At 44.0% G+C, this 61040-nt stretch overlaps 2 protein-coding genes and 1 pseudogene across 9 annotated transcripts; 2 read left to right on the top strand and 1 right to left on the bottom strand.

Annotated features, from left to right (window-relative positions):
- Positions 1-1423: 1423 nt before the first annotated feature.
- LOC111860736 (leucine-rich repeat-containing protein 24-like) lies at positions 1424-44686 on the bottom strand. Of its 8 annotated transcripts, XM_023844715.2 has the most exons (7): positions 44202-44686; positions 8175-8910; positions 7431-7659; positions 4763-4950; positions 4016-4294; positions 2986-3154; positions 1424-2605 (listed from the first exon to the last, which is right to left on the bottom strand). In XM_023844715.2, the coding sequence occupies exons 4-7, from the start codon at positions 4928-4930 to the stop codon at positions 1521-1523; spliced, it is 1701 nt and encodes a 566-aa protein (XP_023700483.1). In that variant the 5' UTR covers positions 4931-4950; positions 7431-7659; positions 8175-8910; positions 44202-44686; the 3' UTR covers positions 1424-1520. The 8 variants fall into 8 exon arrangements, with proteins under 8 accessions (XP_023700483.1, XP_072566659.1, XP_072566658.1 ...); XM_072710558.1 differs by lacking the exons at positions 7431-7659; positions 8175-8910 and adding an exon at positions 21337-21461; XM_072710557.1 differs by lacking the exons at positions 7431-7659; positions 8175-8910; positions 44202-44686 and adding exons at positions 21337-21461; positions 22539-22628.
- Positions 9312-16927, top strand: LOC111860735 (uncharacterized). The gene is made up of 9 exons (XM_023844714.2): positions 9312-9951; positions 11180-11270; positions 12288-12917; positions 13004-13333; positions 14288-14608; positions 15278-15362; positions 15773-15864; positions 15997-16052; positions 16140-16927. Exons 2-8 carry the CDS (start codon positions 11195-11197, stop codon positions 16044-16046), a joined length of 1584 nt encoding a protein of 527 aa, XP_023700482.2. The 5' UTR covers positions 9312-9951; positions 11180-11194; the 3' UTR covers positions 16047-16052; positions 16140-16927.
- Positions 22092-35621, top strand: LOC111860732 (uncharacterized; annotated as a pseudogene).
- Positions 44687-61040: the final 16354 nt, after the last annotated feature.

Genomic DNA, 61040 nt, shown 5'->3' with positions numbered 1-61040 from the left:
GAAAGATCATGTGACATCCACAGGATGTGCCGGAAAAGAAGCACATGACCTCTGTGCTTCTTTCTCATTTCACTTTCAGTGTCTGTCTTCCTGGTTTTCAATGCAGAATACCTACCAATGAAGTGTGAATATGACAAATGTCATGTTCCGAAATGATCACGCGTCCTTAAAAAGCAAGACAAATAGTTTAATGACAAACACACAAACACATTTTGATATTACAGTAATGAAAAAAAATACATAGCTGTGTCCACATTCAGTGTTTTTTTTTTTGTTGTTGTTTTTTTAAACCACAATGCTTTTCGGACAGAAATGGAAACAGAGGTTCTCTTAAGAGCAGGTCAAGCACGAAATGTTTCATATTCATTATAACAAAACTTCACAAGTAGCTTTGTCAGTGAATGCCATAACAATAATAATAATAATAATAATAATAAACTTCAGAATACTAATCCTCGTACTGCCACAGTGCTCTCAGTGCTGTCCTCTGCTTTTCTGCATACAAACACAGTAAAGCTTGTACTTTCTGCGCCACTCTAAACCAGTGACTTTTCAGTGAAACATTTAGCAAATTTGGCACTGCATTGCAGATATCTGTGCATCGCTTAACCAGGAAAAATCCCACACTCCATGTGTGAGCACAAGGGGGAGACATTTCTTCATTAGTGGGGGTGAATATACACAAAGGTGGGTGCTGGGGAAATGTTGGTACACCAACCGCGGAACCATTTCACCATGCAGACTCCACAACAGGACGCTCTCCTCCCAGTAGAGAAAGCAAGAGGACAGGAGCATGGGCAGAAGCAAGCACAGTGAGAAATGATGCTTTAACGTGCCCATACTGTCAGCACCCATAATGCTTTGCTCTGTGACTCTGTACTCAGTGTAAACAAGGGGCCGTGAAGCTGGACGCTCATGCCCAGTCTCATCGGCTTTGTCAGCACATAACATGATGTAGCTACAGTTTGATGTAGCTACACTCTTAGCGACAGAATATTCACGCGGTTTTTCACCGCGGATTACTGGTGTGGATACTTCTGACGGCAACCGTCAGCCTCTTTTGTTGTGGTTTGACAAGTACAGTTTCTGTTTCAGAGCTTCGTGGATGATCTGAAGAATAGTGTCTTTCTCACTAGTCTCTGTCACAGCTATGATTCTGACCATCAGATTGGCCGGGGCTCTTCTCTAGTGATGGCATATCCAGCTAAATTATTATTATTAATATTATCGTCCTTTCGATGGCCTCTCTGGTTCTCTTTCATGCCAGTTTCACAGGGATGGTTCCTGTTCATAATTACTCATTTTCTACAGCCTACTTCTTGCTTTGATGCATCCATGTTCCTGCTGTGGTCTCTGCCACGACCTCACGTGATGGATTTCTTGGTATATGGCCTCGCCGTCCTTGCTCACCCAGCTTCCCCCCCCCCCCCCCCCCCCCGCAGAACTCTCATCACGCATCAGCGCTGAGTTCCGGCTGTCCACGACCTCAGCACGCACTTGGGGAATGGCCTCCATCTTCTTCAGCAGTGGATCTCGTAGGCGATCTGCTTGTCAAACAGCAGGCTCTGGCTCAAGAAGAGCTCCTCGGTCTCCACGTCCATAGTCGGCACCGACTCCTCCCCCTCGCCTGCCATCCGGCTCATTGGCCGTGGAGCACGGTGTTGCGGGGACTCGGCAGGCGGCAGCACCCCCTGCTGGGGAGGAGGAAGAACGGGCCGGTCGCGGTTCAGCACGTACATCTCGTGGCCGCGCTCGTCGCGGTACTCCTCCAGCTGGGCGAAGGTGGTGGGCCCATCTGAGTAGTCGTTGACATAGAGGACGCTCTCCTCCTGCTGGCCCTTCTGCCGCTGCCGGTGACGGCTGTAGATCATGGCCACCAGTAGCAGGGCGGTGAGTGCCAGCAGGGCGATGCCAGCGGCAATGGCTGTCTGGGTGGCGGTGCCCAGTGCGTTGAAATCCATGCTGCCAAGGGCATAGAGAGGCTCCCTGCTGACGTCCATCAGCGCCGGGTGGGATGACTGCAGCCAGGGGCGCCAGGGCGAGGAGGGCGAGGCAGCGGACGAGCCCGAGGACGAAGATGGTGACACGTTGACGTGCAGGTGAAAGGTCACCCGGGCCACGCCCCCGGCATTCCAAGCCTCGCATTCGTAGAGCCCCGCGTGGGCTTCTGTCACATTGCTAAGGAATAGCATCCCACTGCCCATGTCCGGGCCGAATCGCTCGGACTCCCCCTGGCCATCGGCGGCCGCCGGTGCCGTGGCCTCAGGGTCCGGAGCCACTTCCTGTGTCAGCCCCTGGGGCGTGGCCCTGGCCCTGTCCTGGGTGGCCTTCCTCCAGGTGACCTGTGGCTGTGGGTAACCAGACGCCTGGCAGGACACCCGCAGGCTCTCGCCGGGCCGCAGGGAGCGCCGGCGCGGTTGCAGGCGCACGGCAGGCGGGATGCACACCAAGCTGTTCCGGGGCACCTCCACCAGGCTGAGGTGTGAGAGGCGCGGCGGCTCGGCGCACACCAGCCGCCGGTCGGCCGAGCTCAGCAGCCGCTGGCCCTCCCCGTCGATCCAGCTGCGCAGCCAGTGCAGTGCGCAGTCGCAGCGCCAAGGGTTGCCTGGGGTGACCGGACCAGGAAGGTGGGTTGAATCAGTGGGGAATTATGGGAGAAAATAGAGAAGAGATTTACAACTCAGTTTGCGGCCATAGCTGCAAGAATGGGAAAAAAACAACAAATAATAATAAGAAAAACAAATGAGCTGTCAGAAAAGATAATAGGATTGCGAGAGCAGAACGTAACCGCGATGCACAATGCACAGAAGTACTTCAAAATTTCTATCACATGCACAATTATTTGAAGTACAGTGATTGTGACACTTTCTATTTTGATTTGCATAAAGCATATAATGTATATTTATACAAAATAGCCCTGCATGCAACAACACAAACTGTTTATATGTGTGTCTGTGAATTTCTCTCCGGATGCCCCACCCTCACCTGTGACACGCAGTACCTGCAGGCTGACCAGGGGGCGCAGCGATGCCTGGCTCAGAGTGTGCAGGTTGTTGCGACTCAGGTCCAGCAGCGCCAGGGAGCCCAGGCCCGCCAGAGCCTCTTCCCCCAGCACCTCCACACTGTTCTCCTGCAGGTGGAGCTCCTGGAGCCGCTGGAAGATATGGGGTGCAGTGGGATGGACCGGTGGAGGAAGAAGTGGGCATGAAAATACACAACTGTTAGTCACCGACATCGAGGGTCTCATACTGGCATAAATATCTGATTTAGTCACCAATATACAATATTACACGTCAGATCTATGACTTATCTTTAAATTACATTCTTTTCAGTACCACAATAAGTATCGATAATACAAATAAATCATATGTAAACGATTACGAGACTTGCAGTCAATAAAATTATGTTAATTACGCCCCTCGCCTTACAACGGTTCGATACTTAACTTTACGACGCTGCGATAGCAATGCACATTCAGGAGTCAGTTTTGAATTTGTATCTGTTTCCAGGCTAGCGATACGCCGTATGACGCTTTCTACAGATAATGGGTGAAGGCAGCGTCCACATACTGTAGCTATGCTTCCAGCCTCTGTAGTGATTAGCGTTAAACATCTAATTTTTTCCACTTACAATAAGGTTCATTGCAATGCAACCCTATCGTAAGTTAAGGAGAATCCCTGTGTGTAAATATCGGATCCATTCAATATACGATAAAGTGACCAATCACAATGAAATTAGTCTGTACTACAAAAAAAAAAAAAAAAAAAGAAATTAGTCTGTACTACATAAAAATATTATCTTGTTAATTGTGCTCTCCATAAAACAACAAATACCTTTAGTTCTAATAAATTGTATGCAAACTGTTATGAGACTTGTGGTCATTAAATATTATCCCTATAAAAGTGTTCATTTTAAATATTTAATGTAATGTTTATTCCATCAGAAGAAATAATGTCATGTCAATACCTGGATTATACCATAAATAAAGCCACCGATCAGCCCCCCCCCTTCGCACCTGCAGCCCCCGGAAGGTGAAGTCCTGCAGCCGCGTGATCTGGTTGCTGGCCAGGTAGAGCACGCGCAGGTGCGCCAACCCCATGAAGACGTCGGGCGTCACCAGGTGGATGCGGTTGCCGTTGAGCGCCAGCTCCAGCAGCTGGCCCTGGCTGCGGAAGGCACCCGGCTCCAGCGCCGACAATCCATTGTGCTGCAAGTACAGGTAGCGTAGGCTGGCCAATCGCGACAGGTCCCGCCAGCGCACCTGTCCAATGGCGTTGTCCTGCAGGAAGATGGTCTGTGTGGGGCAGTGGGTCAGAAAGGGAGGCATTGATCTTCAGTCACCTGCTTCCGGTCCAAACTGGTTCAGACTTGTTCAGTTTGCTCACAAGTGCTGAATTGACTTCAAATTACAACAAAACAACTTTATGACCAAATTGCTTATCCCAAGTTAACAAGCCAAAAAAAATGCTCCGGGGGGTGCTGGTTGGACATCTGACCCTGTGCTCAGACGTAAAACTTTACTGTCGCCTCTATGACTGCGTGTCTTTTAAAAAAAGGAGACAATGACGGGATTTGTGAAATAAAAACATCCCAGTTTACCTTTTCTTGTACAGATGGCAAATAAAGAATTTGTTTTGAGGGGGCAGTGGGGGTGTTTACGACGCAAGGAGAGAAGGGGAAAGGGAGACATCATTCCCCGGTGGGGTTTGGCCTGGCTGTAGCCCTTCAGAGCTGCAGGCGAGGTTGTGGACGAGGCACTGACCTGAGTGATGGGTGGAATGTTCTGGGGGAACTCCTTCAGCCCCATGGAGCCGCACTCCACCGTCAGGCTGTAGCAGCGGCATCCGGCCGGGCAGCCCAGGGCCAGCGTCGCGTCCAGGGCGCGGAGGACCAGGACGAGGACAAGGAGCGAGAGCTGCGGGACGGACATCACGCTCACATGGGCGGGGCCTAGGAGCCAAAGAGGAGTGTGTGTCTGTTTCACTCTCCTGCTGGCAGGGAGAACACGCGGTGACCTCTCTGTCATCTGCTTATTTACTGTAGGGTCAAAGTGCATTAATTATGGAAGCATTACGGTAATCAACAAAAGCATTTCAGACTGTTATATTCATCTGTCTTCCATAACCACTTTCGCAGTACAGGGTCACATGATCACCGTAAAAAATTGTCATGCAAATTTAGAGTAAAATACTGCCAGCAGAGTTGCCAGCAGTTTACTGTTAATTTCACAGTTCATCTACTATAATCTGCTTTACAGTATGTTACTGTTATAATACCACACTGAAAAAATATTTTTGCATTCACTTATTTTGTGGTATATTAAAACTGATTTTCTCTTTCAAGATAGGTATGAATTTTAGGAAATACAGGGGAGTGGGCAGCTCTAGGATGACATCACAACTCCACTGTCTTTTCACTGCAAGTATAAGGCCACAGGCCCAAGTGTGGCTACTCAAAATGGCCTTGCATTAACAAATACATCACCCCTGGGGGGCATTTGATGGACAACCACACCTGTTCAACTTTTCAATACATAAATAGGGAACATGCAGTAAGATCAGTATTTGGCAGAGTCTTCTTCATGACAATGGGTGCAATATGCCATGGCTGCTGTTAGATTATATACCTAATTTAAATTAAACCAAAGAGATTATGTTGGTTTAATTACACATGAGAAAATGAGTGAGATTAACGTAACTATGTTCTGTTCTCAGAAAACACAGCCAGTGCATCAATATAAAAAGAACATTTCATTTTCAGAATACTCCTTCTAGTTGAGTGGAACCAGTGTCCATTAGTTCATTTAATGAATTGTGTATGAAAACAAATATATTTACATTGTATCAACATAATTAATTTAAGTAAGACCAACAAGTCAGTTGAATCCTTTTATCCAATGGGGCAGCACTTAGTTGTGGGCAGCATGTTGCTCAGCAAATTAAGTGTCTGGGCCTGAGATCAGAAGGTCACTGCCCAGCCCTGGCAGAACAGCCACATGTCAATGGGCCCTTGAGCAAAACCTTTAACTCCTAACTGGACAGAAAACTTTATTAGGCCACGCTGACAAAGACACTTACGTCACACCTGGTACCACTTTGCATCAGATGCTGAAGAGGGCCCTTTAAATACACTGGGTTTATTTTAGATATAAAAATGATAAAAAATTAACCCCAAAAAAGTGAGTGGAAACATGTTGCCTTATTTAATTTGAGTAAATCTTATAGAATGGTACTGTGAAAGTAAGTCGACTTTAGCCTAATTTATTTAAAATATCTCCTAAAATTAGGTATACTTTATTTATTTTTTATTTTTTTAAAAGTTTAAATTCAACCAAAAAAGTGAGTGCAAACTGTCACCTCATTTTGTCTGAGTAAATTCTGCAGGTTATTTTTTTCAGTTCATTTACTGAATTACAGTATACTGCAGTATTTTATGGGAAATTACAAGATTCTCATAAATATTGCCCAGAATGCATTTTTTCACCAGCATTGCACTATTTTACTGATAACCCATATGTTACTGTAATAATTTCACTGTTTTTATAGCATTTTGTTACAATGTAAATATGGTCCAGGACCAGGTAGCTCAGGGCAGATGTCAGAGGACAGTCCATCACATGGCACATACACTCTCTATCTCTCTCTCTCACACACACACACACACAATTCAGATGCCAACTCGACCCTGTTGCATGTTCTTGATTGGAATAGAAATATGGTGAAAACATGCAAATTCCACACACCAGGGGTGACTGGGGCCACCAGATGCTTAATATTACACATCCTACACAGCAGAAAAGACCGCTTCTAACAGAAAATGGATTTACGCCTTTCATTAACTCTGGCGCCCCCTTTAATACTCCAAGACTTCATCAAGACCATTTCATTTTCATGTGACTAATGCCACAAATGATCACCACGGTTGAAAGTGCACATTATGGTCTATTTCCTAATCCAACACGCAGATTAACCACGTAAATAGCCAAATAATTAACCACACATAAATCATCGACACCGGCTCATTCGCAACTCCTTTTTCCTCATCATGGAAACGCGACGGGACGGAATATGCCCGTAGTATTTTAAATAAAATAAATAAAGGTGAAAATAAACAAGCCTTTTGCGAACGCATTATATCAAAATATACATACAGTCCTACATGTAAGTACACATATATAAAGAGAACATAATAATTACAGTGCGGTTATATAACGCTCACATACAAAGAATGCAACTGATGGAAGCACGTTCTTCATTCATGATGCTCATTTCATTTCATTGTTAAATTACAAAGCGAAAAGCATTAAATAAGCCATAAAAGCAGCACTTACGTATAGACCATGTGAACTCGGTGTATTATTATTATTATTATTATTATTATTATTATTATTATTATTATTATTGCCACATCAGCAAAGGGCTACTCTTTACCTCCAGCGATGGGTAAAGCAGATGCCCGCTGCTCACTCCCTTGTGGCGTCGATTACCATTGAAATCCACGCATCTGGTCGCACGCTGATTTCCATGCCGAATGCGTCCCCATCTATTAACACCAACTACCCTTGTCATTTAGGACGTGAAAGCGGTATCCCCGAAACATGTCAGCCTGCGAGGGAAACATCACGTCTCCATCCCGTCCAGTCCCAGCAAACGCCGCCGCCTGCCGATCATAAACGATAAATGATGGGGTTATGAACATAGGCGAGAAAAGCGCCGTTGTTGCAGTCTGCGGAGGCGAAGGGGGGCTTTGTTTAAATCCATATTTTTCCTTTTTTTCCCCCTGCTTACAGTGGATATAGACGCAGTCTCATGTTGGCTCTGCAGTAGCTTATAACCACTGACCTCCTGCCCCGCCTTTTTTCTCAGAAACCTCTCGGCATGTTGCTGAAATAAAGCGGTTCACGTTTTATATATACTTAAATGGCTAAATAACATAAACATGAGTCGCTAGTTTTCTATTCTTTTGTACGTCTTTTTCGATTGCTGAGAACTGGGAATGGGGGGAGTTTGCAGCTTGTTTTCGGTGGCTGCTGTATAGTCTCACGGGGTTTTGCATTGGTGACTGTAAATTCTCTGATGTGTATTAGTGCAGACTCTGTGAGAGACTCGTGTCGCCAGCCCTGAGCTTCCTGAGAGAGACTCTCTATTTTTCTCTTTTTCTTTATTATGTTTTACCTTTTTGTCCAGAGAAAGTCTCCACGTGCAGCACATGTATGAATGATTTGATGATCTTACATCGTGCCTTCTTGAGCTTAAAGATGTCACTGCCAATGAAACACATGTGTTATTTATATTAGATGATAAATGGATTTGTCTGTAGTGGCACATAGTGCGACACTGTCACATGAATCCCCAGCAGATCGCATGCTCTCCCTGTGTTGTGTGGAATACCCTCAGCTCCTTGCACTCCAAAGGCTGGTGCCTTTAAATTGCCTGCAGTGTGTGTGTGTGTGCGCGTGTGTGTGTGTGTGTGTGTGTGTAGATTAGGTTTATACACTCAGTGACAAAAAAAAGTTACGTGCCCAGATGGAGTGGTGGAAATTAAATGAATCTGCATGCGGTGAAAGGTCATGTGTGACTATATCACTATGATTATAATATCACATCAAATAGACAACAGAGTAGACAGTATGGACACACTGCTGGTCCCATGTCAGTAGGGTGTGCCCCCTGGGCCTGGATACATGCGGCGATATGGTGTGGAAGGGAGTCATACAGCTGTTGGATCCTCTCTAGACTCAAATCTTAAAATTTGGAAAGTGTAAATTAAGGTTTCGCCGTTTTCTCAATTTCGCTTCCTCTGCCGGCACTTGCAGGATGGCCCCCCCCTCTGAGTCTGGTTCCTCCCAAGGTTTCTTCCTTCTGGGCAGTTTTTCCTTGCCACTGTTGCCTCTGGCATGTTCACTGGGGGCTTTGGATGGAGATAATGTAAAGTGGTTTGAGACAATGTAATATTGCAAAAATGCATTACTTACTAAAATTGAATTCAATTTCATTGAATTTGCATTTATGTAAGACATCTATTGCTTCGTAAACACTTGTAAAAAGCATTTGATGCAGCTAATTTTAGGTTTATAATGCAATAGTATATGGCTTTAATCTTGATCTTGAGCGTTGTGCGTTACTTTCCTAAAAGTACAAAGATCACTCTTGAGCATTGTGATTAATCTTCAAGCCCTTAGATATTCCAGCAAATTCTTTTAAAATGCACGGTTATTAACCACCCCAACTCGTTCTTAAATATCTACTCAGACAACCTTAGAGATGTAAAAATCCAAAGCCAAAAACAGTATCCTGTACAGCTGAGAACTATCAGTCAGGATGCAACTAACTTGCCTCATGGAAAAGAACACAGCACTCGCATGAAAAACACATCATGCTGCAATCATCAAATCGAGGCACGTGCACCAGCGCTGAATAGCTCGCAAGATGCTTTGCCGCGATTATTGACTTTTACCGAAGGCCCCTCTCTCTCAATATCACACCCCTCCATGTAATCTGGTGCATCTGCTACAAGAAACCACAGGATAGGCCTGTGGGACCTGTGGGACAGCTGAGATGGCCAGATATTATTTCATCACCTACTGTATATGAAACAGGAGATTGTGCAATCCACCCTCACAACCAACATATACGAATGGAGACACAGATGAAGTCCAGTCATGCAATAAAGTCCAGATCATTAAAGTGTGGTATGCAGCTATGTGGTATGAACAGTGGTACGTGAATGGGAAGAGCCGAGCTTGGATTCCGGACATTGTTCCACAAGAGTGTTATCCGGGTAGTTTGGAAAACAGAACTTTGTCGGTGACAGACTGCGATTAGTCAAAGAAGTGTGTGTGTGTGTGCTCCCGCGTGAATTACACTCGCAGCCCAACGACAGCATTAGAACGAGAATCGCCAGCCATTTTGAGGTGGCCACTGCCTGCCTGTCATCTTTAACGACAAACAGGTAGGCAAAATTTTCACAGATCAGCAACACTGACCTCCTGTCAATGCATCAGAGTCACGTTGGTTAGCACAAGCTTTTAGCAAGCTAGATAAGGTGCAGCAATGAATGTATTGGTATTAATTGTTCCGCAAAACTTCCAACATAAAACGGTTTACGCAAGATGTCTTGATAAAATAAGTGGTGTCTTCGTACAATGAATAGATTCACTATTACATTTGAAGTGTTTTATTTAATAGTAAAGCTAATAAATTAATGTGTTTATTGACAGCAATATGCCACAATTCAGTGCTGTTAGATATTAATGTATCTTCAAGGATACGTTGAAATTAATCCCTTACCACATTGCCTCTGTTTTATTTTTAAATACTGAAACTGTTCGAGTTTGAAATCTTATTCTGGGGTTGTTTTTGTACTGGAGACCCATTTAAGATTGTCCTAGTGAAAGCAAAAAGGCATTTCTTTGAAGAGTGAAAAATGTATACTGCACTTGAGATAATTGTTTAAGATAGTCTGAAGATGATAATGATTGTTGATGTGTAAAGGTCAACTGGTCACACTTTACTTGAGGGGACATGAAAAATGTAGCAGTACACGCTTACTTAATGCATTAATTAACCGGTAACTAAGTGTTAATTATGTACTGATCCTATGCTTGTTCATCATTAATCAATTATGACAGTTCAAGTATTGCATTCAGGCACTATATTAGTTAACAATTAACTAATTAATAATCGTAAAATTACTTAACTCATTTACTACTCAAGAATAAATCATGAACTGATGCAGGTTTTCCCATGAAATACATGAACTGTCATGATTGATTAATGATGAATGAGCATGCAATGTGCTACTTTATTCATGTCCCCTTTAGTAAAGTGTTACTGCTCAACTATTTCTCTATAATCTTTTTTAATTAAAATACTTTTCAATCTTTCTATATTGGAGTAGATGGAGGAATGGCAATTTAAAATTGTTATTACTGATACATTGAAGATTTTCCTTACAGAATTCTCTCAGCAAAGTGTCTCACACCAGTCCGGTGTAAATGTTTCATATCCTTTAATATCTCACATATTTTCATAAATAAAAGTATAAAAATAAAAGAAATACCAGTCAAGTTTCTTGGCATGTGGATGGATACTGTTGTTATATTGTGTACCCGCATTAACATCATTAATTTACAGTACATGCTATAAAAAGGCTCACATGATGCACTTTCACGTTTCAGGTAGAGAGAATCAAAATGGCCGCCGTTTGGGGAGTTCTGTCTGCCATCATCTTTTTGTCTTGTCTTCACATGAATGAAACCTCAGAAAAAGGTAGCTTCCCAACTTTGCCATGGCCAGACACACATAGCATGCTGACAATGCTCCCTACAGTGGCACATAGCTTTAATGCATGGCTGAGCTGAGCTGGGGACCTCTGAATGTGATGCTGTCGTTTGTGCCTGTGGTCTTAGTTTAGCTTAGTTTAGCATTCTGGGTCATCGTGCCCTGTCCTCTTTTGCATTACATTTGCTTTCAAAGGACAGTTTAACTGTTGCAACTCTGCAACTGATTGGCTCAACTTCCTAACACTTGTCTTATCTCAGACATAAGTTACCAGAGTTGCGAAACACTATCGCTACACATCAGGAAGGGGTGATTCAAACATAATATTGTAGTTACACACACACACACACACACACACACACACAAAACATAAAATTAAAGTTAATGACTCGAAATGTATTGTGTCTTCATTTCTTATCAAAATGAAACCCTCAGAATCATTAAATCTAAGCTGGGCCAGTTTTCAATTTTTACCTGTCGAGACCTAATATGATAACTTTAAGCTCCTGAGACCCAAGGAAAAAAGTGTCCTTCAATTTTAGGTTATTTGTCTTTGGAGGAAATAAGACATCTTACAATTTAGATTTTTTCAAATTTATTTTTATTTTTAATTTCACAGCATGCCCTCTTTAGTGTAGAACAGGAATAAATATGTTTCCTTACATCAGTGAAAAGATAGATGCAAAAACAAAATGTCCACTACAATGGACATAAATGAATGAGTGGGTTCTCAGGAGGATATTTGACTGTGACTAAACAAATACTTCCTTCTAACTGGCTGATTCAAGGTACTTGATGGTGAAACAGCTTTACTGCTATATAAGTACCACTGAATCTAGAAAAATACCTTTTACCTATTGTCACACATCCATATGCTTGTATCAGTAATGTCACAGCTGTGTAAATATGTGATGAAGAGTTTTCATGTAGGACTTCAATTGTAATCAATCTTTAGAGGTGTATTTTGTCTCTTGGGTACTTTAATGTTAACAATGTAACTTGCAGGACCCCATGCAGTCTGCCCACAGGGACTAATGGCGGACATAGTCTTCGTGGTGGATGGATCGAGTTCTGTTGGGTGGCTAGAATTCGAAGCCATCAAGGACTCTCTTTATACCTTAGTGGACAAGTTATACGTGGGTCCTGATCAGGTCCAGCTTGGACTGGTACTGTATAGTGACCATTTTCAGGCAGAATTTAGGTTCAACACCTATCAAACAAAGGGAGAGATCCTGAGGCACCTTCGAAAGTTACGCCAGATCAATGACACCAAGATTGTGATTGGGTTGGGCCGGGACTTCCTGTCAAGCCATTATTTCACAGGAGCAGCGGGAAGTAGAGCCATTCAAGGAGTTCCTCAGATTGTGGTGGTCATCACTAGCAGTGGGATCACTGGCCCAGTGAAAGACAACTTGCTTGAGCTGAAGACACATGGCATTAATGTCTATGCCATTGGAATCGGATGCAAAGTCATGGGGGATTTTCTGGGGGTTACCGACAAAAAATACTGCGTACAGAACCTGAAAAACTTCTTTGATCTGCTTCGACCAAACCAAGACATAACTGCAAGCTTCATCAACTCTTTGTGTGGTACGGCGAAGCAGCACTGGCTCAATATTGTCCTTGAACCAGCAGGTAACAAAACCCATGGACTAGTATTCCTTCCAGCTGAGGAAATTTGATGGCTCTGTTTCAAACAGTGTGTATGCTGCCCCCTACAGGTCAAGGAAACGCCATGGTGGATAATCGCGTCACTTTGAAAAGAGGAAAATCCCTAATTGTCCAATGTCACTATGATGAGAAGTACAAAGATCATGTGAAATACTGGTGCAGGATGATATCGGAGAGTGCCTGCTTGGTCATTGTGCGCTCTGATGCTCCACAGAATTGGGGCAATGTGTCGATCAACGATCACCCTCACCAGCATCTATTCAATGTCATCATAAATAACCTGCAGACAATGGACTCTGCTATATACTTGTGTGGTGTGGAAACCAGTGACATGGAAACCTATATATATATAGCAGACTTGAACCTGACAGTCACTGCTGGTAAGACTCCTTCCATATGGGTCATTTGTATACTACAGGGCAGGACTGGACCCTCCCTCACTTGGATAAACTCATAAAAGGTGCAGCCCCCCTCCCCCATCCCAATTGACAAATTTTATCATAGTAATGTATGTTGGAGGGCCTGTATGGGATGTAATCCAGTCCAGTCCTGGAAGATTAGAAATCAGTTTTAATTCATTCAATAATTTATTATTATATTTCACAGAGAGATAAACCCAAAGGCATGTACTGGCTGCATGGTGAACAGATGAGTCACCAGACACACCACTGGGGGGACATTATTTTCTCGAACCCTTCACCAGAGGCATCAGAAATAGGGGGGGTGGGGGATGCTTCCCCCCCAATACTGACAGATTCTTCCCAAAAAATGAAAATAAATAGATATCTATTTTGAGCTGAATGATACTGGAAAAAAAACCCAAATTGCTATATTTTTGGGTTTTGCTATAATCGTTTATTATTCTGCCTTTTGCTATTTGACGCATTTCTGTCATTATACAGATGCAATAGATAAGAGGATTTAAGAGCACATTCCTTACGTTTTATTATGAATCCGTGCCTTACTGAGGCCAAATTGTTGCTCAAGCAGAGTGCAAGGCTGGTACTGTATATATACCTAACGAAGACTGTGGTCCTCTATCACACAAAATCTTTTTATCACATGGATTAGTTAGTTTATCACTGCACCCTAAACAGTCTTAGTCTTATTTCAAATTATGAAATCTTTATTATTCAGAGATAATTGTAAAATCTTTCTTACATCGCATACCTTCACGATGTAACTATTGCATGTGTGGTCGTTGTGATGTTGCGATTTACATCACACCCCCCCCCCCCCCCTCTGAACTACCACCCCCCCCCCCCTTCCCCCAAGGCAAATTCAGTCCCCCCCCCCACCAGTGTCAATATCCTTCACACCACCTCTCTGCTCAGGTGTACCTGCTCTGTCAACGCACAACAACAACGCAGTGGTGGAGGTGGGGGGCAACGTGATCTTCAAGTGCTTGTACAGTGAGGAAAACGTTCGCGGAGAGAAGAAATGGTGCCGGAGAGGAGACTGGAGCTCTTGCCTGACTGAGACTGAGACGAGGGACATGTCGAGCCAGAATGGGGTGAAGCTGTACAACGACAAAAAATACCGCATTCTTACTGTGGTCATCAGGGGTGTGATGATGAACCACACGGGCTGGTACTGGTGCGCTGCTGGAAACCAGCACCTCCTTTACCAAATTAATGTGCTGCCTCAAAACACAAGTAAGCCAGCCTTTTCAGTACTTGTCGGAAACATGTTTCACTATCAAGTTGCATTCTGTAATAACTTTTGAATCTTTAATGCTAAATTTACACTATATGGTGAAAAGTATGTGGACTCTAGCTTGTCTCACATCTCATCCCGGAACCAAGGGTATTAATATGATGTTGGTCCAGTATTTGTTGTTGTGTCAGTCTCTCCTCTTCGGGGGAGGCTTTCCATTAGATTTCACAGCATTGCTGGTGGAATCTGCTGCCATTCACGTTGGGTGATGTTGGGCTATCAAATCCCTGTGAGCTTGTGTGCCCGACCAGATGTTTTGATCTTGCAATCACCTCACTTGCGGTAGACCACGGTACCCTAAGCTGGGCAGAAATACAGCAAACTGACTAGATGGAAGGAAGGTGTCCTATGATGGTGCCAAGGCTCTAACCTCTTCTGTACAACCACCCATTCTACTGCCAAATGATGACAAGAGACTGTGTGACTGTGTGCTTAATTAAATACTTAGCATGTGCGTGGGTTAGTTGCCCAGCTAATAGGGTGCCCACATATTTTTGGTCATATAGTGTATTACACGTAAGTATACTTCTTGAGGCCTTCCAATAACGAATGCTGCAGGACACGTTTCATTTTCCATAACTAATTCGGTATATTCGGTTCATCCTCAGCATTCACCACGACCCCAGAGATAGCTGCTGTACCTGAGGCGTTCACCGTTCTGCTGGACTTGGTGCAGAGGCGTGTACCACAAAGGTGAGCATGTTAGCTTTAATAAGGGTGCTGCTACAGAGGGATTGGGCTATAATGCTAGCAGGTAGGCCCCGGGATCGCCAGCTTTGTGGGGCTGATGGGCAGAAAAGGGGGGGGGGGGCAGTTCACATTCCCAGCATCTGTGCCATTGCCTGTTGGTAGCCCATAGCGCTCAGGGGTCTGCAGCCACAAAGGGCTACTACCTTAACCTTGATGCACCCATTGCTGCTGGCATCATGAATCTACCAACAGGTGTCATGCACCTGTGTATTTGCACAAAAATATGTTGTATGTGATGAACAGCTTATTATATGGCAGCAGTCATTTTTCATTCCCTTGGACAATATTGAGTACATTAAAAATGTATTTTTTTTACCAATATTCACTCAGTAGATCAATCTATTTCCCAATAGGCAAATTCTTCCTCTGCTGTTTTCGGCTGCAACTGTCCTGGTCTACTTGGTCTGTACCATTGTAGCAGTGACTAAGATCTGGGCATATTGCAGTAAGTCATCAGTACGACTTAATTTAAAACCATTCTGGAGCTTAAAAGAAGAACTTAAAGTGACAGTATACAGTTATGAAATTAATAATTTTCATATATGAAATGTATATTGTCTATATTGGATCATTTTAGAGCAAAAAAAGGATGAAGGACTATCTCTCACAACACAGAACAGTAATTAAGAATGAGTAAGTATTGCATCTCTGCTTCATTAATAACAATATAATGTTTTATAAAAAAAATTTTAACACACTCTCCCTCCCCCTATCCCACAGTGACAGCAAGACTGGTGGTGATCCAGAGAAGACCATATGTAAAGTTAGTATCTGAATAAAAGCAGAATTACTAATGTAATGTATCACAACACACCCATGTAAAGCACTTTGGGGAGGCTCTGTTGTGAAAGACTCTATATAAAAATGAATTGAATTGAATTGAACTCAATTGAATTGAAAGAATGTAAAGAGCTTCTGTAGTGCTTTCCTGACATATCTGTTACTAAAGGCCATTTGTATTTAGTCCTGCCAGCTTCATACACCGGCTCATTCGATATGCGCTTTGATATATCAGGTTCAGACCTAAATGAGCACGGTAGCATTTTCTGGCTGCGCTGGACACTGTTAGACAAAGAATGCATCTTCCGGCAAGAAGCAGTGTCTATGCATCGGGCTTATCCAGTGCAGGCCCTAGGCCAGTGCGGCATTAGGCAGGGAGACATTGTGAGACCTTTGCAGGGCAGACATACAGTGTCAGCCTAAAGGGACTCTGTGTAGGATGGGCCACCAGTGACCGGAAGGTTGCTGATTGTAGCCCCAGGATGAGCAGAGGGGTTTAACCCAGGTTTTTTAACCCAATTGCTCCAAGGTCTGGCTAACCCTGCTTTACCAAAAAAAAGCTATTTCTTCTGTTTGATTGATAACAAAAAGATGATAGATTTAGGCTGAATACTGTATAGGGTATGATTCCACATGCATTTATTATATATTTTTTTAACATTCACTTATGAACTGCATTTAAGGGTAATATGTATGATGTAATGTGAAATAAATAGTGTATCCCTGCCTTGACTTAATGTAAATTTATAGCACTTCTGGGAAACATTAAAATATCTTGCAAATATACATGAAATTTTTTTCACTAGGGGGTGAATTCCACTCACCACCACATGACTGTTACGGTTTAACCAATGCTACTACTGCTGATAATAATAATAATAATAATAATAATAATAATAATAATAATAATAATAACAGTAGTAGATGAACAGCTGAAAGATGGATAATAAATGTTTAATCCTATCTATATGTAACTGCATGTGTGGTCATCGCAATGTTGCAATACATAATGCACATGAGATGTATTAACTGTATAATATGTATAAAATTAAAGACATACCACAGTCCCTGCTGTCCCACACAGCACAGAAACAGAAATCAATATGCTTTCACCCATGCTTTCACATCATTCTACCCTTTTTTGGGCATTTGCAGACAAAGGCATCAACTGTTGCTAGGCAATGTCCCTGTTAAATAATTAAGGTGATGTTTCAAGGACCAGTACACTGGCTCCAGTCCTCAACGAGAAACGAAGTGAGAAGAATCATGGAGGTCGGTGTCGATAGTGGTAACAGCCGCGGTGACATGCAGCAATGCACACCCATAATCCACCATGGTTATTTCCAGCTTGTTCATTTTTGTTGACCACAGCACAGAAAAGAGCTGTTCTGTGCTTCATATTTTTTTCTTTTTTTGTTGCCTTTTCCTGTGGAAAGCTTGTGGCTGACTTTCATCTGACAGTTTTCTAGCTGATTAGGTTCCTTGAGCACTAACTGCATCAATGTGTTGCATCACCATGCCCCTGCTAAGAGTCTCATATGCTTGTGTGTGCCAGTCAAAGCCACTGACTTTCTCACGCCTCTGATCAAGTGATTGACGGGTCACAGCTAATGAGCTTGTGAAACAAAACAGCAGCAGTACAAACAGAAAAGCTAACAAGGAGGTCAATCAAGGGATGTCTGAAGCAGAGTTGTGAGATACAAGAGTGCTGCATTATAACGCTGGAATACCGTAGCAGTATAAAATATAGATTATCCCACAGAACTCAGAAGGAACAGCTCAGTGTTCAGCTATACAAATAGGCCGATTATTAAAGATCCATTAAAAAATATCTGCATCAGTCCTTTCTCTGTGTTTTACCGATCTGACATTTTAAATTCGCAACTGGTTACTGAGAAAGAAAAACGTAAGGTCTGTTATTGTGGGGCATGACGACGGAGGGATGATCCACATGGCAGGTCTCAAAAAACAGGGTTTTATTAAACAATACGGGACACAAAGCAAGAACCAGAGAACAAAGGAACCACATGGGATCAAGACAAGTAGGTAAAAATAAGAAGTAACTGATATTTCATAGTTATACTAAGACTGATGTGGACCAAGCAAAGACCAGGACAATAAAAACATGGGAACTAACACACAACAATAACCAATATGACTGACTGAGGAAACAAGGCAAGGACAAGTACATATATACACACACGGATAACAAGGGCAGGTGAGGTTAATTAGCAGATACAGGAAGGTTCAAACACCAAGGGAAACTAAAGCAAAGTGAACACAGTTCAACCTGTGAACACATAGAAATACACCAAATAACTAACATAAGTAAAACCAGAAATAAACAGTTAATTATGACATGGTTTATGTCGCCACGACAATAAATGGGGAGTGTGAATGACAACAACCCGCTCAGCCCATTAAGCTACGCAGCAGCGCTGGGAACAGGAAAACACACCGGGAGCCAAAGACACTGGGATGACCAGCTACCTCTGCTGGCCACCAGGGGAACTGACATAACAGAGGCTGATCCTGTTAGTAGAGAACTGACATGTTAAGGTAGCAGTTAATTAGAAACTAAGTGTTACTTATGTACTGATATCATGTTTGCTCATCATTAATGAATCATAATGGTCCATGTATTCCATGCAGATACCATATTTGATCATTTGATGGGGTTTAAGAAAGCAAAGTTTGCAAAAAACATACAAGCCATAAGTTGGCAGCCAACTGTTCTTGGTATCACCAAAAAAGTCAGGAAAAAAACGCACCAGATATAACTTTGTCGCTAACTAGATAGCTAATACAAACCGTAGTATTTGCAGCTAACTTTGTAGCTAACTAATGTTATTAGCTCATTGACACTTCTGCTGCTTGTCAACTTGACTGCTTGTTGTAACGCTTCCGGTGAAGTTTGCTTCTCGGCGAATGTGTCACCCAAGTAAAAAATAGCGGACACTTCTTTGTGGCATTTCGCAATACATCTTTATTTGATAAATGCAGTTCGATGACCATACAGCTCAGACAGCTCGCCTTCTCCAAATGCATACAGAGAGATGAGCAACAGAAGAAGACTGGACACCACATACTAAAGTCAGCCTTAATTGATTTTCTGGTAACTCTTTACTTGAGGGGGAACAAGTAACTTATAGTACTGACTCAGTTAATACTCAAGTCCTCGGGATCCCGGCTGACGACCCCCCAGGCAGACACACGGTCCAGTCCCACCCTCTGGAAATGGCCATCCAACTGCCGCAGCCAGGTGTTACGTGGGCGTCCCCTCGACCTGGTCCAGCCGCTTGGATCCCCAGCAATGAGGATCCTACGAGCCGGATCACCCTCAGGGAAACCCGCCATATGGCCGTAGTGCTGTAACTGACACTCGCTCACAATGCAGGTAATGTGCCTCATTCGGGACTCCTCTAGCAACCGCTCATTCGACACAAAGTCAAACCAGCGGTACCCAAGGATTCTCCAAAGAGACACAGTACCGAAAGAGTCCCATCTTTGTCTCAGGTCACTGGTTAGCGTCTATGTCTCACATCCATGCAGCAAGACAGGCAGCACCAGGACTCTAAAGACTTGGACCTGCGTCCTCTTGGAAAGATATCAGGGGCATCACACACCCCTTTCCAGCGACCTCATGACCCCCCATGCTCTTCCAATCCGTCTGCTGACTTCATAGGACGAGTCACCAGACACATGAATGTCGCTGCCGAGGTAAATCTCTGGACAAGGTCGACATTCTCCCCGCAGACAGACACACTACTGACGGCTGTGCCTAAGAAGTCATTAAATGCCTGGATCTTGGTCTTTATCCAGGACGACCGCAATCCCAGACACTCAGACTCCTCACTCGGCATTTCTTAAAAACATTTTCCTTCACTTTTTAGAAGAATACTCTTACCTCTTAATATGACCTATTCCCACGAGGTATAAACCTGCCACCTGTCAGGGACGGATTACGGACCGGGCCAGCGGGGCCGCTGCCCAGGGGCCCTTGGGGTGCAGGGGGCTCGTGGGGCCCCTAGCCCAAAACAATTTACAACGCTTATCAACAATGTATTTTCGTTTGTCTATTTTAGAGGGCCTACATTGTTTGATCCTCTGCCTACAAGGGCCCCTGACCCTATAGGGCCTCGGATGGAAACATGGAGGGAGGGCGTTTGGCTGCCAAGGGCCCTTGAATTGTGGTGGTTGTGGTGGTGGTGCTGGGGGGGGGGGGGCTCGCGAACGTTTTGCCCAGGGGCCCACACAACCCATAATCCGTCCCTGCCACCTGTGTAGGGTGAGAACGTTACACTGTCAACCGTTATGGGGGAAGGCAATCTGAAACTGTCTAGTGACAAGACTCCTTTCATGTAAAAGTACGTTTATTGAACCTCTTTCACTGAAATGAAAAAAGGTGTCAAACAACATCATAGGGTGCTATAAGGCTCCTCAGAGTGCTATGAGGAATGCCTAAGTATTAAAATCAAACCATTAAATGTTTTCATTTTAAACGGGGGGGGGGGGGGGGTCAGATTGTTCAATCAGTTGGCAAGATGCATGCATGTGGACACCCATGCATAACATGGAGATGATTTTCCTTCTGCCTGAGAAAAGCTCTTAATCCATGATCCCACTTGTAGCAGTTTCAAATTAATATGCCTGAAATGGTATGCAGATAAAGTTCTGTAGGGTAATCTAATGCGTATTGCTACTTTTGCTTTTGCAAAATAGTACAGTTTCATTGTCACTATACTATTTTGCAAAAGTAAAGCAAAATAGCTTTTCAGATGGTATATTTTTAGCATTTGACAGAACTTCCTGCACCCTGTGGTAGCTGACTGTTGACGAGCTACTATCGAGAAGATCTCATACGTAAAAGTAGGTCTTTATTTCCTCTATTCCTGAGCCTGCACTGATAAAAACTGCTAAATTCTTGTAAAACGCAGAAACATCCTGTGTATGAGTCTAACTGAAAAAGTTTTGCAGTCCTTCTCCACCTCATTCTGTGTATGAATCATTATGAACGGACAAAAGACATTTAATCTAATTTAAAAAAAAAAAAAAAAACAGTGAGAAAAAAAAATGTGCATGAGAAGGGATTCATGTTAACATGCACTCTGAAAGACGCTTTGATACCTGACATCACCTGTGTCTCACTGCCAGCTTCTCAGTGCTGCTCTGCAGAAGATGCAATCACTGTCACATACGATAAATAACAGCATCAGAATTCCCTCCCCGAGGGCCTTTGCCTGTTGGTGGCTGCTGGGATCACTGCAGGAGAACCAGAGACCAGAGGGGGGGGGTCAGTACAGTATAGCATTTAAACAATGGGAGGAGCCATGCATGAATATGACAGGAGGGGGGAGGAGCCATGCATGTGTATGACAGGAGGGGGGAGGAGCCATGCAGGTGTATGACAGGAGGGGGGAGGAGCCATGCAGGTGTATGACAGGAGGGGGGAGGAGCCATGCAGGTGTCAGAACAGAATACACAGGAGAGGGTGAGCAGGTGGGCGGGGCCATCAGTGCCTGACACCTTATTATTGGGCAAGGTGCCGGACGGTGCTGACCCCACCCACATAGTCACCCAGGGTTCCATACAGGTTAATTTATTTCCACCCAGAGGAATCCAGTGCAGTCATTACCAGTATTTCAGTTGTTGTGCTGCTAACTTTGAATAGTGATAAAGGTTAAATAATGGCCAGCAAAATCGGAATGTTAATCCATATATCGCGCATCCCTACAAACTGCTTGTTCCGTCTTCATAAAGATTATATGTAATGCAAAATAATAAAGAGGGAGATATGTAGCTCGTCTGCTTTGTACAGTGATAAATAATTTGTGATTATTGTTCTGAAATGAAGCAATTGGAGGTTGAATAGAAGAGAAAAAAAGAGGCAGGAAGTTCCTCCCACTTGTCAACTACGATAAAAAACTTTTCCGCTGAAGAGAAATTCAGCCTGTCGAGGTGTGTAGCGAAATGGCAGAGTCTGGATTCATTCTGAGCAAGACCCAGTTCAGCTGTCCAATCTGTCTGGATCTACTGAAGGATCCAGTGACCATTAATTGTGGACATAGTTACTGTATGAGCTGCATTAAGGTCTTCTGGGATTACAAGGACCGCACTGGTGTTTACAGCTGCCCCCAGTGCAGAAAAACCTTCATACCCAGACCTGTTCTGGGCAGAAACATTGTGCTGGCTGACATGGTGGAGAAACTGAAAAAGACAGGACTGCAAGGCAGCTCTCCTTCTCAAAGTTATGCTGGACCTGGAGATGTGGAGTGTGACGTCTGCATTGGGAGAAAACGCAAAGCTGTCAAGTCCTGCCTGGTGTGTCTGTTTTCTTACTGCAGAGGTCATCTGCAGCTTCACGATGAGCTCAACCCAGGAAAGAAGCACAAGCTGATCGATGCCACTGGACATCTTCAGGACAAGGTCTGTCCCCATCACGATAAACTGCTGGAGGTCTACTGCCGTAGCGACCAGCAGTGTATCTGCGTGCTCTGCGTGATGGACAAACACAGAGGCCATGATACAGTCTCAGCTGCTGCAGGAAGGACTGAGAAGCAGGTATGAATAAGCGATAAATGGAAGCAAGGCAATCTGATATCAGATCACAATTAAAATTACAACGTCTTTATCACAAGACGTGCAGTTAAAGGCATTTTGTTTCATGCCTGTTTCTGTGGCAGTTTAATTGCAACATTTTCTGTAGATCTGCTTTCCTATGGAGTGGAAAAAGAAAAGAAAGAGGGGAACAAAATGCATGGGAGTATATTTCAAGGCTTCTTTTTATGGTTTTAAATAATAGGACTGCCCAGTTTCTCTGTGTTGCTAGGCAATGTCTGGGATGTGAGCACTTCATGTTAGCAGCATTACCGAAGTCACTCTGGATAGCACAGTAAACAATGCCCACATTGCCCGACACATCCAGCAAAACAAATCCGCATGGATTTTTATACTATCTGAGGATGAGTCATAGATTAAAAACCCCTCTTGGGCAGTGCATGGCTCAGTGGGCTAAGCCTCTGTGGCAGTGATCAGAAGGTTTGTCAGTTGTCAGCCCAGCCGCAGCATATCTGTGGGTCCTTGAGCAAGGCCCTTAACCCCCAGCTCCCTGGGTGGCTGCCCTTCGTGGCCAGTTTGTACTCATCTACAGAGAGCAAGTTCGGGGAACTTCTTTGACCCCACAGGGATCAAAGAAGTATCTTTAAAAAAAAGAAGCAGACGTATTTGATCTCGTGCCTTTTACCCTTTTTTGTATCAATTGTATCAATCCATTTATTATAAAATATGTTGGTACCGCTGTTCTAGTTTTCTAGGAAATGTTGTGAAGAGACCATTTGTGTGTGTTCAGTCAAAAGCGATTAGGCATGCCTGCATCCTTATTTCCAAATCATTGCTGGACAGATGGTGCTTAAATACAGAACATGATGAAATACTGGCAAAACATAGTTTGACAGCTTTGATGGTAAAGAACAAAACCTATAAATCTCCCGCTTAAGATTCATCATGGCTGGAATCATGCAGCTGATGGACATAGCTATAACTGTTCAGGGTATATCTTACATGCGTGCGAAAATATCCCACATTTTGTATATGAAAACATTGCTGAATGGCTATTATGTTGTTATCCAGGACGTATTTTTGAAAACACTTTGAACCCCAATTGTTTTTAGCATCGCAGTTCCGCCTCCATTTCAGCCCCAGCTGACTCTGTTGGCAACATCTTTTTCCTCGGTGTATAAAACTCGGTTCACAGAATGGAGACCTGATCCCATGTGCCAACGGCCAAGTGAAGTTTACAGAAGCTGTAACTGCCGGCTTAGCCTAACCAATACTTCCTGTTGAGTCAAAATTAGCTACCATCTCTGCACACTACTGCGTGGGTGGATCTTTCAGAAGGCAAAAGCTAATATTGCAAAACAGCAGCCGCTATAACCAGTTTTCCTTTAGAGTTGCAGATTTTACAACATTTCATATTGGCGATTCTTTTGTTCGGCTTAGCGGGCTAGCTCGCTATGCTTATGAACGGAAGTTCGCTGGTTCAAATCCCAGGGTCGGCAGAATGATTTTGCCATTGTGCCCTTGAGCAAGGTCCTTAACCCCTGCTCCAGGGACTCTCTGACCCCATTTTCTCAGTAGTAGATGAATGTGATGAGACTCCTGTAGGTCAATAAGTAAAGCTCTGTGCTAAAAACACAATGGTTGTGGGTTTGAATCCCAAGAAGCACATATGAATTACAGTCTTTCCTTCTGTGGTATGTCATCTGAGATAAAAGTGTTAGATTAATATGTAAATGTCTACAGTATAGAACAGGTCATACTCCCAGAAAATTAAAGTCAGAAGAACAGATTAATCCGGCTCCTGTTAAGCTTTCACCTATCTGCTCTTGTACTCTATTAAACTGCTGTGAATTTGAGGGCTGGCAGCTCATCAGCACAATTGATCCAATAAATGAGTTTGACCTGAGACCTGAAAAGAGAAAGAAAAACCATCTCTGAGACTAAGGCAGACTGTCGTTAGTGAGCAGATCTGCCCTGTGATTCATGCACCACCTGGTCCCGGCTCTATAACGTGGCCATCCATCTCTATCATCAGAGCTAAAAGAGGCCAGAAGAAACAATTTGCTCAAAGTTCTGGAGAGGTGGGTCACCAAAATATTTACATGGCACTTAGCCTGCTGATACAGGTTGCTGCAGAATGTGTGTGTGTGTGTGTGTCCTTTGCTTTTTAGTTTTCTGCCAAAACATGTATTTCTTCAGCGGACTGTTTCCACCTGCTGGGATTATGGTGAACAAGAACCATAGATCGATATAACATTGTACAGGGGTCATCTCCGTGGCATATTCTGACAGACAGTATGACCAAACTGCAAATTTATGACAGACATGGTATTTAAAAAGTAACCTGCATAGTTTTTCCCACAAACATGTTTGTCCATGTACGGATAGGTTGACAATCTATCTTCTTCTATCTCCCATAGACTGAACTCCAGAACAAAATCCAGGAGAAAGAGAAAAGGATACAGACGCTGAGGCAGGTTGTGGATTCACTCAAGGTAAGTGTGGCAGCTGAGACAGGAACCCAAGTTAAGCTATTTCCTGCGCAGTGGAGCTCCAACATACACCACACTGGATCAGGTCACATGACGGGGTCGACAGTTCACATCTACATCCACATCTTTCACAGCGCTCTGCGCAAGCTGCAGTGGAGGATAGCGATAAGACCTTTGCCACCATGATGCGCTTCATTAAACGGAAGCGCTCAGAGGTGAAAGAGCTGATCCAAGATCAGGAGAAGGCTGCAGTCAGTCGGGCTGAAGGACTCCTCAAGCAGGTGGAGCAGGAGATTGTTGAGCTCAAGAGGAGAGACGCGAAGCTGGAGAGGTTCTCACACACGGAGGATCACATCCATTTTCTCCAGGTAAGGGCAATATTTCTGAGGCTCAACTCAATCGCCAACTATGGGACACTTCAAGATGCATCCGACTGAGTGTGTCTGACCTCACAATGTCAATGCTGAAATATTTTATAGAGCTTCCAATCCCTCTGTGAGTCCGTTGTTGGTGAAAGCTCGCCCAGCCTCCCTGTCTACCCACACTGTTCATTCAGGGATGTGAGGAATGCCATCTCTGACCTAAAAGAGCAGGTGACGGGGCTCCTGAAACTGAAAGTAACCAAGATCTCGCAAACAGGTCTGTGGAGAAAAAACGACTGAGACAGTTAAAGGAAAAAAAGAAAAACTTAGCATATATATATATATATATATATAATTATGAAATTAGAGCTTTGGTGAACAAGCATGTAACCTGGACATAAATTATATTAATGTCTCTACAGTGAGAGACGTTGGCATCGTACAGAGAAAGAGCGAAGAAAACTTTCTGCAAAGTGAGTATTAACATATCTGCATAGCTGAATTTCCAGGGAATCCCCCAAAGAAACTTTACTGTAATCAACGACAGCTAACTAAAAGCAACCAACCACAATGAGAATTTTTTTTTTGTTCGTAGAAATTTTCCATTAGATTTTGCATTACTGATGTGGCTTTATCCCCTCGAAAGTAATCTACATTTAACTGTTAAAAACTGGCTTGTCTGAGGAAGGTTGCTGGTTCAAATCCCCAACCAGCAAGGTACTCCCCCCCCTCCCACAAGCACTGCTCCCCAGGGTGTTAAATAGCTGCCCATTGCTATGTCATATATGGGTTAAATGCCGATGACATATTTCGTTGTCTTATGCTGTAGTGTGACAACGATGCCAATTCATTACCTTCACTTCATGTGCCTTTATTCAGAGGCATGGGGTAACCGGCTGCCTTTCTCTGCCCGATTCTAGCGAAACAGGAGGCAGTGCTGCACACGCCGGAGCCCGGGACGAGGGAGGAGTTTCTGCAATGTGCGTACATTTATGTGAACGCAGGCATGCCTGAAATGATGGCCGCATGCAACACTGCTTACGCACAAAAATAATGAGCAGACAGATAGTCCCTGATGATTAGATTTGCTGATCAGTTCTCACGATTGTAAAGGTGTGGGTGCAGAAAATCAGGGGGCGATTGGGAGAAAAGGTCAATCGGGAGGAAGGGTGGGAAATCGGGTGAAACTGGAGTGTTGACAGCTATAACAGTCTGCTTTAAAATTTTTGCATTTTTGGACAGTTGTTAATCAATAAATGGGCATGAAAAGGATTGGTCTAAAAGCTCTTGAAATCTTCTTTGTTTTTTCTCCTCCATCAGATTCCTGCCACCTCACCCTGGACCCCAACACCACGCATAATCACCTGCGTCTGTTAGACGGGAATCGCGTCGTGAAGTGGGTGGGGGCGGATCAGTCATACCCCGAGTGCGCGGACAGGTTTGACTTCTATCTGCAGGTGCTGTGCAGGGAGGGGCTGTCCGGACGTTGTTACTGGGAGGCAGAGTGGAGTGGGAACTGGGTTATTATTGCAGTGTCGTATAAAGAAATCAGCAGGAGAGGAGAAGGAAACAGAGCCTGCCTGGGGCGGAATGAAAAGTCCTGGAGTTTATACTGCTCTCCTTCCAAATACTTCTTCCGGCATAATAATGAGGAGATCCCAGTGTCCGGCCCCCCCTCCCCCAGGATAGGGGTGTACCTGAATCATGGCGCGGGAACTCTGTCCTTCTACAGTATCTCTGGCACAATGACCCTCCTGCACAGGGTCCAGACCACGTTCACGCAGTGTCTGCATCCCGCATTTTTCATTTATGGGGGCAGCAAGGTGCATTTGTGTTAAAAGCCATGAGAAAAGTGGCATGTGAGATCAAATTGCTGTAGAATTATGAATTTTATCATGTTTCTATATTATTTTAAGTAAAACCTACATTAGGTTAATATATTAATTTAGAGACACCAATACATCCAGTCTGCATAGTTTGACTGGTTTACTCTGACTTTTGCTGGATTGTTGATGTAGTTACAGTGTTACCAACTTTGGTCAGCTGGCTGGCATGAGATTTTCAATTCATTTACATGTATGTAACAGTTCTATCAACATTGTGCATAGCCTGTAGGGTTTGCAGACTTCCCCAACGCTTCTGATGTAGCCATTTGTAGCTTTACAATGGAAAAATATAGATTTGCCGTAAGGTCTCTCACTTGAGCGTTTGAGTCTGGAAGCGTGAGCGTCACGCCAGATGCGTGACAGCTGACAACCCTTTAGTTATTTAATGTATTTTTTTTTACTTTTCAGTAAAAAATGTTCTTGAGACACGGAGTAGGTGGGATTACTGTGTGCTGTCAGTCACTGTGCAGTTTGAATCAACAAGAAACGAAGGGAACCCAGGCGTTAGTGAAAGCATGTGTTAGATACAGTATAGAAGGATTATATTCATTTCATAAATGCACGGTTAAATAGATTTTTTTCCCACTTTTTCTGTTTTGTTATAGAAAATAAAAATTAATCAGAAAAGTGTCTAAGGGTTATCCATTCATCTTATAAGCCGGTATTAATGTTGTGCTATTAATGTATTAATAAAAATAAAGATAAATAGTGGATATATTCTTTGATACAAGTCAAACAGTAGTGCTCAAAACTGCCTCTTACTTCCTTTGATCAAAGGCAATTCAGAGGCCTAGTGGAAATGACCCACAGGATGTGCTGAATTAGGAGGTAAATAAACACTTGTAGCTCTCACAAGCTGTCTGGTTGGCAGAGCGGCACAAACAGCACCAGTGTTGTACTGGGAGCCAAAAGCCTCATGAATCTGAATATGAATCAGGGCTGTATTATAAATGTACACTAATCCCACTCACACTTTACAGCAGAGGTGGGGAGCCTGATCCATGGGGGGCCGCTGTGGGTGCAGGTTTTTGGGATGGCCTCTCAATCGGCCAATAGCAGTGGGTCCCCAGGACTGAAGTTGAGAACCACAGTTTATTATTGGCTGACTGAGAGGTGTCATCCCAAACCCCCGAAGCCACAGCAGCCCTCCATGGATCACGCTCCCCAAGTACTGTCACCATGTACTTACTGTATTGTATCACAAGCTTTTTATGTAATTCTGATCCTGGGAAAAGTAGCTGTACTGTACATACAGTCACTGTGGCACACTGCCATTACCCAACTAATTCCCAAAAGGTTTTTCAGAAAAATTCACGCACATCGGTGCCCCCTGGTGGAACTTGACCAAATTGACTTCTCAACCTCACAATTCATTCAGGCTCTGTATTGTAATTATTATTATCTCTTGGTTAGCTAACCCCTGAGTCTGTATCAATTTGCATTTTTAATTACTTACAGCTAACTTTGACTGAGATGTTACAGGTTTATGAACCTCAGAAGGCTAATGTAAAAAACTGCTGGAATTAATTAATTATATGTCAGATTATTCAAACATCCATTCATCCATTTTCCAAACCGCTTATCCTTCTGGGTCATGGGGGTCCGGAGTCTATCCCAGAAGCTATGGGCATGAGGCGGGGAACACCCCAGGACGGGGGGCCAGCCCATCGCAGAGCACACACACACACACACACACACACACCATTCACTCACAAAAGCACACCTATGGGCAATTTCAGTAACCCCAATTAGCCTCAGCATGTTTTTGGACTGTGGGGGGAACTCAAAGTTATTCAAACATCTATATGATTTTTATTGCATATTTAATTTTCAAATATTAGATATTATTCAGATTTTTTTAACTTGGCACTGAAAAAAAATGCATTTTTTTAATACATAAAAGACATTTATTGTAAAATGATTGCATCCATCAATCCTCTGCATCTCCTGGTCGGGTCACCTGGAGATTCTCCCAGACAGCATAGGATATAGGGTGTAAGCCTTTCATTTACCGCACGCAAAAACACACAAACTGTGCAGTCAGATTGGAAGCTGAGAAGAGATAAACGTTACATACACATGATGGAGCAAAGTCCACCCCTTGAGACGTGTGCTGCTATCAGCCGAACCCAAAAGATCACACCTCCCAAAGAGGAATCAGGAAATCCCTCCCATTCTTACACACAAAACCTGTCCCACTTTTCCTGTAATGTGGGTCTCTGAAACTTAACCATTGTTTGCAAGACACAGAGAAAACACTGAAACACTTCACTAGGTAATAAGTATAAGTCAAGGGCACGCTGGCAAAAGCGACTGTGTGCAAACTGGTTTATGATCTTGGGTCATATTTCTGCCTCTGCTGGTTCTCCTCGTCACCCCTGGGCCTCACTGTAAAACCACACCCACTGCAGCTCCAAACCAGGAAGTCACTCCCACTCACACGCACACACAGCAACTTCTAGAAAAAAAAGTAAACTGAACTCTCGCCCTGTGCAGCAAGATGGCTGACACAGGAAATTTCTTAAATAAAGTCCAGTTCAGCTGCCCGATTTGTCTGGATTTACTGAAAGATCCCGTGACTATACCCTGTGGACACAGTTACTGTATGAGCTGCATTAAGAGCTGCTGGGATAAGGAGGATCTTCTTGGTGTTTGCAGCTGCCCCCAGTGCAGGCAGATCTTTAAACTAAGGCCTGATTTGAACAAAAGCACCGTTCTGGCTGAAGTGGTGGAGAAACTGAAGAAAACTGGATTGCATGCAACTACTCCTGCTGACCATCATGCCGGACCTGGAGATGTGCAGTGTGACGTCTGCACTGGGAGAAAACACAAAGCTGTCAAGTCCTGCCTGGTGTGTCTGGCCTCTTACTGTGAAACTCACCTCCAGCCTCACTATGAGTCTCCAGCTTTTAAGAAGCACAAGCTGACTGATGCCACTGGACGTCTGCAGGACAAGGTCTGTTCCCACCATGACAGACCGCTGGAGGTCTACTGCCGTACCGAGCAGCAGTGTATCTGTCTGCTGTGTGTGATGGATGAACACAGAGGCCATGATACAGTCTCAGCTGCCGCAGGAAGGACCGAGAAGCAGGTAAAACATGGGAGATACAGGGCAGTTCTGCGGTCTTGTAGAAGTTCACAGTCGTATGAATATTTTGAATACCGCGTGTATTTTTTTAATGATTCATTTCTTTAATGTACATTCTCAGATGATGCAGAACCCCGTTGGCCTCTATGTTATTTTTTAGATATATAGGACATTTCTACTGAGAACCTCATGACCTTCTGCATCTGTAGCTTTCTAAGTAAAGTGAAAGTGCTGTTAGATCCACAACGGTTCCAACAGGATCATTTGGTTGCACCATAGGCTATTTCTGGTGTGAACCTGTAAACATAGGTGGCTTCCTTTTTTCCCGCAGAAGCAACAGGAGATCGCACAGAAGGAATTCCAGAAATGGATCCAGGAGAGAGAGAAGGAGCTACAGGAGATGAAGAAAGCTGTGCATGCACTGTCAGTGAGTATGAAGCTGTGAAGAAGGCCACGTCTGGAAGAGACATTTCAGGACTATATTCCAGTCATAGGCTTATGCCCCATTTCTAAAATCCTTGGGCCACATTCAGCCAATTCATCCATATGCTCAATCTCCCTGCTCCTGACAGCTCTCTGCCCAATCAGCAGTGGAGGACAGCGAGAGGATCTTCACTGAGATGATCCGCACCATTGAGAGAAGACGCTCTGAGGTGACAGAGCTGATCAGAGATCAGGAGAAGGCTGCAGTGAGTCAGGCTGAAGGACACATGGAGAGACTGGAGCAGGAGATTGATGAGCTGAAGAGGAGACACTCTGAGCTGGAGCAGCTTTCACACACAGAGGATCACATCCATTTCCTGCAGGTCACACTTCTGGTTCTTTTCAGCACGTAATTGCACTATTTTGTCCTCAGTCAGTTGTCAGAAGCATTGATAACACTCCTGCTGTTCATTTTCATAGGTGTTAATGGTGGCTAACGCTATTGTCTTTAAATGTCTGTTTATCTGTCTGTGCTTCTCCCTGCAGGGTTGCCAGATCCTCTGCGTCCCCCTTGCATCTGTCCCCCTCCCCAGCATCCCCCTCGTCCCACCTGGCTCGTTTGAGAATGTGAAGAAAGCTCTTTTTGACTTAAAAGCACAACTGGAGAGAAGCTGTAAGGACACATTAACTGGGATCTCCCAAGCAGGTTGGAAATATGTGCATGTCTTCTGTTTTTCATGATTCATGTGTCTTAAAAAAAAGTAATTTATGCAATGTTAGAATTACAACGAAAATAATAGCAACAGAGATTTAATGTTACAATTACTACCTGTCAAATTGTGTTACAAGTAAGATATAGCTAAGAATTGTCCATTGCCTGTATACGTCCACATGTCTCTTTTCTCTCTGTGCAGTGAAAGATGTCTGTGTCCTAAAGGCTAAAAAATGCACTTCATGTGAGTATGTCTGCTCTGAATGCCAGCTCTTTAAAAAATAACATGGGAACATGTGTAGAGTAACATATGATACTATCCATCCATTCATCCATCTGATATTTAGTAGAATGACATGATAAATGACTGTGATGGTGGTGATGATGATAATAATACATGTCCTTGTGCAAATTAATTGAAACATGTCACATAGACAGGTATGCAGTGTCCTTGGACTGGCTGGTTTGCACAGCCAACAGGGCAAAAAGTATGCGGAGTGGATGGACAGAGGAGGCACTGTGCCCACAGACTGGCAGGCCTGCTCGGGTGGGGTTAGAGCTGAGTGGATGGACAGAGGAGGCACTGTGCCCACAGACTGGCAGGCCTGCTCGGGTGGGGTTAGAGCTGAGTGGATGGACAGGGGAGTCACTGTGCCCACAGACTGGCAGGCCTGCCCGGGTGGGGTTAGAGCTGAGTGGATGGACAGAGGAGGCACTGTGCCCACAGACTGGCAGGCCTGCTCGGGTGGGGTTAGAGCTGAGTGGATGGACAGAGGAGTCACTGTGCCCACAGACTGGCAGGCCTGCCCGGGTGGGGTTAGAGCTGAGTGGATGGACAGAGGAGTCACTGTGCCCACAGACTGGCAGGCCTGCCCGGGTGGGGTTAGAGCTGAGTGGATGGACAGAGGAGTCACTGTGCCCACAGACTGGCAGGCCTGCCCGGGTGGGGTTAGAGCTGAGTGGATGGACAGAGGAGGCACTGTGCCCACAGACTGGCAGGCCTGCTCGGGTGGGGTTAGAGCTGAGTGGATGGACAGGGGAGTCACTGTGCCCACAGACTGGCAGGCCTGCCCGGGTGGGGTTAGAGCTGAGTGGATGGACAGAGGAGGCGCTGTGCCCACAGACTGGCAGGCCTGCTCGGGCTGGGTTAGAGCTGGGTAGTGTAACTGTGCTTCAGCCATCCATGTATGTTTCAGGTGAATGCTCTGGGGTTCAGAGGCCTCCCTGTGTCATTGTGGGGTTTCCTCTGGGTTCTCTGGTTTCCCCCCACAGTCAAAATACATACTAAGGTTAACTGGAGTTGCCAGATTCCCCGCAGGCATGAATGGTGTATCTGCCCTGTGATGGATTGGCGTCCCATCCTGGGTTATTCACATACAGTTTCTATCAATTCACCGGACCCAAGGCGATAAGTATGAAGTAATGTCACTGTGATATCCATCTCAACTGTGGTCAGTCCGTCTGCATATAGACGCAACATCTTGTTTCAATTAATTTGCACAAGGGTGTTGTAATAATAAAATGATTACAAATAATAATAATAATAAAACTTTTAATTGCAGTGGAAAAGGAAAATCCTTCACAGAGACCCCAGCCCAGGAGCAGAGACGAATTTGTACGATGTGAGTGTTTGATTGTACTCACACACATTAAACCCTATAGGAAAATAATAAAAAATACATCTTGGCTGCTTTCATTATGTGAAAGCTAATATTGGAATATGACACAATGAACTAAAAATCATTATGAAATATAATAAAACCTGGTAATAATGAATGAAAATGATATATTGTACAATAATAAGACTGATATATCCTGCATTGTTGTTCTGTATCAGATGGCTGCCACCTCACACTGGACCCCAACACGGTGAATAAATACCTCTGCCTGTCGGAGGGGAACCGGGTGGTGACTCGTGTGGAAGAAGCGCAGCCGTACCCCGAGCACGCCGAGCGATTTGAGCAGAAACCGCAGGTGCTTTGCTCGGAGAGCCTGTCTGGGCGCCATTACTGGGAGATAGAGTGGAGCGGGAATCGGATCAGCGTGGCGGCGTCATACCGAGGAATCAGCAGGAAGGGCGGGAACGACCGCACTCTCTTCGGATACAACGACAAGTCCTGGAGTTTGTACTACTTCCCCTCTATGTATAATTTCTGGCATAATAATAAATGCTGGACGGTGTCTGGCCCCCGATCCTCAAGGATAGGGGTGTACCTGGATCACGGGGCAGGAATTCTGTCCTTCTACAGTGTCTCTGACACAATGACCCTCCTGCACAGGGTCCAGACCACGTTCACCGAGCCCCTCTATGCTGGCTTTTACCTCTACGGCAAAGGAACTACCATTAAACTCTGCTTCCTGGGCTCGTAGAGAAAGCAGATGTTCAAAGTGTGTTTCTTACATGGCTTTTCCCCTGTTTATGTCTGTATCTGGGGGGCATTACATCTCGGAGATCTGCTGAGTGGGATTTAAGAAGGGACCTGCTGGTTGATATCTCCTCCTCAGTTTCTCAGATCCTGGCAACCTATGGCCAGCGAGTCTCTGCGTTGTTTTCCCTGTTGAGTCTGAGAGCAGAGTAGGATTCTGCTGATATAATCCCTGAGGACGACCAAAATGACTAACTCTGGAAATGGCTGAATTCTGTAGTGTACTAATTTTAATGTACAACAGAAAAAAAAAACTATGGAAATACGAAACAAAAGAAGATAAGAAGATGTGCTGCACTTGAATCGAGAGTGTGCCTCTGTTTCAGTCTCCCAACTGAAGACAAGGTGTTTTAGCTTCTGACGCCAAGGATACATTCCAGTGTTTCTCCAGAAGACTAGACCTAATGAACCTGATGGTGCCATATGAAAAAACAACCAATCAGTGCACATCACAGGTCACAGGTGTGGAGAACCAGGAAACTCAATTAAGGGACAGTAAGGCCAGGTGCAGAACACGTAAAAGTTATGCAATTTCATCTCCAGTCACGGACTGCGGGCCTTGAACGAAGACATTATGAAATAAACCACAAAGAGAAACATCAGTGTGAATATTTTGGGAACAAAATTAGCAAAAAAAAATGGGTGATGTGAAACTCAGATCCTTTAGCGGACGCCGCTCAGTTATGGCTGGAACATCCCAAACAAACTCAATGGTGCCACTGAAACCAGCAAAATGTCTGAGCAAGTCGATGGGTAATTCAATTTATTTTTATATAGCGCCTTTCACAACAGTCGTCTGAAGGCCGTTTACGTGGATGTGTTGTGATACTCTAATGATGTTTAATGTAATACAGAACATTCAGGGTAACATCCTGGCCGAGGTGTCCCTCTTGTCCAGGTGTTCAAGGCTGGTAAGAAGGGTGAGAGAGAGAGAGAGAGAGAGAGAGAGAGAGAGAGACATCCACTGGCCTGGTCCTCCAGTACACAAACTGTAGGGGGTCCAGAGAGTATGGAACAATGTCTCCTGTCCTGTGACCAGTCTGTCCATACACTTCATGAGCACTGAGGTCAGTGCCTTTGGCCGGATCTCATTCAGAGATGGCAGTTTGATGCTTCTTGCAGCGGCACAAATACTGTCCCCTTGCAGCACAGTGGGACAGTGAATAGGGCCAAAGGGTCTTCAAAGGTGTCAGTGATGACAGGGGTCAGTTGTGCTCCATGTCTTTGGAAGACATTAAATCAGGACCAGTGGCCAGTGTGTTCAGTAACTGCTTAACCACACAGCATCAGTGAATAATAATATTAATAACTATCATAAAATTTGTGTTGAACATCCTTAATGAATTACCCTTTACTAACTTTGCCAAGGATATTAAAATTTGAAATTCTCAGTCTTTGAAAAAAATATTTAAAGCACTGTAATTTTTTTCCCTTGCATCCCCTATGCATATTAAATATTAAGATTTTGAAAGCCAGATCATTGATTAAGAAATAATGCTTAAAGTCAGGGCATTCCTGCCCCCTAGTGGAATGAAGCACACACATCAGGCTGAGTCACCTGCCATCAATGATTAGATCATAAAGGTCCACCAGTCTGTTCTGTAAACATGACGTGAATGTGATTTACATTCTGAAGAGCAAACATTTGTTCCACATCACAAAGTCTCTATTCTACAGGGTGTTTATTGTAGATCTGGAAAAACAGTGAAATACGCAATAAGTACACAACCTATATATATACGAAAAATCACGCGAAAACTGAAAAAGAAATAGCATGAAACATTTAAAAAAATAGCGAGGCACAAATACAGAGGATAAGAGCAGAAACAAGTCCTCCGGGACACACTGTATTATTTCTGTGCATCGTACCGAAGATTAATGTTCAGGTGAAGCGATGAACGAAGAGCAGAATTAGCGACTAGGCTTAAGAAACCTGAAGGTTTCATATGAAAAACATCCGATCAGTGCACATCAGAGGATACAGGCGTGGAGAGCACCAAATGCAGTAAGGTCAGGTGCAGATCATGTAATATTGATGTAACAACAGATTGGCAGTAATGAAAGATTAAAAATATATGATTTTCCACAGCAGTCATGCCTGATGGGTACGCTGCCAAATCGGCGTTTATCGTGGTACGTCAAGAGAGAGCTGATCAAGACACACATACAAATAAACACACACACCAGAAGTAGGGTTGCCACACGTTCTGGTTTTCCCGCGATTGTTCTCCTTTTTTATTGTCCCGGAAAATTGATAATCTTTCCCGGGACTCCTATTGTCCCGATTTTTCGTGAAAATGCATTGCCAGTAACATATTCGTTAGTTTCACTTTTGAACAAACCTATAATTCTGCTGTTTCTGCATCAGTGTTCTCTTCCCCGCTCTTCTGACAGGTCTACATATAGGCTTTCTGGTCTCCGTGTTGCTGTAGCGGGCGCATGCTTGTATTTGATTGGTTCTAAGTAGTATGCAAATCTACGCGCGTAATCACACGGTGCAGATCGTGCATACAGGCAACTGTATCATTGGGTTAGGAAAAGCTTAACTCCAGATCAGACGGAACTTTAAAGCTTTCGTCGAGGAACAGAAGGCACTTTTACAGGCAGCAAAAAGGAATGTAAAGGGCACCACCACCCCACCCCCGCCGCGGGCGTCCCGGTTTTCCACAACTCAGATGTGGCAACCCTAACCAGAAGAGATCAGGCAGAGCAGTCATCGCTGTATCCCTCTGGTGCTCGCCTCCGTCGTGTCTACAGAACCAGTCTAGGGGTTTGGGGAGTAAGATAGATTTGTGGGCAGAACAAACACGGTGCACAGAAGAGGTAGTATAAACACGAGGCAGAAGTTGGCTATTTATTCGCAGCTACTTATTAGGATTTTTCCGGTCCACCTTAAATGCTTATTTTTTTCAGGTTTCAGCCGTCACTAAAAAGGCACACCAACGACTGCACTTCCCCAGGCATATAATAAAGAAAGCTGGGATGTAATTGTTCAGAAATGCATTGAGACCCATATAGAATGGAGTGCCAAGTTTAGGAGGTGATTATGAGAAAATGCTACAGTAAAAATTCACCAAAATAAGTCTACATACACTCTGTTAAACATACTATTAGATGGCAATGGCAGATTTTTGGGACGTTTTGAAATGAAGGAGCAGGGGCCTCTAGAAATAAATGAAAAAAGAAGCATTTAAGGTGGACCCGAAAAATCCGAATAAGTAACTGCGAATAAGTAGCCAACTTCAGCCTCGTGTATAAACGGAGTGTGCATTTACAAGTTTGCTCACCACAGCGTAGGTAGACTTCAAGTGTGACCCAGGCCAACACAACAAACAAAAAATCCTACCGCACCGAGTCGCAAACTAACTGACATACAAAAGAAAAATAAAAGACAATCATTCTTACCATCTCCCTATCCAAATATACAAATATCTCGACAAAGAAAACGGCTGTCACTCTTTACACCATACACGATACGATAAGCTAGGCTTCCTCGTAGTTGGGAACACAGACAAAATGGTCGGTACACGTGAATGGAAAATATAGAGAACAGGCGACCAAAAATCAGGGGGCAAAGCAAAAAGCGATAAATCAGAAAACAGACCAGAGTCGTACACAAGCAATCAAAATAAAATAAAACACAAAGTACAAGCAAACGCGCAAAGACAAGAATCTTGGGGGATTATGCGTCGTCGAACCTCTTCTACGTATAACCCGGAAGTGTCGACGTCCGACCAGAACGGAACATACGGAAATTACGCAGTACGTAATAAACGCAAATCCTTACGGCACGTAAAACGCGCAGCGCCATTCATGTCTTTGGTGACTTCTCCTATGAAGTCTGCAAAAGGGTTGGGAGTTGTGAGGCTTGCTGCAGTTCTGCCAAAACACGGCTTAAACACTGTATGTCCTCCAGAATAATAGTTTATTAGTAGCAAATGCAAGAGATCCCGTTTTTAAATTTAATGGAATATAATTCATTTTGAAGTGTTGAAGCAAAACATCCAGAATCCCACATTCCATTTAGACAGGACCACCATATAGTCAAGTTTATTTCTATCCCTAAATGAGATGTCAGTAAGTCAAAGAAAACATTCACATGAATTATTTGTACCTTAATTCTTGTTTATCTGATTTAAAATGTTCTACATAAAACTGCTGGACTCTGCTTTGATGCCCCCCCCCCAGAGAGCAGGGTCCTGTGCTGTTGTAATTGATGTCTAGCATCCCAACTCAGGAATGGGCCTGGATCAGGAACCATTGATCCTGGTGGGTCCACCTGACCTCCTCCACCCAGACATCCACCAGTCTGGCCCACAGCTCCTTCAGCACCTCCACTGCTATTTCCAACCCCCCATCTGCAGATACAGATGTAAGGAACATGGTTATAGGTTCCTAAACACTGAAGGTATTTCTCACTTAGCTTTGGGGGGCCACCAAAGGTCAATTGCCTTCCGGTCTCACAATCAAGTCCAGCTGTATCTCATTGGTACACAGCAAATGTGCCAGTGTTAAATTAACACTGCATGGTGTCTATATGTGACCACACCATTCAGTGTTACCTTTAACACTTTTCAGTGTACAGTGAGTGTTGTTTTTACAGTGTTAATATTTATTAACTCTTATAGTGTTCAATTTACAACCTAGAGTTTTAGGACAACGTGTCTCCACCTCTTCCCAAATTGCAAGCCCCTATGGGTGGCATACAAGTACAAAATGGGTGGCCCATATCTGCCCTATTTTAATGTGCACTCATTTGAACTCATTTGGGCATTCAGCTGCTGTGTTTTACTAACCCACCATAATAAGAAAGACTTAGACCAATATAGCCTTTTTTCTTTTTATGCAAGTTTTATTTCAGTTCAGCTCATAATAATCAAAAAACTGTGCTGAGAATCCTCTGTGGTATGAAAGTGCGTGAAATGTATGGTACCAAACACAGATTTTGAAGCTAGATTCTTTTAGACTGCAGCACATAGTTATTTAGAAGGGCTGAAGGAGTGTATTTCCGCTAAAGCAGATATAATGGGTGGTGGCCTCATTGGTTTTAGACCACAACTTGCGATAGAACAAATCAAATCACTTTGCTCATTTAATAATAAGATTTTCATTAAGCTTAATTTTTAGATACCCACCACGATCAAGGCTGGTTTGGCACTGATATTAGTCTTTACCACATTTCATTATCTGTGTTTTTGAGTTGCCTGTTGTATGTTAATTGATGTGGGCAATGTAGTTCTTACATATGTGTATCCCTGAAGTGTTCTCAATTGTAAAGATACAGAAGATCCAAATGATCTTCCTGGAAAGAGCAGACTTAAAAAAGAAACAAAATGATTGGTTGTCCATAGCATTTTCCTCCCAGCCAATGCCGTCTCTAGTTAAGCCATAGAGGCTAAACCACCATACCTGGTCCTTGGCTAGAACGCAAGAGCCATTTCGGTGGTATTTGTTCTCTTGCCTTATTCATCACAATTGCGGTGGATTAAAAAAAATCTATTAAGTCAAAAACAGTAGTGTGTTATGCTATGCAAATATACATCCAGCACCATTGGTCTACAGGGGAGTGGGACATACCAAGAGCTGCACAGAAAAGGTTATCACAACTGTCCTGACACCTTTCCACATATGTTAATCATCCAAAGGCAGGACTAGCAGTCAAACATACTACCACACTATTAATATATATATACCATTCTGGAGACACGTCCTGTACATCTTCAAGAGTTTTTTCTCTTATGCAACATCAACATACTCCCAGCTCTTTAATCTTCAAGATTTATCAGAGCCAAGCAAAAAAAAAACTTTAATACAAAACCAGAAAAAGCTGTAAGGTCCTGTTTGGTCAGAGTCTTTCTCATGATGGTGGGTAAATCTGGGATGGCTCTTCTGATCCTCATGATGTCTTGTTCGCATATTAAAATGGGGCACATATGTACAGGCGGAGACTCTTTGACAACACTCTAGGTTGTAAATTTAACACTATAAGAGTTAATAAATATTAACACTTTAAAAACAACACTCGCTGCACACTGAAAAGTGTTAAAGGTAACACTGAATGGTGTGGTCACATATAGACACCATGCAGTGTTAATTTAACACTGGCACATTTGCTGTGTATTCTTATCCTTTTTCCTGTCACCCCATACCCCCCCCCCCCGCGCACACACACACACACACACACACACATGTAAACACATAAAACAATGTTTGTAGATGATCTGATGATATAATGAGTGGTCTACAGACTCCCAAACAGGTCTCAAAAAGTCGAATCAGCCAGTAACAACACCTTGGGATCTTCTGCTGTCCACTAGGTGTCACTGTCTGGCAACAGCAAGAGCAATATTGATTATTGCTGCTACCATTCATAACAAATCTTACAAACACATTAAAGTTCTAAAATCATCTGATTCGACTTGAAGTACTGTGATCTAAAAGCTCATTTGAAACGTTGGTGCAGAAACTATTTGCAGCTGAGTTATGGAAATGCAGGTGGTCACACACAAACATCAAGAAGCATTTTAACAGGTGAGCTTCAGCAGTCGAGCACCATTGTTGTTGCTTCTTACAGGATCAATGTCCAGCAGACCTACAGGTAACTGGCCATGTATGTGTGCGCATGTAAGAGCTTTCAGCACCACTCAGGGGGACTGTTTAGCCATTTACTGGTCCAACAGAGAGGATGTAATACCAGATGTTCTCGAGCTATTCTGGTCTTCCTGCTGTGAAACACTATCAGTGACAAACCCACCCAGAAGAGCACAATCACTGAGGCACTGCTCTCTGCTCTCTCGGCTCATTCTGTCCTTGAGCCAAAACCACACCTGCTGCAGCCAATCCTGGAAGTACCTCCCAGCGCCACTCTCGAGATCAGTTTCTGAAAAGAAGAAAGTAAAAGCAGTACTATAACATGGCAGAAGCTGGAGATAAAATAGATGAGAAGAACTTTACGTGTCCAATCTGCCTGGATCTGTTGAAGTATCCAGTGACCATTTCCTGTGGATACCGTTATCGTATATACTGCATTTAGAGCTGCTGGGATCTTGTTGGAGTTTTCAGCTGCCCCCAATGCAGAGACCTTCATACCCAGACCTGTTCTCGGCAAAAACACCATGCTGGCTGAAGTGGTGGAGAAACTGAAGAAGACTGGACTACAAGCAGCTACTCCTGCTGACCATGGAGATGTGGAGTGTGACGTCTGCACTGGGAGAAAACGCAAAGCCATCAAGTTCTGCCTGGTGTGTCTGGCCTCTTGCTGTGAAACTCACCTCCAGCCTCACTATGAGTCTCCAGGAGACACACAAGCTGACTGATGCCACTGGACTTCTGAGGGCAAGGTCTGTTCCCACCATGACAAACCCCTGGAGGTCTACTGCCGTACCGACCAGCAGTGTATCTGTTATCTCTGTACCATGGACAAACACAGAGACCAGGATACAGTCTCAGCTGCTGCACAAAGGGAGGAGATGTAGGTCAGACAAGAAACTCTGTTATATAAATTAATTTATGAATCATATATGAAGTAAATATGAAAATTGTTTTTTTCTATCTATAAAATGTATGACATGTCTATATGTATGTGAGTATATCTGATTTGAAGGCACCGAGACAACCTTAATCCCTACCCAGCCCTAACCTTAACCATAAGTAACCAAGCAAAATACAAGAGTTTTTGTATTTACAGTTTTTTGATTGCAATCACAGATTTTTAGAAAAATTAGTTTTCCTATAAGGTCAAGAAAACGAGTAATCATCACATTGTGGGGACATTTGGTCCTCACAAGGTAAGGTATATCTGGACTACAATTTTTTAACATAAAGAGCGAACAAGACCAAAACATCACCTTCTGATTTTCTCCATCAGGAATGTAAAGGGCACCACCAAACAGAAACCTCTATCTGTCTGAGGGGAACAGAGTGGTGGCATGAAAGAGAGAGACAGTCATATCCTGATCATCAGGAGAGGTTTGACTCATGGACCCAAGTGCTGTGTACAGAGGGTCTGACTGGGCGCTGCTACTGGGAGGTTGAGTTCAGTAGGGCTGGGGTCGGTATAGGCGTCACATATAAAGGGAATCAGCAGGAATGGATGGGGTCATGAGAGTGCACTCGGGAACAATGACAGGTCCTGGTGTCTGTACTGGTATAACTTCATTTATTCATTCTGGCATAATAATCAGTAGTTTGAAATAAGTTTGAAAGGTTTGAAATAAGTAGAAAATTCTCCTTTTAAGGTTAAATGGCTTGATATCAGGATCGCCCCAGTAATAAGTGAAAATCAACTGAATATAAACAAAAAAAAACCATCCATACCACACTGGCACACAGTGCGGTACCTGCAGTTAGCCTCAGCATGTTTTTGGATTGTGGGGGTGGGGGGTAGACCATACTACCCAGAAGAAACCCCACCATGACCCAGGGACAACATACAAACTTCACACACACAAAATCAAGCACCTAGGCATGCAGACTGCTTCTACAAACATTTTTGAAAGAACAGGTCGCTCTCAAGAGCTCAGTGAATTCAAGCATGGTACCATGATAGGATGCCACCTGTGCAATAAGTCCATTTGTGTATTTTTCTCACTGCTAAATATTCCATGGTCAACTGTTAGTGGTATTAAAACAAAGTGGAAGCAATTGGGAACAACAGCAACTCAGCCATGAAGTGGTAGGTCATGTAAAATCGCAGAGTGGGGACAACGCATGCTGAGACGCACAGTGTGCAGAAGTGGCCAACTGTCTGCAGTCAATAGCTACAAACCTCCAAACTTCATGTGGCCTTCAGATTAGCTCAAGAACAGTGAGTAGAAAACTTCATGGAATGGGTTTCCATGGCCAAGCAACTGCCTCCAAGCCTTACATCACCAAGTACTATGCAAAGCGTCGGATGCAGTGGTGTAAAGCACACCGCCACTGGACCCTAGAACAATGGAGACCTGTTCTCTGGAGTGACGAATCACGCTTCTCTGTCTGGCAATCTGATGGACGAGTCTGGGTTTGGCGGTTGCCAGGAGAACGGTACTTGCCTGACTGCATTGTGCCAAGTGTAAAGTTTGATGGAGGGGGGATTATGGTGTGGGGTTGTTTTTCAGGGGTTGGGCTTGGACCCTTAGTTCCAGTGAAAGGAACTCTTAATGCTGCAGCATTCAAAGCCATTTTGGACAATTTCATGCTCGCAACTATGTGGGAACAGTTTGGTGATGGCCTCTTCCTGTTCCAACATGACTGCGCACCAGAGCACAAAGCAAGGTCCATAAGGACATGGATGAGCGAGTCTGGTGTGGAGGAACTTGACCGGCCTGAACAGAACCCTGACCTCAACCCAATAGAACACCTTTGGGATGAATTAGAGCGAAGACTGTAAGTCAGGCCTTCTCGTCCAACATCAGTGCCTGACCTCACAAATGCTCTCCTGGAAGAATGGTCAAAAATTCCCATAAACACACTCCTAAACCTTGTGAACAGCCTTCCCAGAAGAGTTGAAGCTGTTATAGCTGCAAAGGGTGGGCCAACTCCATATCCTCCTGAGACCCCACCCATTCATTTATGTCCATTGTAGTGGACATTTTGTTTTTGCATCTATCTTTTCACTGATGTAAGGAAACGTATTTATTCCTGTTGTGCACTAAAGAGGACATGCTGTGAAATTAAAAATAAAAATAAATTTGAAAAAATCTAAATTGTAAGATGTCTTATTTCCCCCAAAGACAAATAACCTAAAATTGATGGACACTTTTTTCCTTGGGTCTCAGGAGGATATTAAAGCCTATGTATTAAGAATGGGATGTCAGTAAAGTTCATGTGTGTGTAAAGGCAGGTGTCCCAATACTTTTGCCAATATAATGTACATTTAATACCATTTTTATCCCCATTGAGAGCACAGCCTCAGACAGAACAGAAGGTACCAAAAGTTATTTCTCTGTACCTAAGCAGACATACTCAAATACATACAGACATGTCATAAATTTTATAGATGAAAAATATAATTTTCATGTTTACTTCATATATGATTCATAAATAAATCTATATAACAGAGGTTCTCGTCTCACCTGTATCTCCTCCCTTTGTGCAGCAGCTGAGACTGTATCATGACCTCTGTGTTTGTCCATGGTACAGAGATAACAGATACACTGCTGGTCGGTGCGGCAGTAGACCTCCAGGGGTTTGTCATGCTGGGAACAGACCTTGTCCTGCAGACGTCCAGTGGCATCAGTCAGCTTGTGCTTCTTAAAAGCTGGAGACTCATAGTGAGGCTGGAGGTGAGTTTCACAGTAAGAGGCCAGACACACCAGGCAGGACTTCACAGCTTTGTGTTTTCTCCCAGTGCAGACGTCACACTCCACATCTCCAGGTCCAGCATAACGGTCAGCAGGAGTAGCTGCTTGTAGTCCAGTCTTCTTTAGTTTCTCCACCACTTCAGCCAGCATGGTGTTTCTGCCCAGAACAGGTCTAGGTATGAAGGTTTGTCTGCACTGGGGGCAGCTGAAAACTCCAACAAGATCCCAGCAACTCTTAATGCAGTATATACAATAACGATGTCCACATGAAATAGTCGTTGGATACATCAGCAGATCCAAACAGATTGGACATGCAAAGTTCTTCTCAACTAAGTTCCCTCCAGCTTCTGTCTTTTTATTGCACTGCTTTATTTTCTTCTGTTCAGAAACTGATCTCGAGAGTGACGATGGGAGGTACTTCCAGGATTGGCTGCAGCAGGTGTGGTTTTGGCTCAAGGCCAGACTCGAATGAGCTGAGGGAGCAGAGAGCAGTGCCTCAGTGATCGTGCTCTTCTGATTGGGTGTGTCACTAATAGTGTTCCACAGCAGGAAGACCACAATACCCCGAGAACATCTGGTGACACATCCTCTCTGCTGGACCGATAAATGACTAAATAGTCCCTCTTGAGCAGTGGTGAAAGAGATGCCCTGCAGGTGGTGCTCTTACATGCACAGGCTCTCAAACATACATGACCTGTGGTTCTGGTGGACATTAATCATGTAATCATGTAAGGCTTGACTCCTCAAGCTCATCTGTTACGTTATCTGTTGATGTTTGTGTGTGATTACCTGCATTTACATTAGTTAGTAAGCAGCGTTTACTGAGATTTTTTGACCACACAAGACGGCTCTGACTGATGTGGCCGGCCGGCTGTGTGGCGAGCTGGCCAGGTGGGAGCAGGAGTGCAACCACCAGGTGTGCCTGGCTGAGGCAGCGGAGGTGGCATTACGGGGCCGCAAGATGGCGTTGCTCGGCTGGGAGGAGGCGTGTCGCAGTTTGGAAAGCCAGTTGACCCAGAAGCGCCGCGAGCTGCTGGAGGTGTAGGTCTAGCACATGAAGGAAATTGATGAGCGGCGTGAGAAGGCCAGCTCTAAGCAGGGTAGACTGAAGGGCTGGGGCCAGGAGTAGGCCACACCGCTGGAAGTCCCCAGCAACCCCGTGCGTTGGCTGTCCCCGGAGAAGGGAGCCTGGCTGTTGGAGTCATTAGGTGTGGGGTGCCCTAGCCAAGTAGACACCCTAGTAGCGGCATTAGGTTCTCTTAAGGCAAAGAAAAGGAAGAGTCGGCACCGGGGGGGGATCTGACACACCAATGCCTGCCCGGCAGCTAGCCATGCCAGCACTTGGGGAGCTACCTGCCCCATCATTAAAGGCGGTGCATTGTCTGCTGCCAGAGGACCCCTGAGACTCGCTTCGGAACTGAGGTGGGGACTGTGGGTGATGGTCGCCGGGACTGTCGACCTCTGAGGAGGGGGCAGTGTAGCACCGGCAGGGCACATGTCCCAGCATGCCCCACGTGCAATTGTAAATAGCCCTTGTTGTATTGTTGTTGTTGTCAATGTTAATGGTTGCATTTCGCTATTGTCGCTTGCGTGTTTGCCCGTGTCTTGTGTGTACCCTGTCCTCACATGTATTTAGCTTGTGTAAATCTCCCGCCATGTGTGTATCTGACAGTTTGGCATCTGACAACCTTGTGTTTCCAATCTGTGTGTTTGGTTCGGTGCTTGTCGGGTGCTTGTTATAGTTCTGTTAAGGACTGATGCCTTGGTCTGGCTGGCACCAGCGTATGTTAGTTTAGCCCAGTGGCTACTGTCGTGTTTCTTTACTTAACATCTGTTCTTGCATGCTTTCCACTCTTTTTCCAGTTTTTTTCTTCTGATGTGAACTTATTTGAATCTCCACCCTTGTTTTATTCAACTCCTGACTTTTTCACCTGGACGCTGGTATTTACCTGTATGAGTGAGTTGTGTGCCACTCTGAGATAGAGACACCTGAAGCCACCGCCATGGAAGAAGAGTCGGCTTTGCTGTGAAACAACGCTGGGCTGGGACTCTCATTGCCTGAAAGTCTTCTATGACCCATCTTCCCCTGCACAGGACTCCGACCCTGGGGCTTGGATGCTGGATACTGGTTTTAATTTCTGTATCTCAAGGTGGTATCACTCTTGATCTGTGTTTTCCCGGGGAGTAAACACTGATAATCTCTGCATGTTCACCAAAGCTCTTCCTGCAACAAGCTTTTCTACGTCTATAATGGCTGCTCTCCAGAGCGTGAGGTCAGTGTCTAATAAAACTTCTATTCTGCAGGATGTTATTACCTCAAAGAAACTGGACTTTATTCATCACCAAGACCTGGATTGTTATTGGTCAGTCTTCATGTCTTACTGACTTGGTTCCACCATGTTATTGATGTTTAAACTCTCCTCGGCTGTCTTGTCGTGGAGGGACATTGCCACTGTTTTTAATAGTATGTTCTTCTGTCGGAGCCTCACAATGGGTCAGTTTAGTAGCTTCAAACTGCAACTTTTTGAAGTGTATAGCTCATCTTCTTGGTTTGGTGCTGTGGTTTATAGGCATCCCGTAATTAATGATATATTTTAGCATACACATTGTCAATCTATACATTTGGTTAATGACTTTTTATTACTATTGGACTGAACTGATTTTATCCAGCATATTAATACTCCAACACTCTCTCTTGCTCACACCCTTGATCTCGTTCTGACACGCGGTATTTTAGCTAATAATATTGATATTTGTGACGCTCCATTTACTGATTCACTTTTTTTTAACAATGGATTTGAATATTACTGACTCAGTTGCTCCCTTCAAGATCCGCTGCAAAAAATTGAAGACCAGCTCCATGACTTAATGACACTACATAACAGCTACGCCGCTCCTGTAGAATTGCAGAACAGCATTCGAAAAGAGATAGGCTGAATGTATCTAAGCAGACTTTTAGGACTTTCTATTCAACTTCCAGGATGCAGTTAAGAAATCTAAACATGATTATTTTGTTGATTTAGTATCCTCTCTTTCTAAGAATCCTAGGGCTTTATTTAATGCAATTAATGTGGCTATTTAACCTCATTCTGAGACGGGATTAAACTGTGCTGTTCTGTCATGTGAGCAGTTTCTTTCATTCTTTATCAGTAAAATTGATACTGATAATCCGCTCTGGCTATGTTCCAACTGGCTATGTACTTCCTGTTGTTAACCATGGCTTTGTCTTGGGATCATTTGATGTTGTCTCACTTTCACAGCTAAAAATTAAACCTACCCTCAGTCCTCTTCAAATTGTTCCACCACACCTTTTATTGGAAGCTTTTGATATCCTGGTTCCATTTTTGCTGGCTATTAATTTTAAACATGCTGTGGTGTGTCCTTTTTTATAATAGGTAGAGATAGATCCTGGAGTGTTAGCTAATTTTCACCAGATTTCCCAATTGCCATTTCTAGCTAGAATGTTGCAAAGAAATGTTTATAATCAATTGGTTGATCACCTTAATTCAGTAATTTATCTGAGATCTACAAATCTGACGTTATCATGGTGTTGAGACGGACCTCCTGAAAGTATTCAATGATATCGCTCTTATTACGGAATCTGGTGGTGTTGTAGTCCTTGAGCTCCTCGACTTACAGTATCTCCTGCTTTTGACACCATTGACCATGCTATATTGCTGTCATGGCTTGGACATCTGGTCAGGCTTAAAGGGACGGCTCTTAACTGGTTCAGGTCATACCTTAGTGGTAGACACTTTTCAGTGACTTTTAATTCCTCTTTTCCGTATACTACTCCTGTAAAATGTGGTGTTCCTCAGGGATCCATTTTGGGTCCTGTTTTATTTTCTATGTACAGTGGTACCTCGGTTCTTGAACTCATTAGAACTCGAATTTCTTAAAAGTCGAACCAACCAGTTAAAAAAAAAAATTACCTAGAACTCGATTTGAATCTCAGACGTCGAATCGTGAACTCCGACCTAAGATAACTTGTATGCGTGGGGAAATGAGTCACGCGGCATGTCTCTAAGCGGAAACAAAGGGTAACGCTTCAGTCTCAGCCTTGCATTCACTGTGATAGCATCGTACATGTTTACACTAGCTGAATACCTATATTTAGACAGTAAAAATACATTGACAATGATAGACAGTAACAGTAATTATTATTATATAATAAAATACATTTCAAAATAAAGATTTCTTATTAATTATTTTAATATTAATAGTAAACCATTATTACATTTAATTATAATAATATTGCTGTGCCAAGCAGGGATGGAACGGAGACAAAGGCGCAGACGTCAGGGTATCGGGGAATATGGGGTTTTGTTACAGGTAAGGCAGGCAAAACACAGACGGACAATACAATGACCGACTGGGGAAACAAACGGAAACTCGGACTAAATACAGAGGACTAATGACAACAACCAGAAACAGCTGATCACACGGGGATTCCACACATGGTTAACGAGGGGGCGTGGCACACGGAAGGAGCGGACAATCGGGGCAGGACACATTGTTTTTTTTAACTTTACACATTGTTTGGATACATTTATTTTCTTACTTTACAAATTACTGTTTGAAAAATGTGCTTAGATATGTTTAGTACAGTATATGCTCTTGTTTTATCCTGTTCATTCTGTGTTTAAATGCTAAAAAAAAACATATTTAGGTGTAATTTTTTGGGGCCGGGAACCAATTAATTGGTTTTCCATTATTTCTTACGGGGAAAATTGGATCAGAACCTGAACTTTTTAGGATTCAATCTGGAGTTCTGAACGGATTAAGTTCGAGTTCTGAGGTACCACTGTATCTGCATCCTATAGTGCCATTTTCAGGAAATTTAACATTTCACTGTTATGCAGATGATATACAGGTATATATTCCCAGGTGCAACTTTGCAATGAATTAATTGCACAATTGTCTTTTAGAATTAAGATCCTGGACGGCTTATAATTTTCTTGATCTGAATCAAAATAACACAGAAGTGTTGGTATTTGGCCTTTCAGCCAAAGCTCAAATTGGTCTTGGACTTCTTGGCTCTTTCTGTGTCTTTTGCAAACCTCAAGCCCGCAATCTTGAAGTTATTTTTAACAGTAAGCTCTCTTTTGAGAATCAGATTAACTCTGCAGTCAAGAGTTGTTTTTTCAGCTTAGTCTTTGAGCAGAGGTCAAGCCTTTTTGTAAAGCAGTTTGCTTTAATGTAAAGCACTTTGGCTACAGCATTGCGAAGTTTTAAATAAATTGACATAGACATTACACCAACATTGCCAATGATCTTTTGTAACATGATACCTAAACCATAGAAAATGATTTTAGCTTGTTTCATGCATTTCACTGCTGCATTCAAATGAATCGTTGCATCAATATTCATCTGACATGACTATGTTGCCAGACAGCGACACGTAGTGAGCAGCAGCTGATCTCATGATGTTGTTATAGGTCATTTGATTTCCTGAAATCTGTTTGGTAGTTCCCAGTCCACTCCTGTCAGATCAACTGAACTCACAATGATGTTTATGGGGAGCGGGGGGTTGCAGACCTATACAGAGTGACCCTGCTGTATATGTCACTTTGTATCTGCTAAATAGATTAATGTAAATGCGGAAGCTAAACGTTTACTAAGCAATGCGGAGTTAATTGCAGAAGGCTGGGGTTAATAATGGAGCAAGTCGTAAACAAGATTTTTTTTTAAATGAGTCCAAAAGAGCGCTAAATAAAAAAGTGCTGGCTGCCCTAAAAACAAATATCATGGACTCCGTATTTGGAAACAGACCTGCTACCCTGGTGCCTGGAGCACTGAATTGCGTAACCGCTTTGTAGGAATTCGGTAAGTTGTTTTTGTTGTGTTTTTTTGTAATGTGACTATGAACTTTAATTACGTAGGGCTGCTTCATTTTTAAACATTTTTGTACAGCCAAACCGTTTTTTGTAACAACAACTTAGCTAACTAATGAGTTACCTTTAAAATTTGACTTAAGTGTACCAGCTAGTGATACATAACGTACAACTACAGCTGTTCTATTGCAGCAATGGAAATAACACTCACGCGCTATCTTGCTTGAAATGTCAGCAATTTAAGTTAAATTTACCTATCGTGTCTTTTGTGTGCTTACTGCAGGTGAAGAGAATGCAGATGGACAGGAGCATCACTTTTTATATTTATTTATTCCACGTAAAATATTTTCATATTTCTTGATTATTTGTATATTTGTAAAATAAAAGTCTATCAAATATGTTTCGTTCTTTTCTTGTCTACACTCTCCTGTTAAAGTACTGCATTAACCCTCTATTGCATGATATATGAAATAATAGAGAAAAAAAATATTTGCACACATGTTATTACCCGTCATAGAGCACATTGAGTAATTCAACACATATTTTACAAAAAATAATAATAATAGGGGGTAGATTTAGGTATATTACGGAGCCCCTAAGGTGACAAGGGAGCAGAAAAAAAACGGCAGAAAAAAAAAAAAAGTCATGTTTTGCGTTATAACCCAAAACTTTTGCGATATTACCCAAATCCTTTGCGTTATAACCCAAAACTTTTGCGATATAACCCAAAACCTTTGCGTTATAACTCAAAACTTTTGCGATATAACCCAAAACTTTTCCGTAGTAATGCAACAATAAGATCAGGTGACTAGCGTACTTTTGGTCATTCGAGTGCAACTTCCAAAGCCGCAGTTTGCATGATGTGGTTGATCCCCGCTTCGCTTATTAATCTAATTTAACGGTTAAAAAAACTTGAGTTCAGTGTGTATAATATTTGATTGTTTAATTCATAATTAGTAATTTGTAAAGCAAGCCTTGGTAAAGTAGGTTTCAGTAACATTGCTAATTAATGCTAATCTGTTGAGGTTGATTTAAGCCTAAAGAATTGTTCGTTTTTTGTTTTTGTTTCATGTTTATAATAAATTAATATAAATCAAATGCACACCCTTTTTTCTCACATGAAGTCCATTTATTCTGCATTTTGCATACATCCATCGATAACCATGAAGCTGCCCAGAGTGCAAAAGCTGCTCACAAATAAAGTTAATTACAGTACATCACCCAAGTCGGAGTAGTTTTTCCGTTGGAATAATACCCTTTCACATAAAATCCAATTAATCTGCCTCAGACTTATGTGAACATCATGCCTAGATCCGAGAACAAACGGAATGTCCATATATTGTAGACCAAGATCAAAGTAAAATTTGATTAAACGCTCCATGTTTTCCTATCAATTATGTTCCTTACACTGACTGATTACTCATATTTCCACTTCAAAGTCACAACAGTTTTGCCTTATGTCGCAAAAGTTTTGAGTTATAACGCAAAGGTTTTGGGTTATATCGCAATGGTTTTGGGTTATAATGCAAAGGTTTCGGGTTATATCGCAAAAGTTTTGGGTTATAACGCAAAGGTTTTGGGTTATATCGCAAAAGTTTTGGGTTACAACGCAAAACATGACTTTTTTTTTTTTTCCTTCTGCCGTTTTTTTTCTGCTCCCTTGTCACCTTAGGGGCTCCGTAGTACGTTACTTTGGAGCAACAACATGCAATAATGGTAATAAATACAAAAAGTGCAGTCTATTTAAAATGAATCTCTTTATTTCATAACAAAACACATTTTATGCACATTTACCGCTCACACTACGATTCTGAGGCGTGCCCAAATCTACCCAGAATTCATCTGTACAATTATCAAGACTATTACAGAAATTGGCCGAGATGGAATTCGCAAAGTATTTCACAAAGGAAACTGATAGACAAGTGTAATATTATTATCAAACGTATAGATGACAATAATGTAGAGCAAGAATAACAAGGTGGTGAAACTGTTTCAGTGAGTAAAGATTCACTTTGGAATCATTTTTCTCAGAAAGAAGAGTGTTTTATGGGAAGAAACGGAAGCCAGAGCAAAACGTGAGCAAGTTTTATACGGTTGTAGTATATCAAGTGTATAAATTAAAGTATAAAAGCCTATATTGGTAAATATTGGTAATCAAATAAATTCGTTTTGTCATTCAAAGTAGGTCTAATAGGATTTTTTAGATTTCTAATATAATGCTGTTAGTGAAATTTTATTTTATAGAGACGCAGCAGCAGCATCAACAGAAAAAATTGAGGAATTTAAAACGTAGATGCTTAGCCTGTATATTCTTTAGACTATTAAGATCATTAATTCATTCCTTTATTTTTAAGTCTATTTTTGTGTGGAATGCCATTGCCAAACGTGTCCGTTGTTGCCTATATATATGTTGCTTAAAAATAAATATTTTCTGAGTGTCAATGTTGCCGTTGCTCATTGTCGGGTAGGGTAGCACCGCTATCCTGACGTAGGAGTTTTAATGCCGGCAGAGGCGGTCAATATGGACAAGATTCCGGTCAGAGAATCTGGCTCCAGAGGGGATGGTTTTAAATGCAGAGTTTATTAAATGGAACTTGTGAAGCAGGATGTATAATGAGTAGAGAAACCAATAATAATGCTAGACCTGATATGCAGATGGATGTGTGTGTGTGGTCTGTGGAAATAAAACCAATACATCCGGTCACATAGGTGATGTGGAGTTACAAGGTGGATTACACATTATAGCCTAAGCATAGCAGGAATAAAGTGAAATAGAAATCGACCTTGCTACATTAACAAACCTACCGGTTTAAATGTTTACTTAGATAACCGGTAATTAGCAACAATCGAAACATAAATAAATAGCGCCGCACAATGAAATATAAGGCAGTCGTGTTCTTACAAATAATGTAATACTTACGTTATATTCATTGACGCACAACATCGGATAACAAACTGAGTGCGGGCGCATTAACATCTCGCTAACGTTGTGCCAGTTATTAATGACCGGGTGGGAAAGCTAACTAGGTAACCCCGTTCCCACAGCAGCCTTTCTAACATAGCCGCCCCCAATTATCTGTTAGGATAATTGCACCGAAGAAGAAAGGCTGGCAGAAGTGCTCTCCTCCTCCTCAGTGAGTTTAGGAAGCTGGACCAATCGGGCAACTGGACGGACATACGATTTGTCTCCGACCTTCACCGCTGCAGACCGAACCCGTCCATCTGCTCCGGTAAAGGTGCTGGTGATGGTGCCCACTGGCCAGTGGGCACGTGGCAGCTGAGGATCGACTATGAGAACCACTTGACCCGTAGTAATTGCTTTACCATCGACTCCCCACTTACTACGATTCTGCAGTCCTGGTAGGTAGAATCGAATGAAGGCTGTCCAGAAGTTGTCTGCCAACACCTGGCTGTGTCTCCATCGCCTGTTACCTAGCATGTTATGTGAGTCATATAAGGCCTGAGGAAGTGCAGAATCTCGTCGTCCCATGAGCAAGATGTTAGGCGTTAAAGGGTTCAGGTCACCTGGGTCTGCAGAGAGGTAGCCTAAAGGTTTGGAGTTCAAGATGTTCTCAACTTCGACGAGAACCATCTGCAGAACAGGCTCTGGCAGGCTCTGCTCTCGAACAATCACCCTCAACGCCGACTTCACGGATCTCACTTCACGCTCCCATGTTCCCCCAAAATGTGGAGCAGCTGGAGGGCTGAACCTGAAGCGTATCTTCTGCTTAGCGAGACGATCTTTCATCTGGGGCTCCATCGCCTCGAAGGCCCTTTGCAGCTCATGGTTTCCACCGACAAAATTAGTACCATTGTCACAAAGCAGCTCGAAGGGTTGACCTCTCCGTGCAATGAAGCGGCGCAGGGAGAGCAGGAAGGCATCAGAGTCAAGGCTTTCTAGGATATCCAAGTGCACACATCGTGTGGTCATGCACTTATATATAATCCCCCACCTCTTCTCTTGGCGACGCCCGCACTTCACAGTGCAGGGGCCGAAGCAGTCAACACCGGTACTGTAAAATGGTGGTTTGTATAAGCGGAGCCTGCAAGGTGGAAGATCAGCCATCTTTGGTATCTCGGGCTTAGCCCGCCAGAACTGACATTCCCTACACGTGCGCTGGAACCTGCGGATAGCTTCACGGCCTCGGGGCACCCAATACTGGCGACGCAGCTCTGCCAATACGCGCTCAGGCCCAGGATGATGTAGCTTGGCATCAAATTCCTTAATCAGGAGTTTTGTGATGTGATGTCCTGCATCCAGGATAATGGGATGAATCACGTCTGCTTCTAGGTCCTCCGAACGACGGAGTCGACCTCCGACCCTGATTAATTCAGTAATATCATCATATTCTGGCGAGAGGCAGCTGAGACGGCTGTCTGCCGGTATGGGTTGCCTGACCTTGAGAGCCTTCACTTCGACTGGGAAGGAATCTAGTTGAGCTTGTGTGAGCAGAAGCTTCTCAGCGGTTATGTAATCATTGGCGTCACATGGTGGGGTGGTAGTTGGATCAGCCGCCCCATGACAGGCTCTCACAGTATCCTGAAGTAGTTCCGTCCAAGAGGGATATTTATTAACATCAAGGGGGGATGGTGAAGAGGATACTCAAACAGTACCGATGAACGAAGACTTCTTCAGCTCACCCTGGTCAGGTTCTGCAGCAGAAGCTGGCATAGTTGGCCAGTGGACAGCAGGTTGGAGCAGGAACTTTGGCCCAGCATTCCACTGGTGAGGGTGTGCCAGTTCCGACAGTGACAAACCCCTTGTGATGTGGTCTGCTGGATTTCTAGCTGAATCTACATAGCGCCAGCTGGCCCCGTCTGTCAAATTCTGGATTTCTGCCACACGGGTTCCTACAAAAACCTTGTAGCGGCAAGACTCAGCTCTCAACCAATGCAACACTGTAGTTGAGTCAGACCATAAGACCACCTGATGGAGGGAGATGGTCAACTCGCTCTGGATCACACTGGCCATCTGAGCACCTGTAAGAGCAGCACTGAGCTCTAAGCATGGCATTGACAAACACTTCTTAGGAGCTACTCTGGATCTAGCCAGGACGAAACTGACATATGCCTCACCAGTTTCATTCGTCGTACGTAAGTAGGCCACTGATCCGTACGCTCTCTCTGAAGCATCACAAAAGATGTGCAGCTCTCGAGTAGCAGTTAGTATGTTACCGGGGGCTGGAGTGTAGGGTCGCGGGAAGCTCAGCTGAGGTAGGTTTGGAAGTTCTTTGAGCCAGGTGAGCCACCGGTCACGAAGGCACTTAGGCTCGATCAGGTCATCCCATCCAAGGTTTCATTTCCAGAGGTCCTGGATGAGCACTTTAGCTATGGTGGTAAAGGGGATGATGTACCCGAGTGGGTCGTACTGGCTCGCAAGAGTTTTTTACACATATTACGCAAAGTAGGCTGAAGCGTCTCTGTGGCGCGGTGCCTATATCTCAGTTTGTCATCAAGGCAGTTCCACTGCAGACCGAGGGTTGGCTCCTGCAGGTCAGAGCTGCTCTGGGTCAACCAGCATTCACTGCTAGCTGATCGGGCCTCCGTAGGGAGGTGTTCAATGACAGAAGGAATATTACAAGCCCACTGCCTGATCTCGAACCCTCCTTCTGCTAGTAGCTGCCGTAGGCCATCAACCACATCTCCAGCCTCCTCTGAGGTAGGAGTACTATGGAGGCAGTTATTCACATAGAACGAGGAGTCCACTATGTCTGCCAGATTAGGTGCGTGCTCGTGTACATGACGCTGCAGGGCATACACGGCACAGCAAGGACTGCAGGTTGTCCCAAACGGCAGCACCTGCCACTCATAAATGGTGGGGTCGTCCTCTCTATGCATCTCTCGCCAAATGAATCGCAACAATGGTCTATCGGTGGGAAGAAGACGCACCTGGTGGAACATACCCTTAATATCCCCACTCACTGCCACCGCATGCTGCCGGAACCTAAGGAGTACACCGAGTAAAGATGAACCAAGGATTGGACCAGGTAACAGCTGTTCATTCAGGGATAATCCATGGTATTGGAAAGAGCAGTTAAAGACGATTCTGTCTTTACCGTTATGACTCACCATATGGTGTGGGATAAACCAGGACTCAGCGGACTCGCTGGCTTCCTCTGGTGAAATCCTTGCTACATATCCATCTTGCTCCAACTTACGGATCTCTGCACAGTACGATTCAGCCTGCCTAGGGTCTCTGATGAGCCTACGTTCGGTGCTACGTAAACTCGGGAGTACGGCTTCCTTGACCGTGTACAGAGAAGTGGCTGGAGTCTGCCGCAACAGTGGGGTGGCGTAGCGCTGGACACCCTCCACTTCTACTCTCACAGTAGCAGTCTGAAGCAGGGTGTAGGCATGCTGATCTTGCTTAGATCTGGTGATGACCTTTTCGCTGTAGGGCAGGATGTCGATCCGCCATAGCCGCTCCACATGTTGGTGAAGCTCGTCGGGTGGAGAAGCTGTGGTGATATGCAGGCATTGTTGCACACCCCTCGTGTCCTGGATGGAGCTTGCAGGACCTTGTAGTGACCATCCAAGCTGTGTGTGCACAGCAACTAGCCCCCTTCAGGCCCTTTACGTACTGGCTGCACAGGATTCAGAAGGTGCGGTAGATCAGAGCCGATCAGGAGAAGGGGTCGTGCATGGTCGACTGTGGGCAGCGGTAATCCTCTGAGGTGTGGATACTTCTTCTGCAGTGCAGTTACTGGATAGGTGTGATCAACCAAATCCAATCCAACTGCAGTGAATGCATCTGAGATCTGGTATCTCTCGTCTGGGCTGTCCAAGGAGGAAACCTCAAAGGAGACGCATAAACCACCAAGCTGAGTGACCCTTTGGTGGACAGTTTGCAAAGACAGTGTTTCAGGTATGCCAGTGAGGTCTAACTGCTGTACAACCTGAGGTAGAACGATGGTTCGTTCTGATCCATCGTCGAGGATGGCATAAGCCTCCATACTACGATGACCATTGTGGATAAGGATCTTCACGACCTTGAGCATAACCTTCTGTGAGCGGTTTGGTCGGTCCAGGTAAACTCTAGTAGGTGGTAGGCTTACCATGAGAACCGTGCTGGAGGTGTCCTTAACGGAGTCATGCAGGACCGTGAGGTGCAGCTTTTTGCATACCTTACACGAACGCTTGAGGTTGCAGGTATCTACAGCATGGGTCCTTCCGCATCTCCAACATCTCCTACTGTCCTTGATCCATGTGATGATCTGGTGAGTTGTCATTCTCTTGAACGAATCGCATGAGTTAAGATAATGATCGTTAGTCTCGCAGTAAGGGCAGTAGGGTCTTGGTTTATTAGTAGCTTTCACGTGTACTGCTTCAGGGGGCTTAGCTCCCTTTTCAGTCATAAGGAAGACGGGCGTTGGTTTCTGCCTTAGTGGGGTCGCTCGTCGATCCTGCCGAAAGGGAACGTGATTGTCACCTTGATATATAGCAGCTGCACGGCTGGCAATGCGTTTAGCTTGTGACTTTATCTGTAGCCAAGCCGCTAGGTCTGGAAGGGTATAGGTCTTGTCTGTGCCCGTCTGAAGGATGCCTCGATTCAGGCAGTATTCCACGAAGCTGTCACGATAGGGGGGAGACATCTTGCTCAATAAGCGGTCAACATGGGAGCCACACAGGAGTTCGTAACCGTTCACTCCCTCCAGGGTCCGCAACATGCCCACTAGGGACTGAACTGAGAGGGCAAAGTCGTCAAAGGCATTGGCGTCGCCCATTCTCAGTGACGGTGCGTTTAGGATAGCACCCAACTCTGACTGTACAAGTTGTCGTGGCTGACCATACTTCTCCTGGAGTGCTTGCATTGCTGCAGTATAGGGCTGCGGATCGTGCATATAGGCTCTTGCCAGCTGAAGAGCACTGGGGAATTTAAGGTGGCTGAGTAGGACTTGATACTTGTACTGCTGACTGAGGTGGTTATGATTATTCAAGAGGTTATTTAGGGCCATCTTAAGTAGTGCAAACTCGCTTTCTCTGCCGCTCTCGAACATTGGCAGGTTAGGCCTAGGAATGCCACATGCCGATGCAATCAGCAGATCTGCTCCAAGATGTGGTTGGGGACCAGGATAGGGAGCTGGGAAAGCTGGAAGTGCCTGCTGATGAGATGGATGGTTATACGGAGTTGTCGAACTCGATGGATTGGCCGGCAAAGGCTGAGATGGTGGTGCAACTGCCGCTGTGTAACTCAATACTGGAGGGGGCCTCAAATGCGAGCTCTGAGTATTGGAGGATGGCACATTATGTTGGTCGCCCCGTTGAGCTACAGCTGAAAGGGGTATCCACTCTGGTGTTCTCGCCGGTGGCGACAGTGGCTGATAATGTCCACCTGCTGCCTCCGAATAAGCTGTGGTGGGATGTACACTGGAAGCTGACTCTTCAATATAAACTACAGCTTGATGTATATTTTGGGTTCGAACACCAGGTAGGCGATGGTCATGGCTTGGTAGTGATGGCCGATAGGGTGCCTGACACTCAGTAGGTGGAGGAATGAGGGGTTGAATCCCAGTATTGTGCTGAGTAAGAGGGGATGAATGGAGTGTGTCTTGCGGTGCCTCAGGGCCAATGGTGCGGAGTGAGGTGCGAAGTCTGGCTACTTCAAGGTCACTCTCTGCCCTTTTCAACCGGCGTCGTCTCTCCAGTTGCTTAGTCAGCGCATCTCTCGCCTGAAGAGATTCTTCTTGAATGCGCTGAGCTTCTTTGACCTGGGTTTGTAGCCGTTGGTATTCCATGTCTGCGCGGGAATCCTCCTCCAACTCATAACGTAGATCCTCAAGCTCCTTCTGCTTCATCCTTTCCTCCAGAATAGCAGTCTGTATACTAGACAGGGCCCGTGATACGGGCGGTCCATCAGAGGTTGAGGAATGCCTGCTATATGCTGATCTAACGCTAGCTGCTCTTCTGCTGGGTGGTGTCCTCGGGTCACTTCTGGAAGGGCTCTGAGCCTGTGGAGAAGCGGGTGGAGGAGGACCCTCTGAAGGGCGGTAGCTCAGTTCATAGTCGGCTAGGCGTTCAGGCAAGCGACGTTCTCTGTGGGGCCTGTCTGCACTGTCCATATTGTTTGTAGTTGCTGTCTCTAGTGGGCCAAAATGTCGGGTAGGGTAGCACCGCTATCCTGACGTAGGAGTTTTAATGCCGGCAGAGGCGGTCAATATGGACAAGATTCCGGTCAGAGAATCTGGCTCCAGAGGGGATGGTTTTAAATGCAGAGTTTATTAAATGGAACTTGTGAAGCAGGATGTATAATGGGTAGAGAAACCAATAATAATGCTAGACCTGATATGCAGATGGATGTGTGTGTGTGGTCTGTGGAAATAAAACCAATACATCCGGTCACATAGGTGATGTGGAGTTACAAGGTGGATTACACATTATAAGCATAGCAGGAATAAAGTGAAATAGAAATCAACCTTGCTACATTAACAAACCTACCGGTTTAAATGTTTACTTAGATAACCGGTAATTAGCAACAATCGAAACATAAATAAATAGCGCCGCACAATGAAATATAAGGCAGTCGTGTTCTTACAAATAATGTAATACTTACGTTATATTCATTGACGCACAACATCGGATAACAAACTGAGTGCGGGCGCATTAACATCTCGCTAACGTTGTGCCAGTTATTAATGACCGGGTGGGAAAGCTAACTAGGTAACCCCGTTCCCACAGCAGCCTTTCTAACACTCATATTTCTTTATGATATAAGGCTTCGGTTTAAGGTGACATTTGTTAGGCATGCAGATTATTTGTCCCTCTTTTAAATTGGAGCGAGTGTGGAGCGATTTGACTGGAGCGGGAGGAAATTTTAGTGGAGTGAGGAGCGATGTTGAGCGGAGCGGCATATAGTGCGAATTAGAGCGGAGGAGCGGGCGGAGCCAACAGCCTAGTGAGCGAAGAGCGGAAATTCTCACCGCTCCACTCCGCTCAAATGCTCTGGTCACTACAGAGTTAATATATAAAACAATGAGATAAATAAATTAAATCTGTACCAGAAAACAAAGGAACAATTTTCAGTTAATACAATACATATGGAAAGTTTTTAGACCCAGCCTCAAAGCAAAGAACAGGTGCTTTGAGTGTTTTGTTCATTTATTAAAGATTAAAAAAACAGAAATATCCAATTACATAAATATTCAGACTCTTCACATAGTTCTTGGTTAAAGCACCTTTGGTAGCAATGACAGTCTCAAGTCCTTTTGGGAATGACCCTACAAGCTTGGCACACCTTTCTTTTGCAATTTTCTGTCATTCTGCTTGGCAGAATCGTTCAAGCTCAGCGAGGTTGGATGAGGTGTGTCAGTGCGCAGCCATTTTCAGGACTCCCCAGAGATGTTCTTGGGCTGGGCCACTCCAAGACTTTCACAGAGTTTTCCTGAAACCATTCCCTTGTTTTCTTGGTGGTATACTTTGTGTCGTCCTGTTGGAATATAAACCTTTACCCCAGCCTGAGATCTAGAGCGCTCTGGTTTTCCCTGAGGATTGATCTATATTTTTCTGCATCCATCTATTCCTCTATCCTGACTAGTCTCACACAGCAAACGTGCTAGTGTTAAATTAACACTGCATGGTGTCTATATGTGACCACACCATTCAGTGTTACCTTTAACACTTTTCAGTGTGCAGTGAGTGTTGTTTTTACAGTGTTAATATTTATTAACTCTTATAGTGTTCAATTTACAACCTAGAGTTTTAGGACAACGTGTCTCCACCTCTTCCCAAATTGCAAGCCCATATGGGTGGCACACAAGTACAAAATGGGTGGCCCATATCC

The sequence above is a fragment of the Paramormyrops kingsleyae genome, chromosome 4, assembly GCF_048594095.1.
Source record: "Paramormyrops kingsleyae isolate MSU_618 chromosome 4, PKINGS_0.4, whole genome shotgun sequence".
NCBI lineage: Eukaryota > Metazoa > Chordata > Actinopteri > Osteoglossiformes > Mormyridae > Paramormyrops > Paramormyrops kingsleyae.
The sequence above is the reverse complement of the archived record's forward strand: the minus strand, read 5'-3'. Positions and strand labels throughout refer to the sequence as shown.

What these genes read in the sequence shown, in the direction of transcription:
- LOC111860736 (XM_072710554.1), bottom strand. Translation starts at nt 5,056, where the DNA reads ATGCACTTTGACCCTACAGTAAATAAGCAGATGACAGAGAGGTCACCG. An exon ending in ACATTCCACCCATCACTCAG is followed by an intron (nt 4,295 to 4,762) that starts GTCAGTGCCTCG and finishes TGCCCCACACAG; the next exon opens with ACCATCTTCCTGCAGGACAA. An exon ending in TCACCTTCCGGGGGCTGCAG is followed by an intron (nt 3,155 to 4,015) that starts GTGCGAAGGGGG and finishes CATATCTTCCAG; the next exon opens with CGGCTCCAGGAGCTCCACCT.
- LOC111860735 (XM_023844714.2), top strand. Translation starts at nt 11,195, where the DNA reads ATGGCCGCCGTTTGGGGAGTTCTGTCTGCCATCATCTTTTTGTCTTGT. An exon ending in GAATGAAACCTCAGAAAAAG is followed by an intron (nt 11,271 to 12,287) that starts GTAGCTTCCCAA and finishes TGTAACTTGCAG; the next exon opens with GACCCCATGCAGTCTGCCCA. An exon ending in TGTGCTGCCTCAAAACACAA is followed by an intron (nt 14,609 to 15,277) that starts GTAAGCCAGCCT and finishes GTTCATCCTCAG; the next exon opens with CATTCACCACGACCCCAGAG.